Raw genomic sequence first — 71,298 nt, 5'->3', positions numbered from 1 at the left:
TTTCCAAGACACCTTACTACTCTGGGAATGTGAAAGGTGCCATGGTCAGTCCTGAGACAGAAAGTCACCTGCTCAGAAAAGCAGTCAGTCCTGGGAGTACAAACTATGCCCAGCCCACCCAGCCCAGGCGCCAGCCGCCCAGAGAAGCGTCATCCAGCCAGCAGGGACTTGAGGCCTGGGCTGATGGCACAACTAGAGGGCATGTCAAGGCTGGGCTGCCCACTCTGGAGTTCAGGGAGCAAGAAAGGGGAAGTAGGTCAGTAGACTGAAGGGGCCAGACCAGGACTTCATGGAGCCCATGAGCCCATCATCATCCTCACAGGTTGTTCTTAATGCCATCCCTTGGCCTGCCACATAGGTAGGTGATCAGCCTTCAGTGTAGCCCAGAGGTGAGGGCAGCAAGAGGTTCAGAGTTCCCCACACAGTGGCCGCAGATGGCAGGGCCCCAGTGGGGCCGGGTGCCCACATGCCTGTAGTACTCACCCTTTTATGGTAGATGGCGCTGTACTTGGCAAGGTTCTTGTCCTTGCAGCCACCCCATCCCAAGAGAATCACCACTGGCTGCCGAGTCCCCGCCTCCTTCCCACCTTGGCTGGGGCTGTTCTCTGAAACAAAGACACATCAGAGTTGGGGTTGGGGATGGGGGTGACTGGCCAATCCAGAGTCAGCACCCGCTCTGGCTACAGGCAGGGAAGCAACAGATGCCAGGCCCAGGCATCCTGCCAACCCCTATACCCCAGGCTCCCACGGGGCTCCTTCCCATCCTTCTGCCCCAGCTGGGTCACTGGACAAACCCACACGAACACACCTTTCTTTAGTGACTCAAAGACAGCCCAGGCAAGAAAACTAAATACCTTCTCCGTGCCATTATACCTACTAATGGCAAACTACAACCCCAGGGCCAAATCAGGTCCACTGTCTATTTTTGTATGGCCTGCAAGCTAAAATGGTTTTTACATTTTTAAATGGTTAAAAAAATCAAAAAAATAATAATATTTTGTGACACATGAAAATTACATGAAATTTAAAATTTCAGTGTCCACAAATAAAGTTTTACTGGAACACAGCCACACTCATCCATTTACTTAGTGTCAATGGCTACTTTCACACTGAAGCAGAGGTGAGTAGTTACAACAAGACCATGTGGCTCACAAAGCCTAAAATATTCACTGGCCCTTTACAGAAAAAGATTGCCAGCCCTGTCTAATTCCAGGAGTAGACAGAAGAGGATCTTAAATAGACAACTGGATAAGACAGTAACAAGAAGGGGCATAAGGCAGACTGACTCTGGCCCATAGCAAACCACTCACCCTGTCCTGCCCAGAGAATAGTAACGGCCTGTATTTATTGAGGTTTAACCCTCGGAACAATACTATAAGGCAGGTACTGTTACTACAGATGAGGAAACTGAGGCAGAGTGAGGTTAAGTTACTTGCCTAAAATCACAAAGTTAGGAAGCAGAGCTAGGAATCTGTCCCCTGCTCCCCACCCTCAGTACTCGAGCACCTTCTGTGCTGCAGCTCCACCCACAGCTGGAAGAATGTCTCCTTTGTGATGTCTCCTTTGGGAGGCACAAGCCAGCTGCCACCACCATGGCTGCTTCTTAAGAGGCCTCCCTGCAACCTTATCAAACAGACCTTATCTCGTTTCCCCTGCAAAGTGAACGCACACCCCCTCAGCGCGACTTCTGTACAAGGACTGTCTCTTGCTTGTTATCTGCCCTCCCAAAAGGGCCGGCATGTACCCTTCCAAGGACCAAGCCACTTGGCTATGCTCAGCTGCCACCCTGAAATTTATGGATGCCGGTGGTGACCTGGCAACAGTAAATTTCAAGGCTAGATAAAAGGATGGTAAATATAAATCACTAACCTTTGGACAAAAGGAAGACAACAATTTCCTGTGGAAATTAATGTGATTGAAAAGTTCAATGTTCCTGCTCTCTAGTAGTGGTGACTCTGGCCTTCGGAGATTAACTGCCCGCACCCACGGGGATCCCAGGCCGGCGTGCAACTCAGCCTGGAGCAGAAGCTGCCAGTGCCTCAGTCCCTTGCTGACACACCTGCCAGCCCTCCACTGATACTGGCCTTGGCCTCTGATGAGGGTGACGGTCCCACAGCTCTAACCAGCTGCTCCAAATACTCTCACCACTTTTCTCAGCCTACTGTCTCCATCTCGTCCCAGGGCAGCCCTTTACCTGCACTGGGCTTTCTGGTGGAGAGGCGACATCTGGGCCTCAGTGGGGCCTCAGCCCAACCTTGCTGGGGATAACTCTACGCACGAGGCTCAGGCTGAGGCGGCCTCACAGATAGAACCTGCCTTTACATCTCCGAGGTCAAGCACCTGGATTCCCGAGACCCGCAATTCTCTGAGCATAGGCCCCTCTGCCCCTGCCTATAGGCTTTCCCCCCATGTGCCACCACCAAGACTCCCGCAAAGGGCTTTGGTATTTATCTCAAATACAGAGAAGCCAACCCAGGAAGGTCCCATCCCCCGGTGGCCACTGGATGTCAAGGCCAGCGCCTATCAGCAGAGATGGTGCATTCCCAATCACAGAAAGTTCAAACAAATCCTACCAGGCCTCCGGACTGTGCCTCCCCCCGTGGCTGGGATTTATAATTCCTTTTGCTGGCACTCTTGCTTCTCCTACTCAGGCAAGAATGACTCTTCACCAGATATGCATCTCCCTCAGTTTCTATGAAGAAACCCTCAGAACACTGGCACCCTGGACACACTGCCTACTCCCAGAGCTCAAGCTTTCCACAGCATTCTTAAAGAGAGGGAACTGGTCCGCCTGCTCTCCAGCCAAATAGTCAAGGCTGCCCCCTAAGGCACAAGGTACTCTTCTTACCTATGGGCCTCCCCCACATCCTTACACATTCTCCTCCAGTGCCCTACTCTCCATGCCCATGACCTTCTCCCCGCTGAAGCCACACTGCCCCGCCTGATTTGACACATGAAGTGTTATAATTCTGGAAAATCCAAGGTGCTCTGGGAACATGCCGGGTAGACAGAGGGCAGGGGCAGGGGGCTGTGGAAATGTCACAGTCAGTCTGGAGCACAGTAACCAGTCCTGGGGGGCTAGAATCCCGGGTGAAGGAGGAGCAGTGGTCAGAAGATCTGCCAAGAGCAGGACTGAGACCTGATCCTGCAGGGCCTCCATGCCATGCTCAGGTTTTTACTTATTTATTTATTTTTTAGAAACAGGTCTCACTCTGTCACACAGGCTGGGGTGCAGTGGTGCGACCATAGCTCCCTGTGGCCTCGAACTCCTGGGCTCAAGCCATCCTCCCACCTCAGCCTCCCAGTAGCTGGGACTACAGGCACGTACCACCACACCTGGCTAATTTTTTTTTTTACTTTTTGTAAAGATGGAGACTCGCTATGTTGCCTCAGCTAGTCTCAAACTCTGGCATCAAGCAATCCTCCTGCCTCAGCCAACCAAAATGCAAGGGTTACAGGCTTGAGCCACTGTGCCCAGCCCAGGAGTCAGGATTTTATTCCATAGCAGTGAACAGCAAATGAAGAGGCTGAAATGGGAGAGTGGCATGATCCAGTCTGCATTGTTTAATGACTTACACAATCATGTGTTTAATGTCTGTTTCTTTTCCCTTAACCAGCAGGTTCCCTGAAGGCAGGAAACTGGTCTGTCATGTTTATCGCCACATCCCCAGTGGCCAGCACTGTAGCCGGCCCCTGCAGTAGTCAGTAGCTATGAGCTGAATAAATGAACACATGGTTGCGAAGTGAAGGATGGATCTAAGGAGAAAGAGCTGGCGTTCCTCTTGTTCCCCATTGCCCTTTCCAGAGCAATAAACGTAACTGCTCTGGCTATTGTTATTTATTGCCACATCTGGATCATGATTCCTGCACTCTCTTGTGCAAACCCTTGCTCCTTTCTTGCTCATTCCACCAGTCATATCACTCTCTCCTGTTGCTGACATACCCCAGCCTCTGGCAGCTGCCCTTGAGGCACTGAAAACTTTGGCCCCTCGTTCAGTCTCCCACTCTATTTGAAGACTTACCAGGACTCTGCACAGGCAATCAGATATGCTTTGTTCCTAAACCCTTACAAACCTCGCTCAGCAAACACATACAGCCTTATGTGTCAGGCACTGTTCTAAGCACTTTACATAGCAACTCATTTAATCTTCACAACACCCCTAGGAGTAAGATAACTGTTACTATTCTCATTTTACAGATGAATAACTGAGGCACAGAGGTAATAAATTACTTGCTCAAAGTTATACAAGTAATAAGCAGTAAAAATGAAATCTAAACCCAGGTGATCTGACTCTAAAGACCAGGTTGGATCCACTGCCCTAGCCAGCCCCCTGGGCAACAAAACCCAAGCCCCTGCTCTTGACCAAATCTGTATGGCCTCAGCTCCAAACCTGTACACACAGCTGCCTCCTACACATCGACAGACCCAACACTGACCCCATCCGCCTGCTCCTCCTCAGGAACTGGCCACCCCAGCCAGACCTCAGTATATGCTGCCTCATTCAGTCCTGCAACCATCCTGGGAGTTAGCTACTATTACTATCCCCATAGTTTTATTTTACAGACAAGAAAATGAAAACACAGAGAGGTTAAGTCCCTTTCCCTCAAGAACACTTGGAAGTAGCAGACCCAGCAGCCACTCTCTGACCACCATGCTATACTGCCTGCACCTTTGGGACCGTGCACATGCTCTTTATTCCCCAGCCCAGGATGCTGATGCACCATGTTTATGCTTTGCTAATGCCCTCTCCACCTACAGAGTCAGCTCACTGTTCACTCCCAGGAGGAAGGCCCTCACAAACCCCTTCTTACCACCCCCACCCCAAATCGTCAAACTGGATTAGGTGCCCCTTCTCTGTACTGTCACCCACCACCACCACGCCACTACACTTAACACAATGTATCAACAGCATTCATCAGGAACTTGTAGGAGACTACTGTAACATGCAAGGCAAGAGATAGCAAAGGCCTGAACCAGAGCTATAGACAGGAAGGTAGGAAGGGGCAGGAGAATGACAGGGAGAAGACAGTCACGAGAATTTTGGAACATATATCAAAAGTCTCAAAAAACATGCCTTTGACTTTTCTTTCTGAATTATATGGAAATATTCAATAATACATTAAGCAGATCATAGACATAAATGCAAGAGCTAAAACTATAAAACTCTTAGAAGAAAACATAGGAATAAATCTTTGTGACCTTGGATTAGGCAACAGTTGCTTGGATGAGATACCAAAAGAACAAGGAACAAACAAACAAAATAAATAAATTGAGACTTCATCAAAATTAAAAACTTTTATACTTCAAAGGACACAGTAAAAAAAAATAGAGAAAATATTTGCAAATCATAGATCTGATAAAGAGGGTATGTATCCATTATATATAAAAACTCTTATAATTCAACAATAAAACAAGAAATAACCTAATTTTTAAATTGACAAAGGATTTAAATAGACATTTGTCCAAAGAAGATATATAAATGGCCAATAAGCACATGAAAAGATGCCTGACATCGTAGTCATTAGGAAAATTAAAATCAAAACCACTATGAGGTATCACTCTATACACACTAGAATGGATATAATAAAAAAGATAATAAACAAATACTGGTAAGGATGAGGAGACATCAGAACCCTCATATACTGCTGGTGGGAATGTAAAAACAGTGCAGCCACTTTGGAAAACAGTGTGGTGGTTCCTCAAAAAAATTAAACACAGAGTTACCCTATGACCCAGCAATTCCACTTCTAGGTAGAATTGAACTGAAAACAGAACTGAAGATATATGCCCACACAAAAACCTGTACAGAATGTTCCTAGCAGCATTATTCATAATAGCCAAAAGGTGGAAATAATCCTATAATCTGTGAATGGATAAACAAAATGTGATACATCCACACAATGAAATACTACTCAGTCATAAAAAGGAATGAATACAAATACATGCTACAGCATGGATGCACCTTGAAAACAATATCCCAAGTCAAAGTAGTCAGACACAAAAGGCCACAAGTTATATGATTCCATTTATATGAAATATCCAGAATAGGCAAATCCACAGAGACAGAAAGTAAGTTGGTGTTTGCCAAGGGCTGGGGGGGAGCAGGAAATAGGGAGTGACTACTAATGGGTATGAGGTTTCTTTTTCAGGTAATAAAATTGTTTTGAATTAGACAGTGGTGATAGTCTCACAATTCTGTGAACATACTAAAAATCAATGAATTGTACATTTTAAAAGGGTGAATTTTATGGCATATGAATTATATCTCAATAATGCTATTATTTAAAAAAATAACAATAATACATTAAATGAAAAAACAAGTTTCAAAGCAATTATCACAACAGACTACCCTTCTATTTAACTACATACACAAACACAGACACACACACACAAACACACACACATTTTTTTTGCATAGGAAATAAACATTAAGCCGAGGTGGGAGGATTGCTTGATGCCAGGAATTTGAGACCACCCTGGGCAACATAGCGAGACCCCATCTTTACAAAAAAATTTTAAAAAATTAGCCAGTCATGGCGGCATGTGCCTGTACTCCCAGCTGCTTAGGAGGCTGAGGCAGGAGGATCACTTGAGCCCAGGAGTTCAAGGTTACAATGAACTACAATTATGCCACTGCACTCTAGCCTGAGCAACAGAGCAAGACCCTGTCTCTAAAATAATAATAATAATAATGCATTAAATATTAATAGCAATTATTTCTGGGATCAGAGGCAATTATTTCTTTTTCATGATTTTTATACCCATTTTCTAAAATCAATACGTATAACTTTTGCAATGAAAGTTAAAAAGATATTTCAAACAATGACAACAGGGGAGGTGGTCCTGCAGAGTCAAAAGCAGTCGAAAAGTCAAAAAGCTCATGGATGCCCAGAAGCCCCTTGGCAATGAGGCTTTCAACTCCGGCACTTCTTGAGCATCCTGCAAAAGAAACTAATCTCACAGGCTTCCTGTCCTCTAGAATTTCTCAACAAATAACACTGACACTGATAATACAAGAATTACAAATACATATATTGTACCACAGTTCAAGTCATAAAACTAAAGCATAAATTAGATTGTGTATATCCCAGGGGCATATGGGGAAGACAAAGGGAAGGGCTGACAAGGCATCGGGTTCTATGGTACAGTGTATGCTTTTTTATTTGCAAGCCTGAACCAAAATACAAAGAAGCTATGTTTTCTTTTTAAAATGCAAAGAATAAAAGGATCCTCATTTTTTTCTACTCCCCAGAAATACTGTCTAAAGTCTCACAGTACCTATATTTAAACCAAAGAGCTTTATTTTAAATTTAGTGTTTGAAATAACAGCATAGTAGAGTAGTATCTAAGAGTACATATTACACAAAATCCTATTCGGGTTCAAATCTCTGCCTCTGCCACTTAATAACTATGACACAGACCTTAAGCAATTTCCTGATCTGTGAAATGGGGGTAATAATACAAAGGATTAAATAAGATAATGACAACAGAGAGCCTTAGTGTGGTACCTGGCATAAGGAAAGCATTCAATAAATTGAAATGATTATTACTTCACAAGTAATGAATGCTCACTGTAGAAAAAGTAGAAAATGAATATCTAATAAAATTGGAATCATACTGTTTGTAATCTGCTTTCTTCCGTTTAGCAATATATTGTGAACATCTTTTCCTGTCAGTTTATATATTTCTACACCATTATTTTTAGTGGCTGCAGAGTGGCTGTAGAATGTTTCATAATTTATGGTGACCAATCTCCCATTATTAGACATGATGTTGTTTCCAATTTTTTGCTATTATAAAAAGACTTTAATGTACATTCCTTTCTTTGCGCATATCCCTAATTGTTTCCTAGAAATAGTATTGTATTCAGGCAGCCCTTCCGAATGGCAACTGAAATCTTTGCATGCACAGCTTTGGAGTAAGGCTCTAGAGCTGAAATCTGGAATTACTTTGGGCAAGATACTTTACCTCCCCGCAAGCATCTGTTCCTCATCTGTAAAACAGGATTAAGAGCACTCCCTACTTCACAAGGTGGCTGTGAGGATTAATAAAATAATGAAAGGAGCTCCTGGCTGGCCTGGCATGTGGATAGAGCATGGTTAACAGTTTAAGTACAGCAGACACTCAGAGACCAGGAGGCCTGCAAAGGGTGCATCCTGTGGTCTGGATCTCAAATCCAGGGTCTAGTACAGCACCTGACATAGAACAGACACTTAGAAAGGGTTTTTTTTTTTTTTTTAATCAACGGGTGAAAGAAAAGAGATCATGATTCAAAAAATAAAACTCCTCTGTTTTAAAAAAAAAAAAAAAGGCTTTTGGGGTCCCCACAGACAAGATGAGCATCAAGTTCCAACTGACTCTTCATCTGGGTCTTCGAGGCCTGTCTGGTGTGACAGTTCTTAAGGTTTTTAATCTCATTAGCCTCCCGCCAGGACCCTGCTGCTCCCTCCAGCCACTTGCATCCTCCCTCAGGGACCTTACTTCTGCACTTTCCCCCATCCAAGTAGTAACCATGCCCGACCCTGCTTAGCTTCCAAGATCAGACGAGATCAGGGAGATCAGGCACACTCAGGGGAGTAAGGCCACAGTCCTGACTTCTGCACTTCCTGCTGCTCACCATGGATCTGTCAGCTTTCCTGAAGTTTCAGGTCCAGCTTGGACTGCTCTTCTCCAGGAATCCTCCCTCAACACAGGGCCCACCACAGTGGTCCAGACCCTTCAGCGCTGTTTCCCATGTGCCAGTGAAAGCTTCCTGAGGGTTAAGATGATGTCTACATTTCTTTTTCTTTTTTTTTTTTTTGAGACAGAGTTTTGCTCTGTTGCCTGGGCTAGAGTGCTGTGGTGTCAGCCTAGCTCACAGCAACCTCACACTCCTGGGCTCAAGCAATCCTCCTGCCTCAGCCTCCCGAGTAGCTGGGACTACAGGCATGTGCCACCATGCCTGGGTAATTTTTTATATATATATTTTTAGTTGTCCAGATCATTTCTTTCAGTTTTTTTAGTAGAGATGGGGTCTCCCTCTTGCTCAGGCTGGTCTCGAACTCCTGACCTTGAGTGATCCACCCGCCGCAGCCTCCCAGAGTGCTAGGATTACAGGCGTGAGCCACTGTGCCCGGCCTCTACATTTCTTTAACCCCACACAGTGCTTAGCAAAAGAGCAGGATCACAATAAAGCCTAAGGAACTAAAACCCCTCAAGTCCCCTCTCTGCTCTCCCCTTAAGGCCTTCTGTTTACTCTAAGAGCAAAACTCTTGTCCCAGCCCCAGGGCTCCAGCCCCATCAATTCTATGAATGAACTTTTTATTTTTTTTTTTGAGACAGAGTCTCACTCTCTTGCCTGGGGCGAGTGCTGTGGTGTCAGCCTAGCTCACAGCAACCTCACACTCCTGGGCTCAAGCGATCCTCCTGTCTCAGCCTCCCGAGTAGCTGGGACTACAGGCATGTGCCACCATGCCCAGCTAATTTTTTCTATATATTTTTAGCTGTCCAATTAATTTCTTTCTATTTTTGGTAGAGACGGGGTCTCGCTCTTGCTCAGGCTGGTTGAATGAACTATTTTTTTAAATGTTTACTGAACATGACAGTAACATGGTGCCTTTAAGAAGGCTGCCGGCCCACTAGCAAGCCACAGAGGGGACCTGGGTGGGACTTGACTGACCATTCTTTAGATGGGAGGAGGGGCAGCACAGCCTGGACCTGGGACGTCAGAGTAGCTCTAGCTTGGGCCCACAGTGCTGCTAAAGTACTCTATTCGGCTCACTTGGCACCTCATCCCTGCAAGGCCCCAGCAACAGTGAGTGAAACCAAGAAAAGTACTACAGTGACAGGATAGCACAGTGCTATGGAAGCCCCAGGAGAGAATCTTCACCAAAGAAATAGGAGCTGAGTATCAGGAGAGTGAGGGGATCACTGGCCCAGGAAAGAGAGGGGGAGGGCAGATTCTGGGCTAAAGGAACGGCTTCAGCACAGGCCTGATCAGACTATCCTTGGCATGAGCAGCCATAGGTACTGGCTTGGGGATTCCCAGCAGCAGCAGGATCCCGAACTGCCAATCTGACCCACAAGGCCCAGGTCTCTGAATGACCTACAGATCGGTAGCCGCCTTCCAGCTACCTAACGTGCCAGCATCAGCTGTTCACCTCTCTGTCAACTAACAGCGATGCTGGGCTCTATGGTCTTGATTTTCAAATATGAGGGAAAAGTAATTTCAGAAACCAAATATGACTGTCCTACACACTTCTCCATCATTAACAGTAATTGCAAAAGAGAGATAATCTCCAGGACCCCAAAAGACTATCACTCTGTGAAGCAATGACAATCTGGAGGGGAGCTCTCTGCATATGGGAAGCAAATGGATTCAGGGGATCACAGCGTTGTGACCTCCTTCTGTGGGGTTCTACAACCTCGGGCTCCACGCTGGGGCATGCACTGTGGGAGAGAAGGCCCTGATGAGCTAGAGCTGGGCAGGAGCAGCAATCAGGAAAAGTAGGAACAATTGGAGGCCTTGGAGGCATTTCCCATACGGAAGAGAGATTTGTGGAAGGCATGAAGCCATCCTCTTGAAGAGAGGATCAGAGATTACCCACCATAACCCTTAGCCCTGCAGTTACCACATCATTTTGAAACCACCTGCTTATAAACCCTCACCCCCTCCCCCAAAACCTCAGCTCCCTCAAGGGATCCTGTGTATGAGTCACTTCTGAGGGGCCAGCAACTAAGCCACAGCCAGGATACAGCAAGTGCTGAACTGAGAGTGGAAATGACAGGAAGGCTGATTATGGCTCAAGAAAGGTAAGTGCTTTCTAACAATCCCAGTTGCCTCTAGCTGGCCAGGATATTTGGGCGGAAACATTCCGTCAGGGAAGGTCTTCTAGCCATGGAACGCCCTCATGCTAACAGAGGAATGCAGAACAAAAAGGCCCCCTGAGATTTCTTTCAGTTCTAAGTAAGACCCAGCCTCCTGAAGCAGTGAAGCCCCAGGGGAGGAAATGCTCTGCTAGCACCTGCTCTGTGCCAGGCACACAGGTGCAGTCACTGCCTTGTTAACCCCCATAGTCCTGTGAGGTAAGCACTATTATTATTCCCATTTCGCAGTGGAGGAATCTGAGGCTCAGGGAGGTTCAGTAACTTGCCAGACAGAGCTAGGAAGATGTGGAGGTGAAATGCAAACCAAGACCACCAGGCTGCCCACCTGGGCCTAGGTTGAGAAAGAACATCTGCCCTCCTGGCTGTGCAGGAGGCAGCTCCAAGCCCTTTGCAGCTGAAGGCTCTCCAAGGGCAATACTATTAACTGACCTCATCTCCTGCTGATGCCAAAACTTGTCAAAAGTGTTTTTACATCTACAAGCCTAAGAACCCTAAGCCAACAGATGCAGCTCTAGGGAAAAACAGCTGGTCTGGAGCCATCTGTTCTGTGGGAGCCTAGGGGCTGCCCTCTCCTGGAGTCCAACCAAGGAACACAGGATGCTATGGGAGGGGTCTGGGAAGGCTCTCCTGGAGGAAGCAACATCGAACTAAGGATGTTGCAGGAGGCAACATCATTGTACTAAAACTTCAATGATGAGCTGGACAGGCATGGGCAGTGTGGGCAGCAGACGGGAAAGGGCATCCCAGACAGAGGAAACAGCAGGAGCAAAGGCAGAGAACCAAGAAGTGTGTGGAGAATCACAAGTCGTTTGGGGTTACCAGAACATAAAATTCAAATTGAACAGGGGAAGGACATAGTGATGAAAGAGGTAAGCAGGGGCTGCTGAATTATGAAGGATTTTGAATGCTATGCTAAGGAATCTAGACTTGATTTATCCTGAAGGCAATAAGGAGCCACTGAAGGGTTTTATGCAGAGCAGTGATAAGATCAAACCTCTACATTAGGAAGATCACAGGGGTAGCAACACAAGAAGCTGAGCTGCTGGCAGTGAGACTGCAGGTGTGAAAGCAATGCTGGAGTAATGCAGGCTGTTCAAGGCTGTTCCTACTTCAAGGATACGTAATTCCCAATAGGGCCAAACTTTCCACTCACTGGGCCCCCAAACCCACTCACACTGTCATGGACACAGGCCTGTATAAAAGCTACTAATTCTGTGGAGTCTCCCACACATCTTTCTTTAATGACAAGACTGCAGGGGGAGAAACAATGCTAATCTAAATGCCAATTACTGAACTCACTCCACGCCAGGCACTATGCCAGGTCCTTTACACAAACAATGTCAGTTGTGCACTCAACAACCCTATGAGGGAGGTGACTGTTGTTACCCACATTTTGCAGAGGAGGAAATTTAAGTTCAGAGAGCGTAGCTTACCAAAGGTCATCCAGCTACTAAAGGGAGGAGTGAGGATTTCAACCGAGTTCTACCTGTCAGCAGAGACTGCACTGTTAACCACTGCCAAGAAGACTGGAGAGGGAGGGCTGAGGGTTCTGAATCCCAGAGATCCTGTGAGGACCGTGTGAGCACGCCGACCCCACCCCCCGCCCCAGCTCCTTCAGGAAAATAATAGGTAGTACTCCTAGCCACAACCGCCGAAGAGAGGCTAGACGTGGGAAGCCCGATCCCAAACAAAGGGATCAGGAGGGACTCTGCTCTCGGCAGCCTTCGGCTACAAGGAGAGAAACGAGGGCATGGACCCGAGAACCCTAGATTGGAAAGACAGAAAAAAGGGCCCCAACCCAGCAGCTGACACGGACAAGGGGCGGGGCTCGGAAAGGAGGCGCATTTTGGGGCGGGGCTTACACGGGGGCGGGGCTCTCTGGGCCCCACAAAGCCTGGGACCAGCGGGACCGTACGAGGGGGCGGGCCACGAGAGGGCGGGGCCGCGAGAAGGGCGGAGCTACAGCCGCTCTCGCAACCGACAGACTCGTTAGGTCACCTCCCCACGACCGGACCCGACCTCGTTCCATACTCTGGCTCCAGCAGGGCTGATCCGGGATCTCGATGGTGTAGTCCAGCTGAGCTGAAGCCATGGTGAAGGCGCCGGCCCTCACCACGGGCCTCCTGCCGGAACTCCCGCTTGCGCACCCGTGCCTCACTCAGGCGCCTCCTGGGCACCGCCCAATCACCACCCACCTCCCCCGACACTGCCCAATCCCTGAGCCGCGCTCTGTGACCTCCCACCTAGCAACCACCGAGCCTCTCTCACAGCCTCTCACCGCACCCCACTAGCTCTGCCCTGGCAACCATGCCCCGCCCCACCCTAGCCCTGGCCCTCAGCCATTGGCTGGCTCGCTGGATCTGGATCAGGTATTGGTCAGCCGGGACGCCGGTCAGGAAGAGTTCCCACCCTCTTGGGTAGGTGAGAGTCAGCGGGAGAGTTGCTGTAGTCTGGGAATGGGGAGCGTCTTTCGTCCAAACGGAGTCTTACTACGTTGCGGAAGGCAGTACCCTTTGACTTGCACCGTCTAGCTACCTCTGCCATCCTCCACCAGCCGCAGCTTCGAGGGCTGGAGGTAGAAAACCGTACAAAACGGCCTAGGGGGCGCGTGTTCACCCATCCTCCACCCAGGGGGGTCTGACTGGGTGGGTGGGTGGGAGGCGGTCTTCAGTTGATGACTTTAGAGAATGCCGTGTTTGTGGGGGACATCAAAGGGCTGGGAAATACAGCTTTCTTGTATTTGTCCATGCATTCAACAAATACTTACTGAGCATCTGTTATGTGCCAGAGAGTGGACTAGGTGAGGTTCCTTGGGCTCTAATGAAGATCAAGCTTTTAGCCCTAACTCTTAATGGAAGAGGGAGAGAAACTATGCCAATTCTGTGCGAGGGATAAATACTACAGAAGAGTAAGAATAGAGCTCAGAATAGAGAGAAGGGGCATTTATGGCAGCGAGAATGGCTCCTGAGCTGGGCCTTGAAAAACTTGAGGTAAGGAGGGAAGAGTACTCCTTGCAGGAGCTCAAAGAGGGGAAAGTGAGGGGTGAGGGCCAGAAATTACATGCGGCATCTTTTGGCCAGAGGAGAGACTAATGTGAGAGAAATCTTGGAAGAACAGTTAGGCTTAGATCCTGGGGAGTGTTTGATGCCAAGCTCAGCTGTGTGTTTATAGGTAGATCTTGTTGATGGTAAAAATTTTCCACTGCATTTTATACCTATGAGGCAAAAGGCTTAGACTTTACTCTGAGGAAGTAGGAAGTCATTGCAGGGCTTTAAGCAGGGGAGTAACAATTAGATTGTTTCTTAGAAAAATCAGTGCAGAGAATGGATTGGGGATTGGGAGAAGGAGGGAGACCAGTTAGGAAGTTGTTTTAATAGTGAGGAAGAGGCCAGGTACAGTGGCTCATGCCTGTAATCCCAGGCATGGGAGGCCAAGGCTGGAGGATCGCTTAAGGCCTCATAGGCTTCAGCAACATAGTGAGACCCCATCTCTACAAAAAATAAGAAAAATTAGCTGGGCATGGTGGTGCACACCTGTAGCCCCAATGACTGTGGAGGCTGAGGCACCAGGATTGCTTGAGTTTGAGGTTGCAGTAAGCTGTGATCACACCACTACACTCCAGCCTGGGTAACAGAGAGAGACCCTGTCTCTAAAAAAAAAAATAGTAGAGAAAGATTATGGTGCAGAAAGCATGGAGTGGCAGCTGAAATGGAGAGCAGGGGATGGATTCCTTGGACACTTACAGCTAGAAAAAACTGGACTTGATGACTGGGTAGGTGTGGGAAGTAGGAGAATCGAATGATGACTTCTTGATTTCTGGTTTGGGCAAATAGGAAGGAGAGGAAGCAGGGTTTTTAGGAAGGAGTCAGTTCTGGGCATGGTGAGTCTGAGGTGCCAATGGAACCTCCAAGTGGAGAGGTCCACAAGGTGGTTGAATATGCCTGACTGGAGTTCACAAGATGACTGGAAGTAGAAATGTGTGTGTAGGGCCTTATAGATGCCAACCACTCCAGTAGATTTGTTGAGCTAGCCCAGGGAGTATGTGTAGAGTAAAATGAAAAGATGGCCTAGTGTAGAGCCCTGAAAAGCACCTAAGTTTGAGGGTCTACCAAAGGAGAATGAACCTACAAAGGTAATTGAGATGAAGTGTCCAAAATGGTAAAAAGATCAGTAGTAAAATATGGTGTTTCAGGAGTCAAGGGAGGAAAGCATTGAAGGCTGATGGCTAATCAAGTAAAATAGGTCTAAAAGAATCCACTGGATTTAGAAACAAGGAAGTTGTTGACCTTTGCAAGTACAGTTTTAGTGGAGTGATGGGAGCAGAGGTCAAATTACAGTGGCTTGCGAAGTGGATGGAAAGATGAGGAAGTGAAGATTGCATGTACAATGCACTTTCAAGAAGTGTGGCTATTTAGGAGAAGAGATAGAGAAGGCAATAACTGGAAGGAGACACAGGTTTTTATTCAGATGGGAGAAATGTTGTTGGCAGGGATCCAGCAAAGAAGAAAATGGTACAATTTTAGGGAAAAGAAGATAACAGAGAGTGGTGCTCCTGAAAAAGGAATAAGGTAGGGGATCCAAAGCACTGTGCAGAAATTCACTTAGAAAGGTGTAGGAACATTTGCATTATGGGAGAAGGAAAGCACATGAGTTGAGATTAGTACATTGGTAGGTTTGGTAAGGAAGGTTTGATGGTTTCTATTTTCTCTGTCAAATAGAAACATGCTATCAGCCAGTGAAAGTGGGATTGGAGTGGGGTGTATGAGGTTGAAAAGAGCAGAGAAAGATTAAAATAGCAGCAGTGGAGCATGGGAGCAAAATGACTAAGATAGCATGCATACTTCTAGGCAGTTATGATGGCCCTGTTGAGGTTGTTGACCATTAATTTGTAGCAGCAGCAGATTGCATGGTTATGTAATATGCATTTTTCCCCCAACAACATTCAGCCTAGTGGTGGGTGTGGAGAGGTTCTGAATTGATCTAGGTTTGAGTTTTACCAGGTGGATGCAATGGAAAGACAAAGGACAAGAAATTTGAGGATCTTGGCAAAAGAATGGTTGAAATGAAGGGCCTTAGAAGCTAAACTAGATAGGAGAGTAAAAAAGTCTTATGGACTGGAGGTCCCAATGAAGTCAGAGAACCCATGTCTTAGAAATAGTTGAATGAGAGAGTTGTGATCAGAAAATAGAGTAATAAAATTTGAGTAGTTCCAGGCGATGACAAGGTCCAGGGTGTGGCCATGGGAGTGAATGGCCAAAGTGGAGTACAGGAGACAGGATGCTGCAGTGGCCATTGAAATACCTCGGGATGGTGGCAAGACTTGAGGAGGGAAAATGGAAGAGGATGCTTGTGGGCTAGGTACCAAAGTCTTTGATGAATAAAGCAGGCTGTTCTGGAGCCTCTAGATCACCAGTCCCCAACCTTTTTGGCACCAGGGACAGGTTTCATGGAAGACAATTTTTCCACAGATGGGGGTGGAGGTGGGGTAGGAGGCAGAGCTCAGGCAGTGATGCAAGCCATGGGGAGCAGCTACAAATACTGATGAAGTTTCACTCACTTGCCCACCACTCACCTCCTGCTGTACATCCCCCCGCCATTTCCCCCTCTTCCTAACTTTCATGGAAGACAATTTTTCCATGGACGGAGGCAAGGTGGGGCAGAGCTCTGCAGCCTGGTCCCTAACCAGGGGGTTGGGGACTGCAGCTCTAGATGACAGCATGACGAGGGGCAAAGGTCGAGACAGCTGAATGCCATAACCCTCAAAAATGAGTTGGAATAGGAAACTGGGTTGGCCAGGCACGGTGGCTCATGCCTGTAATCCTAGCATTCTGGGAGGCCAGGGCAGGAGGATCACCTGAGGTCAGGACTTTGAGACCAGCCTGAGCAAGAGCGAGAGCCCTGTCTCTACTAAAGATAGAAAAATTAGCCAGGCATGGTGGTATATGTGCCTGTAATCCCAGCTACTCAGGAAGTTGAGGCAGGAGAATCACTTGAGCCCAGGACTTTGAGGTTGCTGTGAACTAGGCTGATGCCACAGCACTCTAGCCCAGGTGGCAGAGTGAGACTCCGTCTCAAAAAAAAAGGAAGTGGGTTGGCCTTTGGTGAGGAAACACCAGCACCCTTCCCAACCCTTAGATCCTGGGGGTGTAAGAGCATAAGCAGCCTCCACCAAGGGGGGCATGCAGAAGTGGAGCCCTGGGGTCTAGCCAGCTGTGGGCGCAGGCTGGAGGTGGGCAGAGTGGCTGGAGAAGCTGAGGGTGGAGGAGACTAAGCTGATCAGGAACAAGGGTTTTCAAGGGCAGAGTAAGAAGGGTAGGAAGGGAAGGAAGGATAGGAATGAGTCAAGGAAGACAAAGCATAGAGCAGTGGAGGGATAAGGAGAGCATGGTTGACCTAGGGAGTTACATTTTGTGGGGAGAGCATAAGGGAAGGTTTGTAGAGTAGAGTTGCAGGCAGAAGTGAGCCTGGGGAGAGGAAAAGTGGGGTCTGTGGGTAGAGAATAAGTGGTGAGTCTGGCAGAGGATGAAGGCAGAGGGTTTTATAGGAGGAAGATGGACCAAAGGAGGTTGGTGGGGAGAGGACAGAGGAAAAGGGCAGATGTGGGGAAAAGATGGGGGCAGATGGAATCTGTAGGGAAGTGATGGTTGGCAGTGGAGGGGAGGGGTCTGTGAACAGGGCACAAGTCGGGAGCAGAAGGGGGGTCCATGAGAAGGAAGTGACAAATTGGAATGCATGTGCCACTGAAGTGGAAGTAAAGACAAGGACACCCTCTTTGGCTGGGCTGAAAGATTGAGGGAATAATGTTCTCTTTTTCTCTATTTCTATCTCTATCTCTGAATGGAGAACTGAGAGTAAGGAGTCAGGGATGGGAGCCTAAGGAGAAAGGCCTCTGTCTCATTCTGCATGTGAAACTTGCAGGAACAAGATAGTGACTGCCTTGTTGTCTCTGAGGCCATCTGGGGACAAGTGAGACAGGCTGGCAGCCCATGCCTTGGAGGCCTCTTGTTTTTAGAAATGTGCTTTTTGATGATAGGGAAGAAAAAGCTCTCTGGGAGATTTTATTTAGCAACAAGACCTATTGACCTCTTGATTTTTAATACCTCCCTTTGCTTGTTGCTAAGGACCTTTGGCTTAGCATGGGAGCTGGGTTTTTTGACATTTTGTGATTTTTGTTTCCCTGCATGAAGAAGAGCCATTTGGCTGCTATAGAAATGATTTATGGATGAGTCCAGATATATTAATCACCTCTGAAGATGGAAAGGAAATTAAAAGCAAAGAGTACACTCTGGGCTAAAGACAAAGTAGGTTTGTTGTCTTTGCAGAAGACCTTGCCAAGGTTAGAAGGCCACAAACAAACCAATTTGGACCGAAGTTCTTAATCTGGATTTTAATTTCATGTGCTTTGATTTTTCACACCATTTTCTCTCCAAGGTAAAATAGTGACTATTTTAATTGGCTGCCACTTACAGAGAGATTCCAATAAGCATGATGGCGTACGTATATTTTTCTCTGGCATTCCATGTGTGCTCCAGTTCTTACGATCAAGCTGGTGAAGCTGACTTTTACTGCATGCCGCGTACCATGATCAGTTGACTATAAATTAAATCCTCTTTTCCAAAAGCCATTTTCCATTAGTGCTAATTTGTTTGCTTCTCACTTCTACTGATCATTAGAGTCTCTGGTTGTGAGCACCAAATTGGAAATAATTTCTTTGACATTTCAAAAAATTTTCTCCCCCTCTTGAATGCCATTTGGCTGCAGCTAAAGAACATTATGGTTTGCAGAAGAACAGTTCACTCCAATTACAATTTAACTGACCGTTCATGGCACTGAATCCCTGTCCTTAGTGTCCAAAGATGACACTGCTGCTGACGTTGCTATTTCCTGTCATAGCTGTAAAATGCCTCATAGACTTTGCACTGGCCTTCTTGGATGGAGATTCTGCCACTGAGCACATGGCGGCTTTGGGAAGTTGGTAGTTTTATGGACCTACATATCATGGACATTCAGATATAACCATCTAAACAGGAACTGGCTGATTTCTTCCCTCATTTACCTAGCAAGCATTCATTAAACATCTGTTTTGAACCAGGCATTGTACCAGGCCCCAGGGCCTCAGAGGTAGGGGAAGACCAACCAGCCTCTGCCCTTGAGAACTCACACTCTAGTGAGAGGGATAGGTGGATTTTACAGTATAATAGAGGAAGAAGTGGCATAGATGGGACCAGAACTAAGAGCCCTAGTTATCTCAGAGAATTTGCTAAAGGGCAGAAAGAAAGCTGGCCATTCTGGATGGCAGAGCAGCACCGAGATGCAGAGGGCGCTGGCAGGGCCTGGGGAGTTGAGAAGATGAGGTCTGTGGTAAAGTGGAAGTGACTGCAGATGAGGTTAGGGTAGCACCAAGTTCTGAAGGGCCTTGAAGGCCATTCTGAGGTTTTTTTGTTTTGTTTATGGTTTTGTTTGAGACAGGGTCTTGCTCTGTCCCCCAGGCTGGAGTGCAGTGGCATCATCATAGCTCACTGCAACCTCAAACTGCTAGGCTCAAGTGATCCTCCTGCCTCAGCCTCCTGAGTAGCTGGGACTACTCAGCATGCATACCAACATGCCCGGCTAATTTTTTTTATTTTTTGTAGAGACAGGGTCTTGCTATGTTGCCCAGGCTGGTCTCAAACTCCTAGCCTCAAGCGATCCTCACACCTCGGCCTCCCAAAGTGCTGGGATCACAGGTGTGAGCCACTGTGCCCAGCCTCTATTTTGAGTTTAGACTTTAGCCTGTAGGCCACAGGGAGCTAACGGAGAGCCTTGAGGTGAAAAAGGGAAGAAGGCTTTGCTTATATGTTTATTAGGGTTGGTGGGGATTGAGCAAGTGTTTGAGAGGAGCCAGGGGAGATGGAAAGATTGAAGACAGAGGGTAGAATCTAGTGCACATGGGAAGGCTGGGTGCTGACGTGGAAATGTTAAGAATGGAGTGGAGAGGAGGGGGTGTACTTGATGGGCCCTGCATTCTCTGTGAAGTGGGAAACAGTTATCCAGGCATCCTCGATTCCTCCCCCTCTTTCGTCCTACACAGCCAGTCAGTCACCAGGTCCTGTTGCTTCTACCTCTGTGACATTTCTACTTCTCTCCAACCCTAGTGTCATCAGCATCTTTTGCCAAGATTACAGGAATGACTTCCCAAATGGTGTCCCACGTCCAGCCTTGCCCCTTCCCATCCCTTTCCTATGCTGCAGTCATAATATTTCTAAAACAAAATCTTTTCTTGTCACTCTTGATTTACAACCCTTCAGTATCCTCACATTGCCTTCAGGATAGAGTGCAAACCTTGCAGCCAAGCATCTAAGGCCCTTCATCCCCTGGCATCTACATGTTTTTCCAGCCTCATCTCTTGCTGCTTCTATCCTCATACTGAGCTCCAGCTATTCTGAACAATCTCAGGAATTAAAATAAGAGCTAAGTTTTACTGAGGGTTTTCTATATGTTAGGTAGTTTATTGACCTTTATAAAATGTTATTATGACATAAGTGAGGGAACTGAAGCCTAGAGAGGTTAAGTAATTTGCCTAAGGTCACACAGCCGGGAAGCAGAAGATCATCCAACTCCAGAGTCCAAGTTCCTAACTACTGTACATACTGCCTTCCACGTGTAACTCTTCATGCCTTACACTGTCTCGCCTCTGAGCCACTGCGTATTTTATTCCCTCCACCTAGAACACACTTTCCTCACCTCTTCCATAGCTGCAGATCGCTTTTCAGCCTAGATGGCATCTCCTCTGGAAAGCTTTTCATAACAGCCAGCACCCAAACCAAGACCAGGTTAGGTGTCCTGTCTCACATTCCCAGAGTATCTTGTACTTACCCGTCATAGCACTTACCACACTATGGGAATTGAAGTCACTTATTTAGAAGGTTCTATGCCATGCCCAAACTGTGTACCCATTGAGGGTAAGGACTATGTCTTTTTCACATTTATCCCCAAAGGCCTAGCACAAGGCATGGGACATACTTATCATTCGCTATTTGTTGATTTCGTGTTTAGTGGAATTGCTGATAGTGAGGTTGGAGGTGGGGCAGAGGGATTCCTAGTCATGTTTGAGTGTCTTATGAGGCACCTTACTGAGGACTTACATACCATGTGACAGGCATTGGGGTTCAGGGTGGAGGCAGCAGCTAGGGATGCAGGTGAACCAAGAAGAGGTGTTGTGACAGAGAGGTGTCAAGGAAGAAAGCATTTTGAGTAAGAAGAATGGTCAGTGATGTTAGTTGTTGCAGCAAGAGGACAAGTGAGCAAAGGACTAAGACATCCTCATTGAACTGGGCCATTTGGATATTATCAGAGACATTGGTTAAAGTGATACAAGGAGATGGCGGGCAGTGGGTTGAGGAGAGATGGTCAGTGGGGAAACAGAAAAGAGAGTGTAGATAGTTTTTCAGAAGCTTTGCTGTGAAGTGAGAAAACCAGAGAGATGACTGGTGAGGTTCAGGTTTTTGTTTTCATTTTTGCTTATTTTTCTTTAAAGATAGGCAAAAATTAAGTAGGCTAAAAAGAAAGATGCTTACATAGAGTGGTTGAGGATGCGGGGAGGAGGGAGTAGTGGGTGGAGTGAGGGCCGTGGGGAGGCAGGCAGGATGGGGACGCCAAGCTCTGGGAGAGAGGTAGCGAAGGGAAAAAGAAGGACAGCTTTGAGTAGCGTTAACGTGGGAAGACGGAAGAGGAATATGAAGACACTCTTACCTAATGGCCTATAACTTTCTTTGCTAGGCCCAAGAGTAGATCTGAGAACAGATCGAGGTGGCGGGAGGGTAAAGAGCGTGGAAGTGTAGACTTCACAGGTGGAGTGGTTCTGGCCAGTCACAGAGTGCAGGGTGTGGGTCATGAGTATGAATGCGGGGTTGGTTGGAGGTCACTGGAGTCTGGATTTGGGCCTCTCCTCTGAGCTTCAGCAGAACCCGGGGTATGTCCTGTCAGAGTGCTCCTCACTCTTCATTAAAATCACCTGGTTGCTTGTCCCTCTGCCCTGCCAGTCTATAAGTACCCTGAGGGCAGGGACTATGCTTGTCGTGTTACCCATTACCAATTCCAGTGCTTGGCTCGGAGTTGGCAACATCTGTTTAATTAATGTGCGGAGTTAAGGAAATTAAAGTGTTCATTATGATCGTAGAGTGTTGGATGTGAGTTTAACTAACACTTACTGAGCGCCGTTATCTGCCAGGGATCCAGCTAGCCACCCAAACTAGGAAGATGGAACGTATTGATGTTGAAATTGCCTAGCGGCTCTTGGGTAAACAGGAAGACTTACCTGTCAAAGTCATTGATGAACGTGAGGGAGTGGCCAGTAGATCAGTGCTGTGGCAGGGTACAGGGGGAAGGGCAGAAGGCCTGACCTCGTAGGACAAGTGGCTTAGAAACAGCAGTGGGGAACACACAGTGTGATTGTGCAGTGTGGGGCAGCAGGCACCTCCTCTTGCTTCCCGCTTGAAGCAGTGATGAGGGGGTGGGGTTCCGTGTCAGGTTTCAGCTGGGGCAGAATTTAGCTGGAAGGTTTTTGGGCTGAAATGTTTCAGGCTATCCTGAGGGCAATAGGGAACCACTGAAGAGTTTTAAGCAGGGAAATCTGTCAGGTTTATATTTTTAAAAATCTCAGGCCAGGAGTTGTAGCTCACACCTGTAATCCTGGCACTCGGGGAGGCCAGGTGGGAGAATGGCTTGAACTCAGGAGTTTGAGACCAGCCTGAGCAAGAGTGAGACCCTGTCTCCACCAAAAAGAAAGGGGAAAAAAACCCAGCCGGGTGTACAGGCTTGCAGTCCCAGCTACCCGGGAGGCGAGGCAGAAGGATCACTTAGAGCGCACGAGTTGAAGGTTGCAGTGAGCTACAATAACTGCACTCTACCCAGGGTGACAGAAGGAGACTCTGTCTCAACAAAAACAAACAAGGCAACTGAACACCCTTCCTCACAACCTCCCACCCCTTCATTAAAAAAACAAAGAAGAAGAAGATAAAAAATCTCACATCACTGTGTTTAGGGTGGGGTAAGTCCAAAGACCAGTTATCACATGAGGGAGGAAGGTGTAAACTAACATAGTGGCAGCAGAGATGAAGATATATAGACTGATCTGAGGGAGGTTTAGGAGGTATAACTGGCAGAACCTGGCAGCAGTTCAGGTAAGGAGGGTGAGGCAGGGGAATAAGTCAAAGGTCGCTCTTGAGCAACTAGGAGGGTGAGGACCCACGCACTGAAGTAGGACCGACACAGGGCAGGGGCGGGTGTGAGGAGTTGATGAGTTCAGTTTGGCACTTGCTGACTCGAAGACCCTGTGAGAGACACCAGTGAGGAGTCCGCTAGCCATTTAAGTACAAGTAGGATCTGGGGCTCAGGCAGGAGGCCGAGGCTGTGGAGTCAGATTTGGGAGCTGGAAGTCGTAAGCCTATCGATATAATTTGAAGTGATGGGGTGAAGGAGATCACCCAGAAGATTACAAGGCACGAGAAGAGAACTGAGAGCAGGAAAAGGACCTGCAAAGTGCCTGAGGAGGACCCAGAGAGTCAGGAATCAATCGAAACAGCAGAGACAGGGGTTAGGAAAGAAATTCCAAGAACAAAGTCACTCACGATCCATCAGAGGCCAGGCATGATGGAACTGCATGCACCACCAAATTTGACAGCAAAAGGTTATTGGTGACATTTTTGAGCACCAGGGAGAACAGGATCTGTGCCTTTGGCTTAATGGAAAAAACCTGGACTTTGAAGTTATACACAAATCTGAGTTCAAATCCCATTTCCACCCCTTCTTAGCTGTGAGACCTTCAATAAACGGGCAGACATTTTTAAACTTTAGTTTCTTCATCTGAAAATTGTGAGTAATAACTACCTCCTGAGGATCTTAAGAGGATTAAAACAAATGTATATTTTGTATACGTATATTAAATGGTTTGTGGCTAGCTCTTAATAAACATTCAAAAATGTCAGTTTCTTCTCCCTGATGTCATTTCTTCTCTCCTCCCTTCACCAGAAAAGACATATAATGTCTCCCCTCTTACCGTGGTGGTCAAGAAGCATCTAAGCTACAGAATTTATCCCAGCAACTGACTCTTGAAATTGGCGTATTTATCTCCTTTTCCCACTATTCTCCTCTATTTAATTCTTTTAAAAATGGTATTTAATGGGTTTTTTTTTGCAATCCTCATCAATTATTACTTTGAAGAAAAGTAGAAATAAAAATAAATAAATAATATGTGGCTAGAGATGCTTGGCTAGCATGACTGCTGCCCTGTATCTCACCTCCCTTCTCAAAACCTCAGCAACATAACACTAAAGAAGTATAAATAGGCATGAAGTCAGAAAAGTTCAGAGAAGGAGGCGACAGCAAATGAAAGAATTCAACTGGCCGGGCGCGGTGGCTCACGACTGTAATCCCAGCTCTCTGGGAGGCCGAGGCGGGCGGATCGTTTGAGCTCAGGAGTTCGAGACCAGCCTGAGCAAGAGCGAGACCCCATCTCTACTAAAATTAGAAAGAAATTAATTGGATAACTAAAAATACATTGAAAAAATTAGCCAGGCATGGTGGCGCATGCCTGTAGTCCTAACTACTCGGGAGGCTGAGGCGGGAGGATTGCTTGAGCCCAGGAGTTTGAGGTTGCTGTGAGCTAGGCTGATGCCACGGCACTCTAGTCCGGGCACCGCGGTGGGCTTTTTTTTCAAAAAAAAAAAAAAAAAAAAGAATTCAACAAATATTTGGAAGGCTGAAGGCAGGTGGGGGGATGTCAACTGGCTTGAAGCAGAGGAAATTGCCAACTAAGTGCCAAGGAGAGATCACCAACAAGAAGTCAGTCATTTAAATCAGCCAGTTTAACCTCTGAGAGGCTTAATACTTGGAAGCGCAAGTTACCAGAGAAGGTCAGAAATGAGATATGGAACTGGCTGACATCTGTGTACAGAGCACTTGACCCTCACTCCAGAGTTCCTCTCTCAACAGGCAAGCAAGCACTCTAAACTCTCCTGCTGCATGAAGAGGAAGGAAACTGGACTCTGGAGGCCTCCATACTAAGGGACCTCAGGGATCGTTTGAAGATCGGACATAGGGTGGAAAACTCAATGACTGGCTGGGCACGGTGGCTCACGCCTGTAATCCTAGCACTCTGGGAGGCCAAGGCGGGTGGATCGCTCCAGGTCAGGAGTTCGAGACCAGCCTGAGCAAGAGCGAGACCTCGTCTCTACTAAAAATAGAAAGAAATTGGCTGGACAACTAAAAATATATATATAGAAAAAATTAGCCGGGCATGGTGGCTCATGCCTGTAGTCCCAGCTACTCGGGAGGCTAAGGCAGGAGGATGGCTTCAGCCCAGGACTTTGAGGTTGCTGTGAGCTAGGCTGACGCCACGGCACTCTACTCCGGCAACAGAGCGAGACTCTGTCTCAAAAATGGGCATCCAACCAAGAAGCATGGCAAAAGGGGATCCTGGGACATCTGTGTACCAGGCTTAGTGAGCAACCTGTCCCAGCTAAAGTGGAAAGACAGATGTGTGGGACAGAGATTTCTAGGGAAAAGATGGAACTGATCAGTTATGGGTTGAACATTTGGAAAAATTGTTGCTACATGTTTGTAACACTTGGAAAAAATAGCTAGGTACTTCAAGCTAAACAACTGAAAAGAGAAATGACAATTATTAACTCCCAAGTAAAACCAATTGTAAGAAAAGGAAATATAATAGTAATATACTACCTGAGTGAAGAGTTTATTTATTTGGTCAATAATGTAAACACTATTGATTTAACTGTAAATTGTGGGAAACTATATTGCAAGCATAGGGGAGAAAAAGTGGGGGTTAGAGTGGTGCAAGAGAACTAATTCCTCAACTGCCAGAGTGATAAATTCATAAATATTGTCTAATATTGATAAATCAAGTAATAGTATATTATTAATATTTTGCTAGGGCTGCCATAACAAAGTACCACAGACTGGATGGCTAAGCAACAGAAATGCATTACCCCACAATTCTGTAGGCTGGAAGGCTGAGATCAAGGTGTCTCAGGGTCGGTTTCTTCTGAGGCCCCTCTCCTTGGCTCGTAGATGGTCAAGTTTTTCCTGTGTCTTCACATGGTCTTCCCTCTGTGTGTGTCTGTGTCCTAATTTCTTCTTATAAGGACACCAGCCATACTGGATAAGGGCCCACCCTAATGAACTCATCGTACCTAAATTTCCTCTTTAAAGAAAATAAGGTAAGGAAATAATCTCCAAATACAGTCACCTTCTGAGATACGGGTTAGGACTTCAACATATGAAATTGGTTGGAGACACGATTCGGCCCATAACAAGTAGTATAAGCTCATTATTTGGAAATGTGGAGGTAAACATCAGAAGAAATAGCCAGAAGAGTTGAAAGTGGCTGCCTCTGTGAAGAGAGACTGGAAGGTGGCAAGGGATGAGGCAGGAACAATTATTATTTGATATTTTACAAAATTGCAAATGGCAGACTGAGCCTTGAACCCAGTCTGAGTCCAAATCTCATGTTCTTCCACTTTTCCACAAGACGGGGAGCCCCTCAAGGTCCCTGCAGTGCCGTATTCATCTCTGCATCTCCCACAGTACCTTATACAGAGCCACATGACGGGACTTCACTACATATTTACGATTTGGAGCTGCATCGCTGTGACCTTTAAAGCTGCCATGTGTTGGTTTTTGTTTTCCAGTTTCAAAAGGAGAAGATAGGGGAAGACAGAGAGACCAAGGAAACCTCGAGGGGCAGGACATGGAGTGTCCTGCTTAGAGTTTGCTACCCTTGGTGTCCTGGAATTGCTGGGTGCATCCCTCATAGCACTTTGAGTTTTGATACTAGAAAGGTCCATCCAAGGCAGGGCAGGGCACAGGGTGCTTTACTGCCTGATAAAGCTAGTGGTGGTGTCTCCACCCCTCCTCCCTGGGGTCTGCAACAACCACTCACCCCCATTTTCTTGAGGCCAGTTTGGCTGTCGAAGGTGGCCACAGGCTCTGAAAGTTATTCTCAGACCTATGACTATAATGGCATTCACAGTGATTGATGGATGATCCCATGAGGGGTTTTGGTCATTTTTGTGTTTAGGCTGGTCCACAGTTATTTACCTGGTTCTTAAGGCTGGCTGGATTCCGTGACTGCGTCTGTTGCTGAGGCTACGTGGACGCCCTTCCAGGGAGCACATACCCAGTGTCCTCTGGGGAGCAGTGGAGGTTGGTGTGTATGTGTGTCTGTCTCAGCATGCCTCAGATTATTGCTTCCTAATAAAATTCTGATAGCTGGGCCCCATCAATATCTCAAATACATGTGAGGAAACGTTAATTTAGAATCAATTTTAGGATGTTTCAGACTGTAAAGTCCTTTTAACTAGATCTCTGGCGAAGATGTAGAAGCACTTTATGGGACTGTAAATTTCATGTTGAACAGTCCTGGTGAAATACACATCTCCCCTACACACAAGCTGTTCTCCCCATATCAATCATGGCCCCTGCAAGTAATGTTTCACAAATATTCTGTAAATCACAGAAAACCCTATGATAATGTGAAATATGACTTTCACTTGTCTGTTAGACAAAAGAATCGCACATGCCTCTCTCCCATCAGCACTAACATTTGTTATGGATAATAACACTTTCAATCACAACTATTTTTGGAAAACGGGTTTATTTTAAACCTTCCCTCCCCCACTGAAAACATTCTCCCAAGGACACAGACTCCTACAAACCACAGCCCATTAATCCAACTATGGAATGGGAACTTTTTCTTCCCACTAACTTTTTTTTTTGAGTTGTTTTTAAGAGTTGGTATAAAAGTCCAAGGTACAAGGTTAAGTAGCGCTTTACGTTAACTGATCAGCATAAGAGGGGGGCTAGGTCTCTCAAGACCCCAAATCTCTGATTCTGTGTGACATAAGCCGTGAGAGAGGCCCAAATTTTTAGCAAGTATCTTCATCTCAGCTGGATCCTGTGGTCTTTTAGTTGCTGGCATCAGCAGAGAAACCAAAGAACTAAAATTTCAGCTCTTAAGGAGTAGGCGTTTAGTACCTTGATGTTCTTAATTCCATTACACCTCATGTAACTACACCCATGGGCGCGATAGAGGCTCACCCTGCCTCCAGTTTGTTGCTAGAAAAGCAAAACCCACAAAGTAATGGGTTTGCATGATTCTAAACATTCTGGTAACCTGTCTGTTTTCCCTCCCTCTGTAGCCAACTGCAGGACAGATTGATCATGACTTCTATAAAAGAGCAGGCAGCGATTAGCAGGCTCTTAAGTTTTTTACAGGAATGGGACAATGCTGGCAAAGTGGCGAGGAATCACATCCTCAACTGCTTCATCGAAAACAACCAAGGCAAAACTGCCCCTGAGTTGGAGCAGGAGTTTTCCCAGGGAGCGAGCTTGTTCCTGGTACGCTTGACCACCTCGCTTAGAATCACGTATCCTTTGCTGAACAGAAAAAAATTAAGCAACCTTAAAAAGAGAAAGAGAGAGAAGATTGTCGAAGGAGTTTTCTCTTGATTCTCTTTAATATTTTAGAACAGAATATTTGGTGATAAAAATTTCATCCCCAAAGTCAAGAACTCCCTCCACTTCCTGTCTTCCCACCCTACAATTGTATCCTCATTCTCACCCCTAAGCTCTTTTGCTCCCATCAGAGTTGAAGCAGGTATTCCTTCCGTCCAGGGCTGATCCTCTCTTTGTACTACACTTGAATACCCTCCCATCTCCCTATGCTTTCTCTCCTATAGCTTTCACTGTTTCCTCTCATTGTCAGCTCTTTTAATCAGCATTTATATATGCCAAAATCTCTTCTACCTTAAAAAATAAAATTAAACCCCTATCTCAAACCTGTATTCCACCCAGCTTCTGCTCTTCATGGTGCTGCATTTTTTTTTTTTTTTTTAAAGAAGAGAGTCTCTCTCTATTGCCCAGGCTGGTCTTGAACTCCTGAGCTAAAGCAATCCTCCCACCTCGGCCTCCCAAAGTGCTACGATTACAAGCGTGAGCCACCGTGCCCAGCCTATGAAGCTTCTTGAAAAGGTTGTTGATGCTCCCTGTCTCCTCTCACTACAGTCTGACTTCTGTTCTTCCCACTCCACTGAGGCAGGTATTGCTAAGGTTACCAATGTTTTTCTAGTTGTAAAGCCCAGTGACCTCAGTCTTATATGTGACCTCTCAGTGGCATTTGGCACCCAACCTTTCCTACTTCTCAAAACACTCTTCCCTTGGTTTTTGTGATACCAGTTTTCTCCTTTCTGTCCGGTTTTCTCCTTTCTGTCTGTGCATTCCTTCTCTTCTTCAGCCATCCCTTAAATGTCGATGTTCCTTGGGATTCCATCCACTTCCCTCTCCTCTGCTCATTCTCAGATTCTCCCTGAGTGACTAATCATTGGCATCATGTCAACACCACTCCAGTTTGAGGACTCTCAAATGTGTATCCCTACCCAAATTTCTCTCTGTAGTCTGAGTTCCACACCTACATATCCAACTACTATCTCTACTCCTACGCCACAGGGTGAGTCTCACAAGTCTGGCTTAGTAAACTAGGGGAATGGGTGCCATTATGCAGGAAGAGAAGATAAGAAGAGGAGCAAGTTTGGTTTGGGACTTGTTGAATTTGAGGTTCCCGGGCTCAGGATCCCTGGAGGCAGATTAGGGCTGAAGACAGACTTGGTCACCATCAAGGTGATGGTTCAAGTCATAGGTGGATTTGAGGATATTCCTGCTCTGTGTGCCCATAGCACTCTATGGCTTCATCTCAGACCCTCTTATTGTATATTTTTCTCCTTGCCTGAGCCCTCCCCACTTCTCTAAACCCCCTCCTTGTTTGATTAACTCCTACTCTATTATTCAGGTCTCAATTTATACATCACTTTCTCAGGAAGCCCATTTCTGAGCCCCAGACTACCTTAGGTCCCCCTGTTATATCTACTCATAGCACTTCCTCTATCTTCATAGTCGTAACATTTCACTGTTATTACCTGCTTAATATCTCTCTTTCCCCCCATTGGATTGTAGGATCTATGAGGGCAAGAAATGCATCTGTTCTACTTATCTCTGTATTTCTAACACCTAGCACAACGCCTGGCACATGTTTGCTGAATAAAGGAATCAATGAACCTGAGAGTCTGCCTCTGGACAGAACTAAAGGTTTTTAAGTAAACACAGCTCTCTTTTTCTTACATTTAAGTCATTGATAAAATTATTATTCAGACTGAGGCCTGTAACACAGGCCATAGGAAAATACATGTCTAGGTTGAGGTTGAACCTTATGTTCTCAGATATTGTGATACATAAAGGAGGTTCAGAATGCAAATTACCAGCCTACTCCCCACCCCACCCCCAGGGTTCTGATTTAGTAGACTGAGGGTGGGGCCCTGGATTCTTTATTTCTAACAAGCACCCAGGTGACTTTGGTGTCAGTGATCCACAGGTCATGCTTGGGAAACACCGCTGCCTATAATCTGGCTCTTGTCCCTACAACTCTTGACACTAATTTGACCAAGCATATGAGCAGCCTCTTTGTTTTCCTTCCTTGTCTCCCTTGACAACATATTCCACTCAACCACAGGGTGAGGTGAATGAGGCAGAGGCAGACAGGTACAGGGTAAGATCCTGTCTTTATCTAAAATTTTGATATTTTATTCATCATGGATTTTTATATTAATTTGATTTTTTAAAATATTACATTGAAATATTATTTGATCACTGAGTTTTTTGGTGCCCCTTAAAATTCAGACCCAAAGCAAGTGCCTCCCTCACCACATCCTGGTGTCCCTGCCCTGCTTTTCCACTGTCCCTTCTGAAGCTGTCCTCGCTTCTACCTTCTTCCACTGCTGTTTCTCAGTCACTATTACAGGATCTTTCCTAGCGACCCCATAGTGTGAGTGTTTCCAAGGATGCTGTGTTCAGCTCATTTCTCTTCTTACTTGATCATTACACTTACTGCATTAGGCATTATCTCATTCTTCTCCATATCTCAAGTGCCAAACAGAGTGCCTAACATTTAGTGAGCACTCAGTTAGTGCTTACTGAATGACTGAATGAACCATGCATTTAATACACTGTCATAGATTTTTGTTTCTATGCGTAGAATTACACATAATTTCCTAACTTTTTGTGACCTTGTCATACAACAGAGAAAATAGACTGGCTAAAGTATTTTAAGCTGGGCGCGGTGGCTCATGTCTGTAATCCTAGCACTCTGGGAGGCGGGTGGATCTTTGGAGCTCAGAAGTTCGAGACCAGCCTGAGCAAGAGCGAGACCCCCGTCTCTACTAAAAAAATAGAAAGAAATTAGCTGTACAACTTAAAATATATATAGAAAAAATTAGCCAGGCGTGGTGGCACATGTCTGTAGTCCCAGCTACTGGGGAGGCTGAGGCAGAAGGATTGCTTGAGCCCAGGAGTTTGAGGTTGCTGTGAGCTAGGCTGATGCCTAGTTCTGCCTGCTACACTCTAGCCTGGGCAACAGAGTGAGGATCTGTCTCAAAAAAAAAGAAAAAAAAATAGACTGGCTAAAGTATTTTGAATTAGTGATCCCTTTTCTCCGCAGGCTTCCTGTTATGGTGAGTTCTGGAGCAAAAAAAATCAATTTTCTTTTGCAAAACTGACTACCACACCACAATCCCATATAAACTCTTTTTCAACCTTGAACTTCCAGAATAGATCAGTAAAACTAAGGATTTATATATTAATATTATAACGACAAAATTATTAGTCACCATTTATTGAGTCTTTTTGTATTCTAGGCACTGAACTATGTTCTGTACAAATATTATTTCATTTGAGCCTAACACCCAGCCTAATAGGTGAGTGGTATTATCCCATTTTATAGATAAGAAAGATGAGCCTTGAAAAGGTTGAGTAATTTACTAGTAAATGGCAGCGAGAAGGTTTGAACCTGGTGTATGTGGCCCCAAGCCTGTAGGCCATCCATTCAACGTCTCCTGCTCCACATGCAGTGCAGACCACAACTCCACCTGCAACACCACACGGGAGTTTATCTGCATTCGTAGCCCCAGCCCCTCCATTTGTTTACAGGCCAGAAGGCCTGACAGTAAGAGCTCAGACGCTGAGTCAGACTGCCTAGGTTCAAATCCTGGTTCCGTCAGTTCATTCTGGGACCTTAGACAGGTCATTAAACTGTCTGAAATTGTTACCTCATGTTACTCATGTGGTAAATGGAAATTCTAATAATACCTACGTCGTGAGGATTATATGAGACAATGCAAGGAAAGCAGTTAGCACAATGCCTGGCACACAACAAATGCTGGTACTTGTTAGCTACTACTGATATTGTGGCAACCTTCTGGAACTAACTGCTGATAATAATAGAGCAGGAATATAGTGGGTGATTATGAAAACAAGATTAGCCTGGGACGGAAGAAAAAGAAGGTGACAAAAGTTGGTCAGCTTGGCTGGGAACTGATGAAAAGGAGGAGAATGTACTGAGGCAGGAATGGAGTTGGGGGTCGCGGGAGCAGAGTAGGGACAACGTAGCAATAAAGACATAACCATGTGTGCTGAAGCCTGGCCCTGGCTATGGCGGCAACAGACAGGGAAGCCTGGCTCCAGAACAAACACTATTTTTGCAGTAAAGAGCCTTTCCTAATGAGCCAATCTGTCTCTACTTCTATTGGCATCCTGGGAACCAGGGTGCAGCAGAGATAATTTGCTTCACACCAGCCCCCCCAAACAAAGCACCATTACCTCCAACCCATTACATTAGCCTTGATCAGTCTTGGAAGCTCTCAGTCATCCTCCATGAGCTGCAATAATTTCAGCTAATTTCTTAAGTGTTCTAAGAGCCTGTGATGTGTTATGAGCCTAGTAATTGTTGACTGGTTCCTTTTCTGTTGTGGCTTGATTTCATACCTTGTATCCGAGCTGATGCGTGCTCTGGGTGCTTTATTACAATGAAGCTTTTTGCAAAGGCTCACATTAAAAAAATAACATTAAATAATGAGGTTGTTTTAAATCAGAGTTTAATTTTTCCACCATCTCCTGTTATTCTTATTAGGAAGCCAATTCTTCGTAAGGATAGTGACCTCCAGTGTAAAACTTTGAGCAAGTACAAAATTGAGAATTAACAACAAAGCTGATTCTTTTTAGAGAAGTCTACGAATGAGGCACAAAGTAATGAACTGTACTGAAACCAAGGGTGCAATTGGCACAGTTTAGGGAGGTTTAGGAAATTGACCCCTAGCTTTCCCCATGGACCTTTGAGTCATCAGAGCCTCCTTGCTCCTTAGGGAGCTTGTCAGAGCCAAGGTGGCTGAACTACCCCTGAGGAGCTTCCTGGAGAACAGTGAGCAATCCAGCACCCCGTTTCTCCCCACCGCACTGTGAATATTGCCACTTCCCTTCAGCTAGTGGTCCCTCTCAGAGTAAAGGGTACAATTCAGCTGCTTGGTCATCCTGGACCCTGGGTGGTACCAGGGATCAGACATAGGATCTGGCTTCTTTTGTGAAAAACCACCCTGAAGCTCGCTCTTTTTTTTTTTTTTTTTTTTTTGAGACAGAGTCTCACTCTTTTGTCCGGGCTAGAGTGAGTGCCATGGCATCAGCCTAGCTCACAGCAACCTCAAAATCCTGGGCTCAAGCAATCCTACTGCCTCAGCCTCCCGAGTAGCTGGGACTACAGGCATGTGCCACCATGCCCGGCTAATTTTTTCTATATAGTTTTAGTTGTCCAATTAATTTCTTCCTATTTTTAGTAGAGACGGGGTCTCGCTCTTGCTCAGGCTGGTTTCGAACTCTTGAGCTCAAACAATCCGCCCACCTCGGCCTCCCAGAGTGCTAGGATTACAGGCGTGAGCCACCGCGCCCGGCCTGAAGCTCACTCTTTAACTTGTCACACAGCTATATGACTGGCTCATGTTTAGAAAAGCTTCTAAGGTCCATTGGCATCTTCTTATCGGCTGTAAGCAGGTGAGTTCTGTTCTAGAGAGATTCTGAGGTCTCGGTGGCATCTCAGGCATTCCTACCACATGGGGTGATGTATCTAGTTATCAGGGGGTGCCCAGTAGCCCTCAGGATGGGCCCAGAAGTAGTGTCCGCCATGGTCCTGCTATAGTGGCTTCTCCATCCCATGTTCCCCATAGGTACTTTACTAGTCAGGACCCTCTCCATTGTGATTGCAGAAAACCAACTTATATGGGGCTCAGGAAAAGGAAATTTATTGGCTCACTTAACTGAAACAGGATGGAATACATATTTCAGGCCTGATTAGATCCAGGGGCTCAAACAATGTCATCAGTACTTAGTCTCTCTCTCTCTCTCTCTTCTCCTTCATTTTTCAGTTTGTCCTCCTCTGTGTTCATGACCTCTGTGTACTGCGGCCCTCAGGAGCTCCAGACACTCATCCTTATAGCTCAGCCACACCAGAAAGAGAATATATCTTTTCCATGGCTTCCCAAGAAAGCCCCAGTTTTCAGCCTCACTGGACCAATTTAGGTCACATGCCCAGCCCCAAACCAATGTCTACAGTCATAAGGATGACATACCCTGTCACCAAGTCAACTCACCCATGAGTTTTTCATGGCCCATGAGTAGCAGTGGGGTGACTCCCTGAGCAGCAATTAAGGAGCCATTAGAAGAAAGGGGAACAGACGTTGGAAAGCCAAAAACAAGAAATTTCCATTATATTTAATTCTAGTATTTCCTGCTGGAAGGAAGAATTTCCAATCCTTGTGTCACTTTACCTATGGACATTTCCTTGATAGGAGGGAAAAGTATGTGAAGTGAGGACCTTGGGATCTCTTAGAAAGCTCAGTGCCAAGGAACTTGGCAAATGTTTTATTTCTACTCTTCTATCCCTCTGGACAGTAATCGGTACCTTACAGAATTTCTTGAGGTTGGAGGTGTCCTAACGCTCTTGGAAATACTTGGGCTGGAGAAAATCGAGGAGAAGGACAAGAAAGAGTCCATCAAGCTGCTTCAGGTTGTTGCAAACGCTGGCAGGAAGTACAAGGAGCTCATCTGTGAGAGCTATGGTGGGTACTATGTACGACAAGGGTCTCCCTGGGGCCCTGGGTGAAAGGCCGGCAGCATCCACCACTGCTCTAGGAAAAAACCATCATAGAACTGGTTGTACAGGAAGCATTTTGTGCTCCTGTTTATGTAGCCACTAAAAGACCTAGATTTATGATTTCCCTGATTCATCATTTGCTCGAATTTCTCATTGGTGGTTTTAGACATACTTTTCCTGTTTAAATATATCCTCTTCCGTGCATCCATTCAACAAAGATTTACTGAGCTGTTGCCCCAAATCCTTTGTGAAATTGAGTTATGAATAACTCTAGAAATAAAATTGAAATGAAATTACTGAATACCTACTGTGCACTAGATATATGCTAAGGTGCTAGGGATACAAAGATGAATGAAATATAGTCCCTGCCCTCAAAGAGCTTACAGTCTGGTGAGGAAAGTATATAATCCGGTCATTTCAATGTAATCTATCAAGTGCTGTGATTAAGGCATGGAAGAGAGATGCCATCTCCCATGCCTCCCTTTTTCAAAGCATTTCCCTCCTGCACTTTCATCATAGTTCTCCTCTCTGTCTCCCCTATGGCCTCTCTGAGCCTCAGTGTCTTCATCCATAAAATGGGACTAATGCCTCCCTCTCAGTATGGTGTCAAGAATTAAATGAGTTAGTATTTGTGAAAACATTTTGTAAACTGTTGAACACTAAACAGCATTTATCATATAGCATTAAAAAATGGATGTTTTGGCTGGGCACGGTGGCTCACGCCTGTAATCCTAGCACTCTGGGAGGCCGAGGCGGGTGGATCGCTCGAGGTCAGGAGTTTGAGACCAGCCTGAGCAAGAGTGAGACCCCGTCTCTACTATAAATAGAAAGAAATTAGCCAAACAACTAAAAATAGAAAGAAGTTAGCCAGGCGTGGTGGCACGTGCCTGTAGTCCCAGCTACTCGGGAGGCTGAGGCAGAAGGATTGCTTGAGCCCAGAAGTTTGAGGTTGCTGTGAGCTAGGCTGATGCCACGGCACTCTAGCCCAGGTAACAGAGTGAGACTCTGTCTCAAAAAAAAAAAAAAAAAAAAAATGCCTGTTTTATTTGTACATTGGGGAGAGCCATTTTAAATTTTTAAAACACAGATTTTGACATGCCTATGCTGAAACAAAATCCTCCAGCCACATAGAAATAAGGTAAACAAGACAGTGAGAACATGAGAACCGAGCCTCAATTTTGCTTTGGCTGAACAGGTTTGGTTGAAGAGATCTTAATCCTATTTATATCATGTAATCTTGAGTGAGGATTGTTTTTATAAATCCCATCCAATTTAGCACTTCCTCTCTTCTTTGCTCAGGCATACGATCCATAGCAGAATTTTTGGCAAAGTCTAAATCAGAAGAGACCCAGGAGGAAGTGCAGGTTCTGTTGGATTCTTTGGTCCATGGTAATCCCAAGTACCAGAATCAAGTGTATAAAGGTCTAATAGCTTTGCTGCCCTGTGCGTCGCCCAAAGCTCAGCAGCTGGCCCTGCAGACTCTCAAGACTGCCCAGGTGAGCCGAGGCTGCATGCTCCTGTGGTTCTGATTCAAATGCAGCAATCTTACAATTACCTTCCGCAGTTGCTCTCCACACAGGCATGAGAAACGGAGCTCAGCCTCCCACCGCATGTCTGTTGTTCAATCAGTGTTACTTCCAGAAGGCCAAGGCAGGGCAAAGAGTTCATGTCTCCCAGCAGAGTGATTTGTCCTGTTTACTTACGGATCAGAAGGATGTTGGCAGACTTAAAAGTGGTTGAGACAAGCAACAAGGATGATGAAAGGACCATAGAAAAGATTAAAGGAGTGAATTTGATAGGGAAAGAATCACGGTGCATTTGTAGACAGCATGTAAGTGAAGAGGCCAGGTCTCCAGTGCTTTTGGAAAGCTCCTTTTTTGTTGTTGTTGTTGTTGGCTTGTGCCCTTCTCTCAGACAATGCCCTAGAATGTGAGTAAAATCACATTTGGGGCATGGTGATCATATGAAGACACTGTGCCTAGTAAGGAGGGGACAGAGGCTCAAAAAGTGTTCTTAAGATGAACCATCAAAAGCTCCCAGAACTGCTCCAGAGAATGGGCTAGAGGCAGGGAGAAAATTAAGAGATCAAAGAGATGATAAGGCCTGAGGGAGAAGGCATGAGACTTAGGGGAGTAAAAGAAACATACTAAAAGATGACACACAGGGTGAGTTGTGCATCACCAAGAGAGAACAGGAACAAAGAAGAGAAATCAGTTTGATTTGGGAGGAGTTAGGTTTTGACCCAATAAACTTGATGGGCCTTGGTGGTTCCCAAGTGCCTATCTGAGCAGCAGGCCAAGCTGGTTGCAGAAGATGTAACTGGGTCACTTGTTTAAAGAACACTGAATCCCAAGCCTGTAGAATCTGACACCAAGCCGTGGTGTCTCCCTCCTGTAGAATCTGAAAGCTCTCGGGTTGGCCCTCGGTAGTACTTTTCGTTTTTAAGCTCCCCAAGTGACTCTGATTCCTTGCTTGATTGAGGAATCACTGCTCAGGACAGCCAAGAGAGATGCCATTGGGCAGTAGAAAATAAAAGTGTGAAGCTCCAGAGAGAGGCCTGAAGAGATCAGTTTGGATTTCATGAGCAGAGAAGTGATAACTGAAATAGAAGAAAATAAGGTCACCGAGTAAGATATGCCGAGTCAGAAGAGAAGGAACCCCTCCAACACTGAAGAGGCGAGCTGAGGAAGGGCAAAACAGATCAGATTGTCATCACCGTTTCCACAGTTTCCATTAAAGTGCCTCCTGCATGCCAGCCGCTTATTTACAGTCTCTTTTAGTCTTCACTACAGCGATGGAGGCAGATATTATTATTCCTGTTTTAGAGATGATGGAACTGAGCCTCAGGGAGGTGTGTTAAATGACTTATCCAAGGCCACACACTAGGTAAAAGGTATTTACTAAGTGGGGATTTAAATCCAGCTCTCTCCAAAGTCCTTATTCTTTCCACAGACTCTGCCTCTTTGAAAAGGAGCAATAAAAGCGACAGAAAGCAAAATGGAAAAAAATGGGGCTGGGAAGATCAAGGGAAAAGAATTTCAATATGGAAGACTTGATCGGCTGGGTCAGAAACAACAAAGGGATGAAGTAAGAGTAGAATAGAAAGATGGTACCAGCAGGAAAAGTTTTGGTGCATTAGGAGACAGTCTTATGGCAGCAGCCTATGAGAGCATGAACGGGGGTTGAAGAAGTGGCTTCTCTTGGGAAGCTTGGATGTGGAGGGCAAAAAGAGCAATAGCAAAGGAGAGGACAGAGCTGAAGGACAGTTTTGTTAAATACAGATGAGCTTGAGGATGTTTAATGCTAAAGGAAAGACACCGATGCGGGAGGAAGAGGAGATTTTAGGGTCTTGGGTGAGTTCCACTCTCCCTGCCTGGGGTCCTTCCTCCCCCCATCCAAGGTAGCAGATCTCGTTCCTGCACCTCTAGCAGGAGGCCAGCTGGCCTCGACTAATGCCTCCTGAGCTACAGGGTTCAATGGCAGCCACAGCGGATCCTGTCAGATTCTTTGCTGCCCACCTCTGCCCCTCCCCCGCGTTGTGTGGGGCCGAGACCCAGTGACTCGCCACTGCCCTCCCTCCCTGTCCCCCATTCACCCAGACACCAAGCTGGGTGAGCTCTGCATTGGAGCTCTGCATTTCCTTTCTTCCGGGCGGACGAGATCTAAAGAATAACCACCTTGTCCTGTTGTCTGTCTTGTCAGTCGATCATCGGGACCACACACCCCAGCATCGTGGACTGCGTGCTGAAGGTGCTGGGCACGATGCACCTGGAAGTGCAGTATGAAGGTAGGGAGGCTGCTCCAGATGGCAGAGTGTGGCTGTGAGAGCTAGCGGATCAGCTCTCAGAAGCCTTCTCTTACTCACAAAGAACTGTAATTATTGTTGAGTGTTCGGGATGGCCCCAGCAGAACGTAAGGTGCTGGATCAGTAGCCATCAGTGAGCTCACGGTCACGTGAGCTTCGGATCAGCCCACAGTGCTTGAACAGGTATTAGAATCTGCCTGGATTCAGAGCTGGCTCTGGTTCCCCGTCTTACGTGGTGCTTCCCCTCCAAAGAGAAATCACCCTAAGGAACGTCCTTCTTCTAAGAAATGAAATTGGATAATAGTTGTATTAATAAGTTTTCATTTATTGAGTGCACCTATGTGCCAACCACTTTCCATACCTCATTTCATTTAATTCTCAAACTAAGCATGAGAGTACAAAGCCCGATACATATTAGGCATTCAAATGTTCAAATGAATGAATAGTGGAAAGAGGTATTTTTATGTTTTTCAAGATAAAACACTGAAGCACAGAGAGATTAAATATGCTTCCCAAGGTTACACAGCTAATTGGATCCAAACCAGTTGGACTTCTATGTCCGGGATATTAAGATGAACCCCAGGTCCAGGGAGCCTGGGAGGGACATAAGGAGCAGGAAAAGATCAGCAAAGGTCTGGAGGTTCACTTCCAGCTTAGATGATTTTGGAAGCAGTGTTTAAGCTGAACGTCAGTCATGTTATTCCTTCAGCAGCATTGTCAATGTTGTGTTTGTTTGACCCTTGCAGGGCCACGTGCATATGTGGGCCTTGTATGTTGAGAAGTAATGCCATGTTAGAATCTGTTACCAGCTGGAGCATAGTGTCCTTGCCAGGGAAGAGTTGCCAGTGAGGGGGTAGACTGGTAGAAGGACCTAAGTAAGGGTCAGAGCCAGAGGCAGAGAGGGTTGTCACTGGCACTGGAGCAAAAGAGACTAGATTAGGTGGCACTGAGACCTTCCTTTCCTCACCCCACGTCCATGCGGCAAATGTGGCCATTCCTACTCATCCATCACTTCTGAGCTTACGCACTTCTTCTCTAAGGCCTTCCTTGACCCTGCCTTCAACCCCTGCCCATATGTCGGCCTTCCTTCCTTTGAACCACCCTGCCCCACCTCCCCTCCAGGGCTTCCGTTCATTAGAGCCGTTGCCTCCAAAATGGCCTGTATCCTCAGCACAGCCCCTAGCACGTTTGTGGAATGGGTGAATGAGTGAGTGAATGCCGCACATACCTACTGCATTAGCAATTACTTGCCTGTGTGCCTGTCTCATCCGGACCTCTGAGCAACTCCAGGGCAGGGACTGGGTCTGATTCATCTTTTTCCCTCAGGAAACATAATGGGTGCTCAGTAGAAATTTGTCGAATAAATTTATGGAAAAAATAGCTTATGCTGATGAACTCCTCCAGAGTTGGGACTGGCCCCAGCTTCTTCCAACATTGGCCCAATTTAGAACCCCTCTGCTTTTATTCAGTAACAACTAACACTGTGGCAGAGGCAGCAGGAACATGATGCTTTGTCACTGCCTTTTTGGTTTGATGTATACTCATGTGATAACAGTGAAACTGTGCACATCAAAACAATTTCAGATATGCCAGACTCATAACAGGTGCTCGAGAAATGTCTGTTGAATGAATGAACCAGATACTTCAAAATAGTCTTCGGGTTGGGCATGGTGGCTCATACCTATAATCCTAGCACTTTGCAAGGCCGAGGTGGGAGGATCCCTTGAACCCAGGGGTTCGAGACCAGCCTGGGCAACATAGTGAGACTCCGTCTCTACAAAAACTAAAAAAATTAGCCGGGCATGGTGGTGGGTGCCTGTAATCCCAGCTACTCGGGAGGCTGAGGCAAGAGGATCGCTTGAGCCCAGGAGTTTCAGGTTGCAGTGAGCTATGATGATGCCACTGAACTCTAAAAAAAAAAAAAAGTCTTCATGTAACCCGGAATATAGAGAATTCGTATGTAATGACTGTCCACTAAGGGGAACTGTTTCCCATGATCAGGGTAGGCTTGAAGTTAAGCGAGAGAATAAGGCACACATTCAGCTTCCACTGAAACTCCTCCCACGTTAGAGGAGGAAAGTTCTGACAGGTCTGAAATGTGATCTTGACCATGGGTGACTGGAGAGGATCAGAGAATAATTTCTTGGAGTTTGAGTACACAGAATTGCAACACCAAGGTGGAGCCACCCTAGGATGATGGCAACAGGATAGAGAAGAAGCCTGTGACCCAGAGAAGTCTGGACCACAGTGATGAGAAGAGTGAGTGGGTGACATGGACTGACCTGAAAAGGGCAGGGTTTGTTTTCTAAAACAAGTATTTGTTGGATATCTGTGGTGTTCCAAGAACTATGCCTGATACTGGGGTTTTGTTTGTGTGTGTTTGTTTGTTTTGAGGAGAAGAATGAATGATTTGGACGAAGGGTCAGGGCAATGTCCACTCTACCTCCCGTGCTGCATGTGGGGGCTGGGGGGTGGGTGTTGACATCCTTTCCCCCAGGAAGGCTGCAGGGAAAGTGGAATTCCCAGGGAAGAGTCCAATGAGAATGGGAGGCGAGAGGCTTAGCGTGCCTGGTGATCATTTGCTTTGCAGGGGGTGGCAGTGATGGAGGAGCCACCCGCCAGCCTCACCTCCTTTTTCATCAAGATCCCCACATTCCCAACACCATATCTACCAATCTGCCTGACCCATTGGTCATGTTAGTCACATTCTTTGCTCTCCTTCCCATTACAACAGAGTGTCGCTGTTCCTCTCACAAGCCACCTCTTCTACTTATTGTCTGAAGCACATTCCCTCTAAGACTTCACTTCTGCAGTTACTGTCTCCCTTTTTCTCGCTGGTTCATCTCCATGACATGAAATATGGTCTGTATCTCCCATCTTAAAAAAGAGCCCATGCTTGGGAATCTATAGATTAAAAGAAATTTAAAAGACATGTTCCAAAAAAAGGTAAAATTATAGCATTTAGGGATGCACATCCCTCTTTGACCCCAAGTTCCCCTCCAGCTAATCATTTTTCCATTTTCTTCCTGCTTGATCTCTCAGCTGCTTTTGACCCAGTTGACCCCTCCCTCACTTTCTTCTATTAGCTTCTGTGATACCACTTTCTTCAAGTTTCCCTCCTGCCAGCTGATTTTGCCATAGTCGCCTTTGGTACTTTCTCCTATTTCTCTGAGACTGCTGTTGGTCAGCCTACCTCTCATCTCTTTACCTACACTTTCTCCCTAAGTGATTTTGTCTGGGGCCGTAGCTTTAAATACTCTCTCTCTCTCTCTCTCTCTCTCTCTCTCTATATATATATATATATATATATATAAATATATGTATACACACACACACATACACATACCAAATCTGTATATCTGTATCTCTGACCTTGATCTCTCCCTGAAATCTCCACATGGATGTCTAATAGATATCTCAAATTTATGGCCAAAGCAGAGCTCTTGATTTTCTTCCCAAAACCTGTTCTTCCTCCTGTTTTCCCTATCTCAACCACCAACCAAATTGCTCAAGTTAAAAATGTAGGTCTAATACCAGATTACCTTCTTTCTCTTGTCTCCCACCCCATCCCATGCTTACCAAGTCTTCTAGGCTCTGTCTCCACTTACCTTCCCTGTCCCCACTGTGATCCTAGTCTAATCCACTGTCCTGTCCCCTAATGTATCTTTCTGGTTTCATTCTGTCCCTCTGTAACACATTCTCCCACCTCAGCCAGAATGAGCATTTAAAAAATATGAATTAGACAGTATCACTCCTTAACTTCCCATTGTACCTGGGCTGAAATCCACATACCTGCCGTGGACCACAAAGCGTGGAAGGCTCTTCCCCCAGACCTTGGATTGATGAGAAAAGAAAAATAGCTCAGAACAGTCTGGGTTATGTGAGGTGTGCAAAACTTATCAGGCCCAGAGAGGCAGGAGTATGGGGTTTCAGTCATGCCCCACTCCGGCCCCCACTCCTCTATCCCTCCACCCATGCCTGGGGGCAATTGTTTAAAGTCATTTTGTTCCTGACTAGCTGCCTCGCCCATTATCTTCATGTTGCCGGAATTTGTGATACAGAGAACAATGTGTAGCCAATCAATCACTTATGTTATTTTATTTGTTTGTTTGTTTGTTTGTTTGTTTTAGAGACAAGGTCTCACTCTGTTGCCCAGGCTGGAGTGCAGTGGTGCCAATCATAACTCACTATTGCCTAAAACTCCTGGACTCAAGCAATCCTCCCTCCTCAGCCTCCTGAGTAGCAGGGAATACAGGCACACACCACCACACCCGATGAATTTAAAAAATTTTTTGTAGAGAGGGGTCTTGCTATGTTGCTCAGGCTAGTCTGGAACTCCGGGCCTCAAACGATCCTCCTACCTCGGCCTCATAAAGTGCTGGGATCACAGGCGTGAGCCACCATGTCTGCCTGCTCATGTTACTTTAATGTAAATTATTGGTAGACAACTCAGGACTGCCTCTTCTTTTCCTTTAGAAATCCACTTATAACTGCTGCTAATTGGACTGTATATTCAGGGCAACTTGAATCTGTGCTCCCAGGTTGCAATCCTCAAGTTTGGCCCAAATAACCTCTCTACTTATATTGATTTGCCTCAGCTTCTACCTTTTAGGTCAACAATGGACAATTTCTCAAACTTCACATGTAAGCTCAGATGTCCCCTCTGAGAGAGGCCTTCTGTGACTCCCCTATCTAAAGCTTCCCCATTCCCTCCCACCACCCACTGCAGTCCCTCTCCACCAGATCACATCGTGACACTTATCGCCTATGGAAATTACTTGTTTACTGTCTGCCAGAAAGTCAGCTCCAGAAGAGCTAAGATGACATCTTTTTTGTTTACCTTTATACACCAGTGTCTCGACACTACTGGCAAAAGGAGGTCCTTAAATAGTTGTTGAATAAATGAATGAATGAATTGTGTATACCCTGATGGGTACTGACAATCATCATATTGAGAATAGAATTTGAAATACCTAGTTTTTTCAGTCTAGATATCCAACCATAGTCCTAATGGCTAAGGGGAGGCTGTGTGTCTTAAGTGACCCTTTATTTCTTGAGTTCTTAAGACCAAGGAAGAGGATATGGAGAAGGAGGAGAAAGAGAAGGCTCTTGGAGGAAGGAAGGAGATGGTAAGGACTCTAGAGCCATAGGTGGTTCTTCCAGTTACCTATTGCTTGTAACAAACTGCCCCAAATTTAGTACCGTGAAACTACCACTATTTTATATGCTCACATATCCTTTAGTTGAGGAATTTGTACAGGACACCACGGAGAGGGATTATCTCTGATCCATATTATCTGGGGCAACAGCTGGGACTAGAGGCCAGTGAGGATCAGTAGAACTGACTTTTCCTTTTGCTTCAGGCTCTGGTGTGGCCCCATTTGGCACTCTTACTGACCCTGTCTGCACTTGACATTTTGAGATGTTGTTCATAATGTATTTTTTGCATTGATTTTGATTTTTTAAAGAGATTGCATCAAAATAGTATTTATTTTAATTTTTGAGTTTCTTGATCCCACCTCCCTTAAATTTTGCCCCTGAGGCACATGCCTCCCCCTAGTCCCAGCCTTGGGTAGCACAAGGGAGCTGGAATCATTTGGGGCCTTGGAGGTGGTATACCCAAGTCCAAGCTTATACCACTCACCTCAGGACAGCCAGCGAATCGAGAGACAAGGTGTTGGGGCAAGGAAAAGTGACTTTTATTCAGAGAGCCAGAAAACTGTGATGACAGCAAACTAATATCCTAAAGAATCATTTTAAGTTATTACGAACTTTAGGCCCCTTCTTATATTAAGGAGAGGGGGGAGGTTGCAAGAGGCAACCAAGGACTGCAGACCTCGGTGTCAGTGAGGGTCTGAGGAGGTTGTAAAACTTCTTTGCTTTTAGTTAACTTTGGATGAGTAGGTCAGGTCATGATGTTCCTGTAAATCTTTTACGTAGCATTGTTACCTGTGTGTATACTTTTCTTATCTCCCCAGGAGTCAGTTTTGGGAAAGGAACAGTTACCATCTTTCTTCTAGCCTAGGTACAGAGCTAAGCAGAAACTTTTAACCTAAAAGATATTACCGGAGGGCATCAGAAGCAAAATGGAGCTACATATGTTAAGCCTCCCTTCCACTGTTACAATGGGACTCAGCTGGGACTGTCAACTGCACTAAGCTCACATGGTCTCTCTGTGTAGCCTTGGCTTCATCATGCTTGGTGTCTGGGTTCCAAGAGGTGGCAGCCAAGGGCAAGCTTCTAATACACTCTAGACTAAAGCTGTATGGCCTTTTTTGACCTCACCACATAAAATCACACAACATCACCTCCTGCCCAGATTTCCCTTGAAATTTCCCTTGAGATTTCCCTTCTCGGTGAGAAGAGGGTCAAATAATTTTGTGGCCAAGTTTTAAAGTCACTACGGTGGGCTATGTGGGACCTTGGGGACATATGTGGTGATGCCTCTATGTCTGTCCAAGTGTGACAGGCTTCTCTCTCTTCCTTTTCCTCCCATTGCTCAATATTTTAAGGCAGTTTCCTGATACAGGTTTGTCTGCCAGAGCAAGGTTCATAAAATTATATCTCCTCCACACCGGTGCGGGTGCCCCTGCAGGAGGGGTGGGCAAAGGAGCCTTGCGTTCAATGCCGTGGGAATACCCCGCTGTCTGGTCCCCACTGCAGGAGATTCTGCTTGTCTATCCTTGTTGCATTCTTCACGTTAAAGTAAAAATAACCAGGGAAAGAGGACTGACTCCTGTGTCCAGTAATTTCTTAGGCTTTTTATCATAGAATTAAGATTTTAGAATCTCTTTTAATGATGAGCCCATTTGACCTAAGAGAGCCAAAATCAGAGTGAAGGGAGGACTTCTCCAAAGTGGTCCTGCCTGGAATTTATCTCCATCTATAATTGCTTTTAAGTGAAAAATGGCAGTTTCCTCGCAGAGAGGATTGCTGTTCCAGGAATTAGTGGTATCAGAACTAGCAGTCTACAGCCACGGAATTAGTTGTTCATTGGTCTCCCTCCCTAAAGAAGAGAAATTTCAAAGCCATAGAAAGTTTTTTGGAAGAAGAAATTAATGAATTCTGTTGGGAATTTGAAATGTGTGTGTATATAAATATATTAGTATCTTTTACAAATAAATTATTATCTAAGAACATAAAAATTACTATGTATGACTTAATTAGAAGCAGACCAATTCACTGTAAATTAATTTGCCAAATGCTTGCTTGCCAAAAATCAATTGGCCAAATGACAATTTGCTGAGTGGCCAATTCACCAAATTACTAATTTACTGAAAGCATGTTTCCTTCAAATATGTGTAAAGTTATAGCAGTTCATATTAGTTGTATTAGTCAGGCCTAAGAGAGCTGGGAGAAGCTGGAACTTCAGAGTTCTTGGGGACTTCAGACTCTCCTCTGCCTCAGTACCCCCTTTCTGCCTTTTCTTGGCCCCTTCACCTCCCTTTCCCTGCCCCACCGTGTCCCCATGCCCTCTTCTCAAGGAAAACAGTCTAGACCATGCAGTATGGCAAGCTCCAGCAGGTTCCCTCTCCAGGTCCCCTCCGCCCACCTCTGTTCCCTGCCACCGCACTACAGAGAGCTTGTGCCCAGACAAATGAAGATTCCTTAAAATGCTATGAAGACAAAATGAAAGCTAGTATATTCAAACTTTGCATAAATCTGCAAAAGCTGTTAAAATCAGGCCATCTATATCAGTTACCTTGCTGTATAACAGGTTACCTCAAAACTTAGTAGTTAGAAACAGTAAACATTTATCATCTCACACAATTGTTGTGGGTCTGGGATCTGAGAACAGCTTCACTGAGTGGTTCTAGCTCAGGGTCTCTCCTGAGGTTACAATCAAGATGTCAGCTGGGAGTGCAGTCACCTGAAGGCTTGACTGGGGCTGGAGGAGCCAGTTCCACTGTGGCTCACTCACGTACCTGGCAAGTTAGTGCTGGTTCTTGGCAGAAGATCTCAGTTCTTCACCGCGAGAACCTCTCCATAGGGCTGCTTGAGTGACCGCACAACATGGCAGCTAGCTTCTCCCAGAGCGAGTAATCCACAAAGAGAGAACAAGGAGGAAGCCCCAGTATCTTTTATAATCTAATGTCAGAAGTTGTACACTGTCACTCTGCTTTATTCTATTAATTAGAAGCCAATCGCTAAGTCCAGCCCACAGAAGAGGGGAGTTAGGCTCCACCTCTTGAAAAGAACCATACTAAAAACTTCGTGGATGCATTTTAAAACCGCCATACCATCTGATAAAAATTGTTGAAAAGTTAACAAATATGTATAAGAAACAAGTTTATGATAAGATAGAACTGTTTATGAATTTGGAAAATGGTCATTTGGTGGGTAAAATTTTTGTCTAATTGACCTGGAACCTGGAATTAACTTGACTTGCTAATAAAATGATGTTTCATATTGCAAAGCTGAAAGTACGGCTTATCAGCCCTGACGTACAACATCAAGGTTAATGGCTGAGCAAATTACTGGACTAACGTAGTAGAATCCTTTAGAGACATTAGTGCAGGGAAACAGTAACCCTAAGTGACCAAATAGGACAGACATGGACAAGTCTATGTGTGACACATATTCCCCCACCCTCTCAAGACTTAGAGAGACTGGCAGTGAGTAAGAACCACATTGTTAATTTTCTTAGGTTCTTAGGTTTCTTAGGTTGTGTAAAGTTACTTAGGTTGCTAATTCTAAGAAATATGATTTACTTAGAAATTAATCATAGATTTGGTTTACTTCTTTCTTTTTCATAAAAGTATGTTTTTGTTGTTTTTTTTTCAGAGACTAGGGCTCGCTCTGTTGCCCAGGCTGGAGTGCAGTAGTGTGATCATAGCTCACTGCAGCCTCAAACTCCTGGACTCTGCCTCAGCCTCCCAAGTAACTGGGACTACAGGCATTCGCCACAGTGCCGGGCCCATAAAAGTACTTTTAAAATTGAGATTCACATAACATAAAATTAACCATTTTAAAATGAACAATTCAGTGGCATTAGTATACAATCACAATGTTGACAAAAAACACCTAAGGACAGAAAACATCACTAATATTACGGTGAACCATATTTTTAAAATTGTTTTCTTAGCTTCATGCCCTGCACAGGGTTAAGCAAAACTCCAAGCTCTCATTTTTAAAGCTACGACTTTTGCCTCACAGAACTTTGTGCCTTTGCTTTGCTCTTCTCAGCTGACCTAGCTCCACCCTTCCCTGCTGTATAAGATGCCACCTGTCTTGTGTTACTTCATTGAACAACTGTCACAAGACTCTGACACTAAAGGAGACTTTCACATAAACATCTGCTGGCTATTTTTAAAAGATGCATTACTTCCCCAAAACTATATGAACACTTCAACTGTGACACTTTATTCAGCATTTATAAAACTTTATAATATAGTCTTCCAGGGGGGTTAAGTAGAAAATCCTGGGGAAAAACTTATTTCTAATTTTCCTGGCCCTCAAAACATCTGTGTCCTGCCCTTGCCTGATACTGCCTCCCCTTTGGGGACAGTGTTGGTTGACTCAGGACTCAGGAATTATTCAGAGCACCAGCTCTGGGTGCTGGTTGGACTGGGTGAAACTTGCCTGGAAGAGCAGATACCAGTGGAAGACACACCATAGTATTTCTTTTCTTTCTTAGAAAAGGCAAAATCATAATAATTCTTGATCCAGAAATACATATACCACCATAGCATATAACATTTTTTTTTTTTTTTTGAGACAGAGTCTCACTCTTTTTGCCTGGGCTAGAGTGCCGTGGCATCAGCCTAGCTCACCGCAACCCCAAACTCCTGGGCTCAAGCGATCCTCCTGCCTCAGCCTCCCGAGTAGCTGGGACTACAGGCATGCGCCACCACGCCCGGCTAATTTTTTCTATATATTTTTAGTTGTCCAGCCAATTTCTTTCTACTTTTAGTAGAGACGGGGTCTCGCTCTTGCTCAGGCTGGTCTCGAACTCCTGAGCTCAAACGAGCCTCCCGCCTCGGCCTCCCAGAGTGCTAGGATTACGGGCGTGAGCCACCGCACCCGGCCCCAGCATATAACATTAATTACTTTGTTGCTTGGTTTAAAAAAAAAAATAGTGCATAAAATATATTTTTACTGTTCATATTTCAACATTGGGCTTTCAACAGGATGTGGTAAAAGAGATATTGGGATGTACAGGAATCAGAAACAGGATGTAATTGGTCAGGAAGATGCGTGACACTGGTCTCTACCTTACAACGGTGCAACATACCCAACATGCCCTGCTGGAAAGGAAAAAAACCGCTGCGTGGAAGCGCACTTCTCACATTTGGCCAGTAGGTGGCAGTCTTGTCTGGAGTACAGAGAAGGAATCAGGACAAGGCCCTTGGAGCAAGCAAACAAAGCTCATCAGTGCTGTGAGCGAGTGCCTTAGAAATGGTTGCGTGGAATAGGCACAGTTCCCAGGTGTGATGCCATTTCTGAGGCTCCCTCTGCCAAAGGAATACTAAGCCTGCTGCTACAGCTCTGTCTCCTGTTCACTGTGATTCTCTGGGCAAGTCATTCGTTCTCAGTTTCTTCACCTATTCAATGAGGTGATCAGATAGGTGATCATCAAGGTTTCTTATGATGCAGACAGGCTGTAGATTCTGTAGTTCCTCTTTGGATTGGAGGAATGAATCTTTCCTCTTGCACCACCGAAGTTTCCCTGGAGTGTGAGTGGCAAGCACTTTGCATCTGTTTTGTTTACCACTGTTTCATCAGCACCAATGCCGTACCTAGCACATGTTCGATCACTATCTGTCAAATGAATGAGCATGGGCCCTGCAGAGCTGCTCCCCAACTTCATCAGGCCTGAACTCTCAAACGTTCAAGCCGTCCTGATCACACCCTCCTTGAATACCCTCATCCTTCTTTTTGTACATTCCTATTCTTCCGCCAGTCCTTTCAGTGCTGATTTTGCAGCAGCATTCAATCCCAGGTCCTCTTCTACTTCTTTGCTGTCTGTGGTACCTCATCCACTCCCACGGCTTTAATTGCCACCTATAATGATAGAAACAATAGTAGCTAACCTTTATAAAGTGTTTACTCTATGTCAGGTACTGCTCTTGCTCTTAACTCATTTAATCCTCACAAGCTGATAAGGTGGGCACTATTATTAACCCCATATTGTGGGTGGAGGACAGAGTGGTTGAGTGACCTCTCTACAGTTCAGACCACTCTCCTGAGCTCCAGACTCATGTTTTCATTTGCCTCCTGAACATCTCCTGTTGGATGTCACCAATGGACTCCTGATATTCCACCTCCAAAGCTTTCCTTCTCCAAGGTCCCAATCTCAATGAAAAGTACCCAGCCACCCAGGCTGGAAATGTGGGTAATCATCATCTCTTCCTGCTTCCCACCTTGTACCAACCTCTAACAAAACCAGTTAATTCTAACTCGTCAATATTCAAATCTGTTCTCTCTTCTCCATTCATTCTCCACTGCTGTACTTCAGGTCTTTGTATTTCTCACCTGCACTGCCCTCTAAACCGGCCTCCATTGCTCCCGTGCACTACCCACACACAGTCTGTTTTCCTAGTCCACCAGCGGAGTGGAGGCAGCAGAGCTGAAGACTATAGGCTTTAGAATCAGACAGTCATTCTTATTAGCTGTTTGATCTTGGCCAAGCTACTCAACCTTTTGAGTCTCAGTTTTCTCTGCAATGAAAGATGAGAAAACGCCTGCCATATACGGTTGTTGGCTCATGCAAAGCCCTTCAGAAGCTGGGGCTGGCCTACTTCTACAGGCTTAGCTCTGACCCATGACCCAACACCCTATGTCCCAGCTAGACCTCCCTTGCTTGCCAGGCCACAAATGTGACGTGGCACTATCCAACATGGCACTTGCCACATTCTATATTTCAGCCCCTCCCTTTTCCCTATAGCTTTGCCAACTCAAGTGTCTGTCACCTTCTCCAAGGAAGCCTTCTCCTGATTCTCCATCCCCCACTCCCTCAACTCCATCACCCAGCCTGGCTTCCTCTGTGCTCCCATGGCCCTTGTAACACTATATCTTAAATGCCAGTTTCCTAATTGGCGTCCCCCCCATTAGACTGTGATGTCCCTAAGGTCAGCGATTTATCTTAGTCCTCTTCAGAGCCCTGGCACAGAGAAGATGCCCAGTAAGTTTTTCGTTGGATAAATGAATGAATCAATGAATAAATAAATAACTGCTTAAATTTAAGACAGTTGGGTGTTAATAGCACCACAAACTTTAGGCAAAGCTGCACAAAATTGTAGTCTCCAGTTGCCCCTTGCTTTCTGAATGACTCTGCTGTGCTCACTAGCACATCTGAAGAGTTGTAACTGGCTGGGTTCTTGTGGAGACATTTGGGCAGGGACTAGCACTTTTGCTTTGGGTATAAACAGTGACAGCTGTGAGTTTTAAAACCCAATCAAAAATGATTCAGTGAATAAATCTTCATTTTTCCAAGGAGTTACAAGTGTTGCAGATACATAATTAATGAAAGAGCAAGCATTTAGTGTAAAGTGAATAGGCAGAACTGGATATTCTTCTCTTGGTTTACTTGGTCCTATGCAGGCAGAAAATGCTATTCGTGGTCAGGGAAATTTCATAAAAATATCTTTACCCATTCATTTCTACCCTGAATGTCCACCAAGTCATTTCTTGCTGCAGGACAAGGTCTCTAAGGCCCAGGATGTCCTGGCACAAAGGTGCTGCCAGCTTGTGCCTGGGAAGAGCCCAGCTACTAATGAGGAATGTGCTACAGCTGACAAAGCCAAGTGTCATCGGATACAAGGAGGAGCTAGACCACTTGGATCTGAAAAATGAGCTGTACGAATTCAAGAAGAGGGAAGAAGGGTTTTTGTAACCAAACAATAGCCGAGCAAGCGAGAAAAACTTGGGGATTTCATGCATCGGCCAGTGCAGGCAGCCAGAAATATCTGAGGCTGCAATTTTATGCAGATGAGAATATTTTGCGGAAGCCAGAGGGGATTGGGGTGCTCTGCACCTTCCCAGGGCTGGCCTCTTTCCCTCTGCAATGTTACCAGATCTGTGATTCCAAATTAGAACTACATCTAGGCAACCAGAGGCTGTGAGTGGTGGGCCGCCGGGATTGCAAGGGCTACTCTGGAAGACCTGGACAAAAGGGGCAGACCACAAGCAGTGGCTGGATGGTCATAGGGAGTGTTTCTGAATGAAGCAACTGTTTCTGAATCAGGAAGGTCCAAAGAGGAAAGGGTCTACTGCAAAGTCTGTCCCCGACAAGCACTGGAAGGGCTAACACAGGGTGTCCTTGAAGATCTTCACCTAGGGGTAAATCTTTGATTCTGTAACTGGGAAAATCAGGATGAGACAAAACTGGCTTTGTGTGGGGCTTCAGGACCGGGCCCTGTGGTGTGCCTCATGGCTCTGGAGCCTGGGGGTGGGTGGGAGGCACCCAGGATCTGGCACAAGGGCCATTTGGGGGAGGTAGGCTGGTTCTCTATTGGTAGCCTTTCTGTGCCTTTCCTTCGATTGACTCACCAGTCCAAGCTGGTTCTCTCCTTCCTGCTAAAGGGCACTCTGAGGCCTGGTGTGAAGTCTGCTCCCCCACCCTGTGACAGTGTTTGCAACACATGATGTTCAGCAACAAGAGGAGAGTTGAGGGTGCAGTGTGCAAAACACAGGATGGGCTGCCAACTCTCTCCCCAGCCTCTGCCTTCCAGACCACTGCTCTGTGGGTAATTGTCAATGACAGTTTTCTGACAAGATTATAAATCACCAGCACATGTTCACTTTTAGGCAGCCTATGTTCATTTGAAGTTAAGCAAGTAAATTTTCCAAGACCTGAAAGCAGTCTCTTGTAGAGACCTGTTCTGTGTGCTCTGAGGATTCATGCAGTCCCCTTCACTGGCCACTTCACCAGGTGACCTGTGTCTCCCACTGTGAGGATGGGCGCCACCCTTCATTTTCCATCATGTCTGGCTCGTATGAAGTGAGCATCCACAGAGTGTTGCTCAGTTCTGGGCTGGCCAAGAAGTATGAGATCCTGGCTTCAAAGAGCTCTCTCAAAGTTGGCCATGGGGGATCAGGCCAGGACTGCAGCGGTCCTGGCTTTCCAGCCTGTGGAAGAGTCAGAACTGGGAATGGTTCTGTAGCTCAATGTGGATGAGGAACACAGTGGCCAGAGCCGAGCCTCCTCTGGAGTCATCTACCACCAGCCTGGCAGTTTCCGAGCATGGTCCTAGACTGCCATGACCAAAGTGGCCTTTAACCTGCAGGAACGCAGGATCCAGTCAGTTCTTTTCAACAACGTTTATGGAGCATGCATCGTGTGCCTGGAATGGTTTGAGGCTCAGGGTAAACAGAGATGTCAGATATGTTCACTGGAGTTCATACACTAGTGCAGAAACGGACTGTTACTAGATGGGACTAGTGTTCTACGGCAAGAGAACAGCGCTGTGGGGTCAGACACACAGAACATCTGCTCCTGAGTAGAGAGTGGAGGCAGGGGGAGAAGGGGCCAGAGAGCTTCCTGAAAGTTGATTTCTGAACTGAGTCTAGAAGAATGAATAGCAACAGCCAGGTGAAGAAGACTTCCTGACAATGGTAGGCTCAGCAATTTGGACCAGTCTTCCTCCTGGAACTAGTAAAATATCTAGAAGAAAAAAATTGTAATCTCCTTAATAGCATTGGAGAGCAGTACAGTGAGGAATTACCAGACCCAAATCTAGGGAATGATGAGAACCCAGAAAGAAAAGCCTAACACTCAAAGAAACTAAGAAGCATCAAAAGGCAAAGGAGAGGCCAGGTGTGGTGGCTCACGCCTGTAATCCTAGCACTCTGGGAGGCCAAGGCAGGAGGATTGCTTGGGCTGAGGAGTTGGAGACCAGCCTAAGCAAGAGCAAGACCCCATCTCTACTAAAAATAGAAAAAATTAGCTGGGCATAGTGGCACACACCTGTAGTCCCAGCTACTTGGGAGGCTAAGGCAGGAGGATCGCTTGAGCCCTGGAGCCTGAGGTTGCAGTGAGCTATGATGATGCCACTGCACTCTAGCCTGGATGACAGAGTGAGACCCTGTCTCCAAAAAAAAGGCAAAGGAGAGAGAAGGCACCCAGAGCCTGCCCTACGTGTGATGTCTGAAACTCTAGCATAAATACTTTAAGCTGGGATCCCAGAAGACAGTGCCCTCAAAGTGAGGGTGAGCCAGAAATAAGCCAGCCCTATGGATTACACAACCACCTGGGTGGTCCAGGAAACCTCAAGTCTTGAATGTGGACAAAGGTCATCTAGAATTGTTAGTGCCCCAAGTGCCTGATAGACACAAATGAAAATTATCTCTGGAAGAAAGTATCTTCATGCTAGCTCTCAAGTTTTTCCTCCAATTAATTTTTCAAATACAAGACCAACCTAAAGTATAAGATAACCATGCACACAAGGAAGTCACTATAAACTGGAACTCATACACTAGAAACAGACTCACAAAAACTTCAGCTGAATTATTAGATACAGACTATTAAAAACTAAGTTTAAAACAAAAGACAATCTTGTGAATATCTTTAGGGAACAGGAAGCTGTAAAAAGTGGCATAATAGATTTGAGAAACAACCAAAGAGAATTTCTCAAACTTAAAAATGCAGTAGCTAAAAGTAATTACTGAGGGGCAGAATCTTTCATTGATCAAGGTTTTTGTTTTTTTATTTTTTTTTTTTTTTTTTTTTAGAGACAAGGTCTTGCTCTCTTGCTCTGTTGCCCAGGCTAATGGGCAGTTTTAACAGCAGAAAAGACACAGGTGAACAGAAAATTAGTAATATGGAAGAGAGGACAGAAGAAACTATTCAGAATTTATCATAAACTGTCAACATGATTACAAATAGAATAGAGGTTAGAGAATAGAGTAAGAATGTCTAATAGACACTAAGAGAAGAAAAAAAAGAATGAGACAGTGATATCATCAAAGAGACAACTGAGATTGGGTGCAGTGGCTCACGCCTGTAATCCCAACGCTTTGGGAGACCAAGGCAGAAGGAGGATCACTTGAAGTCTTGAAGTCAGGAGTTCAAGACCAGCCTAAACAAGAGCAAGCCCCACCTCTACTAAAAATAGAAAAAATAAGCCAGCTAGGCATGGTGGAGCTATAGTCCAAGCTACTCAGAGGATAAGGCAGAAAGATGGTTCAAGCCCAGGAGTTTGAGATTACTGTGGGGTAGGCTGACACCACTGCACTCTATCCTGGAAAACATCTCAAAAAGAAGCGAAAAATAAAATCTCACTGATCATACTTGCCGGTTTTTACTCATGCTTGCATCCCACCCAATCAGCCAAAAGTTTGCTTTTTGTAAAACATATACTTAGCCTTGCTTAAGTAAGACCTCAAAAAATTTGGTTATGAACTCATAACTGTTTCTTTCCACAGAAATCTTTAATAAAAAGTGAAAGATTTTTTTATTTTGAAGAGAAACTGGAGTATGTTTGTGGTTGGTGTGCCTGGCTTTGCACATATTGGCTGGTCCCCCAACACTTGTGGTGCCTGTGGACCTACCAACAAAAGCTTTTCTTGCACTGTAGAGAATTGTCCCAAACATGATCTTACTGGGTAAAAATCTCCGGATGAGGAAATAAAAGGTTAATTGTCATTATTCAAACAGATAATCCTGGTAATAGTTCTGGTGTCTGCATTGCATTCTGGGATGCAAATGAGCTAAGCAGAGGACCAAGAATTTTCCCTAAATCCTGTCTCCCCTGGGAGTAAATAGAGAGAAATAGACACTTGATTCCTGAGCTGGGGAGAGCACATGTCCCATCTTCCATGTAGCAAGCACGTGTTCAGAGTAGCATTTACCCTAGTATACCACTGCCTTACCACCTCCTCCTGCCCCTTCTAGCTCTGCCTCCATATGGCTCCTTTCTCTTCTTTACAAATATACATAGCCCTCCCCCATCTTCCCAGGTGCTCCCACAGCCCCTCTTCTGACTTCTTTCATAGCGTTTGTCACAATATTGTTGCTGCCCAACCAGGTCATTTGCCTGCTGCCCAGGAGGAAGCCAATATGCTGAGTCAGCAGGGTTTACCGCAGAGAAAGAGAAAGAGTTTATTCTGCATAGTGCTAGGTGGGGAGACAGGAGAAATTTCTTACATCTGCCTCCCCAAGAATTTGGGAGACAGGGTTTTTAAAGACAGTTTGGTGTAGGTAATTGAATCAGTTAATTGGCTGGGTTTGGAGTAGAACCATAGGATTGTAGAAATTGTCTTCTTTCCTGACCAGGTTCTTGGGTGAGAGGGGTCACAAGACTAGTTGAGTCAGTTCCTCAGTATGGGCCACTGGTCTGGGTGGGTCAGGCTTTCCACTGGAATGCAAGACCTGGAAGATATCTCAGAAACTATCCCTAGGTTTCAAAAAGGTGATATTATCTATGGAGAAAGCTAAAAATCTTTTTGACCACCAGCTATGTGGCTTCAGAGTGGCAATTAGAGAAGTAAATAGGGGGACAGTGGCTAATTTTTTTTTTTTTTTTTTTTTGAGACAGAGTCTCACTCTTTTGTCCGGGCTAGAGTGCCGTGGCGTCAGCCTGGCTCACAGCAACCTCAAACTCCTGGGCTCAAGCAATCCTCCTGCCTCAGCCTCCCGAGTAGCTGGGACTACAGGCATGCGCCACCATGCCCGGCTAATTTTTTTCTATATATTTTTAGTTGTCCGATTAATTTCTTTCTACTGTTAGTAGAGACGGGGTCTCGCTCTTGCTCAGGCTGGTTTCAAACTCCTCAGCTCAAATGATCCGCCCGCCTTGGCCTCCCAGAGTGCTAGGATTACAGGCGTGAGCCACCGCGCCCAGCCAATGGCTAATTATTATCATTATTTTTAGCTAGACCCTTACCACAGTTCTTGCCTTGCACCCCTTTTTAATAATTTGTAAGAGTGGTTTCAATATTGTTGCTGCTTAGGAGGAAGAGGAGGGAAAAAAATACACACACACACACATACATATATATATATATATATATTTTGTCGCTGCCTATTAGTCATGCTTAGGGAAAGTTGGTTGAACAAATGAATTCCCCAACACCCAGTACAGTACGATAAGCACTCAAATGCCTGGAAAGGCTGAGTGAATACTGGAATGAACGAATGACTAGAAACTATCTACAGAAAAGCCCTGCAGGAAATTCCCTCAATAAATTCCAGTCCCCTCCTCCTTCCTAACCAAATCTTTCCCTCCTTTGTTTCCTCCACTTCCTTGCTGTGTACCTTAGGTAAAGGGCTTCACCCCTCTGTGCCTCATTTCCGCAAATGTAAAATGGGAAAGCTAACCTCATTTGGTTATAGTGAGCCTCAGAGAGATACTTAGCACAGGGCCTCGGCCAAGAAGGGCTCCACACACTTAGTGAGAAAGAGCTTCTCTCAGCTGCTGCCTACATGGCTTCCTCACTTCACACTTCCTGCCACACATCCTCCACCCACGTGCTCTGTCTCCCTCGCACCCCTCTTCTTTCTCCATCCTGTCTGCCATTATTTTATTTATTTAGAGACAGAGTCTGTTGCCAGGTCTAGAGTGCAGTGGCGACATCATAGCTCACTGTAGCCTCAAACTCCTGGCGATCTGCCGGCCCCGGGCCTCCCAAAGCCCTGGAATTACCGGAGTCAGCCACCACACTGGGCCCTGTCTCCCTTTAAAGACCCAGTCCTCTAGCACTGTGGGAGGCTGAGGCAGGAGGATCACTTGAGGTCAGGAGTTTGAGACCAGGCTGAGCAAGAGCAAGACCCCCCATCTCTACTAAAAATAGAAAAAAGTAGCCCGGTGTGATGGTGTGAGCCTGTAGTCACAACTACTTGGGAGGCTGAGGCAGGAGAACTGCTTGAGCCCAGGAGTTTGAGGTTGCTGTGAGCTATGATGATGCCACGGCACTCTAGTCCAGGCAACAGAGTGAGACTCTGTCTAAATAAATAAATAGATAGATAGATAGATACATAAATAAATTTTAAAAATTTAAAAAAAAGACTCAGTCCTTCCCTCTGCCATGAAACCTGGATTCCTTCAAGGGGAAGTATCAGCCTCCATCTCTGACATCTGTGGGCCATCTCGATGCGTGGGCTCACCATCCAACTCTTCCTCCTCCTCCCCCTGCTGCCCCCTCCTCCTCTTCAATGGAAGTGTCGCCTTCCCAGCTCCCCCTACGCCTGCACAGTGCTGGGCAGAAAAGATGCTAGGACGGGTCAGCAAAGAGGACAGGGTGAAGGAAAGTGACTTGGTTCAAGGGGCTGTTAGCTTCCCTGGAGGGGAAGGGGCCTCAGGCCTCTCTTGCGTCTCTGCCCTTCCCCCAGCCATCGAGCTGATCAAGGACCTGGTCAACTACGACGATGTGCGCCTGGCGCTGCTCAAGGGCCTGGTGGCGCTGCTGACACCGTCCCTCAAGGAGACCTCCAAACTGCAGGCCAAGATCCTCAGTGGTAGGGACCTGCTCACATGGGGCTGCCTGGGCAGAGGGAGGGGGTGGCTCCTGCCTCACTGCCGCTCCCCGCCCCCAGACTCCTCGGTTCTCCAGCTCACCGCCCACCTGCCTGTGTTCTTGCAGCAGGCTTCAGCCGCCAAGACCATCGGGTAAACGGGCAGCGGGTAGTGGGTGGCTGCAGCAGCCAGGCTTGGCACTGCCCGTGGGCCCCGGGAGCGGGACAGTCCCCAGGCGCCGCCATAGACTGAACCCCCGGTGCAGGGTCCTGGCGCGCAGAGACTTGAGCATCGCGGAGGAGCTGCTGCACCTGCGCGTGGTGCACAGCCTGATGGCCACCATGGGCAACACGGACCATAGCAACAGCCAGCGGCTGGCCAGCCTCACGCTGGAGGTGCGGCCGCGGCCCGGCGGGCAGCAGGGCGGGGGTGGGGTGGCAGGCACAGTCACACAGCCCCTCCCGCCCCCCCGCAGTACTTCGTGCAGATGTTCCCCCTGGTGGAGGAGCACGTGCGCAGATCCATGGGGGAGGAACTCTACCAGCTCTTCCTTGTAAGTGCCCCCTCCCCAGCCCACCGCAAAAGCAGCTGTTCGCTCAGACAGTATGGTGGCCCTCCGCATCAGGGTCCCTGCCCTGGTGCACACCACACGCACAAAATGGGCCTGGCCACCAGCTACAGGAGGGACTGCCCTGGCCTGGGCTCCCACTCTCTGTCTTCCTCTTCCCTTTCCTGTCCTTTCGGTTGGCTGGGAGCCTATCCCCTCCCCACCCTCCCCCCCCAACATTCCTCTGTCCACACCCAACTCCAAGTCCAGATTGCCCTGACATCCCAGCCCGGTCTCCCTTGCTCCTGTCCTCAGAGCAACCCTGAGGACTTGTACATGAAAATAGACAGCATTCAGGCAGACATCTTGGCGGCCAACAAAGTCAACCTTAGCAAAGGTGAGTGAGGAAGGAGAGGAGCTGGGGTGCAGACACAGCCAGCTCCCGGCTCATGCTCGCTGTTCCTGCCCACAGCACTATACCTCTACAGCAGAAGCTGCAGCGATGTGAGCTCTCCCTTTGGCCCTCATAGTGCGGATGAGATGGCCTACGTCACACACTACCAGGAGGATGTGAAATCCAAGGAGTAACAGCCCCTGAGGCAAACCAGGAAGGCCAAGGCTGTATGGCAGGGAAGCCTGGCAGAAGGAAGGAGCTTAGGGTTGGATCAGGGGACTCCACTTGGCCCTAGGTGGGAGGCTGGGGGTTAGGCTTTCCAGTGGGGAAGGGAGAGCTGCTGGCTCAATAAACAGTCTTGATAGCTATCTGTTCTTTGTGTGTGTGGAGGGGAAAGGGAGATCAATGAGAGCTATATGATAGATCGGGGTCCCTGTGCTCACCAAATTAAAAAGCAAGTCCAAGCCAGGCATGGTGGTACATGCCTGTAGTCCCAGCTATTCCGGAGGCTGAGGCCAAGGATGGCTTGGGCCCAGGAATTCGAGGTCAATGAGACCCCTTCTCAAAAAAATAAAAACAAACAAACAGGTCCAGAGGAAAGGGTCACCAATACCCTGGAAGGTTCAAGGGCCTCACCTCAGTTCTCTGATGGCCCCTGTACTCTCTCCTCCAGAACACCAAGCCCACCTGGTTTTTCTCCTGCCTCTCTGGTTGCTTCTTCTCATTCACTTTTGATGATTTCTTCTCTTCAATCCAAGCTCTTTCAAGTTGGAGTGAAGGCAGGATTCTGACTTTGAGCCTCTTCTCCATATACTTTTACACCCTGGTGAACTCATCCTATCTCAGAGCTTTAAATACCACTTATATGCCAGTGACTCCTACATTTCTATTTCCAGCTAACCATTTCCACCTCACTTTGTCTAAAACTGAATTTCTAATCCTGTGCCACCTTCCCCAATTCACCTGATAGCAACTCATCCTTCCTGTAACTCAGCACAAAATAGTGGAGTGCTCCTTGATGTCTCCCTTTAACATCCATGGCTGTTCTGTCTGCTGACCCTGCCTTCCAAATACATCCAGAATCCAGCCTTCTCTCACTACCTGCATTGCTAGAACCCTGGGCTGAGCCGCCATCATCTTTCTCCCATGCTACTCTTACCTCCCCCTTTCTTTTCAATACAGCAGCCAGTGTCGTCCTTTTAAACTTCAGATTCTGTCGCTCTGCTCAAATCCTTCAGGGCTCCCCATTTCACTGAGTAAAGCTGAAGCCCTTACTATGGCCTACAGCGCCCTAGGCGGTCTGGTCTCCCATTACCCCTCTGAACTCTTCTGCTTCTCTCTCTCCTTCACACTGGCCTCCCTTGCTGGCTCTTGAAATTGACAAACAAGCTGTTGCCTTAGAGATTTTGTACTGGCTGTTCATTCAGCCTGGAGCCTCACTCCACATATCTATGGACATGGCTAACTCCCTCATCTCCCTTCAGCTCTCTGTACAAACTTCACCTTCTCAATGAGAGCTAACATAGTGCATTGGAGTGCAGTGGCACTAACATAGCTCACTCGCTGCAACTTCAACCTCTCCAGCTTGAGATCCTCCTGCCTCAGCCTCCCGAGTAGCTGGGACTACAGGCATGCACCTCCATGCCCGGCTAATATTTTATTATTTTTTGTAGAGATGGAAGTCTCCCTATGTTGCCCAGGCTGGTCTCAAACTCCTGGCCTCAAGTGATCCTCCTGCCTCCGCCTCCCACAGTGCTGGGATTACAGGTGTGAGCCACCATATCCAGCCAAGGGCCACTCTTTTAAATTGCAATGCGCACTACCTCTCTCTATACTCACTCTCCCCCTGACACTGCTATTTTTTCCATAGCATTACCTTATCTATTACGTTTATTTATTGTCTGTCTCTCCACCTGAGTGTAAGCTCCGCTAGGGCTGGGATATTTCTTTCTCTTTTTTTTTTTCTTTTTTTGCCCTCCCCTCCCCGGGATATTCCTTTTATTTACCGATACATTCCCAAACCCTTAGGACAACGCCTGGCAAGCATGAGTCAATGACGGAGGTATTGTAAGGGAATTGTCCCTCCAAGTCAGGAAATAAGTGGCAGTAAATCTCCAGGCAGCCACAAGAGGGCATCACCAGCCCTGATATTGTTGGCTTAAGGCAGCTCAGCTTTCCCAAACTGAATTTGAGCCTCAGCTTTCCTCCATTTGGACCTAGCAATGAGAGAAAAGCTAACGAAATATAGTTACATTTTCCATAATGCTAAATGGATTTCCTACAGTCCTCAAACCTGGATTTTAAAAAATAAAAAATAAAAATAATAAATGGATTTTCTATTTTAGAGAGGTGTCCTTTATGCTGAGATCATTCTTACTGTTTTTAGTCTTGAAATGTCCTTTTTTCCCCCCAAAGCCAGATCTGGTGATTAAATGTCCTTTCTTTTGTATAATGATGGTAAAAAATAGTATCTCAGAATATTTTTGGAAATTTTAATAATTGGAAAATCCAAAAATTTGAAAACCACTGGTCTAAAGTGCTCATAGTTTAATAAAAACAACAGACTTTTTAGAAACTAAATCTTGCCCAGTCGTGGTGGTTGACACCTATAATCCCAGCACTTTGGGAGGCTGAAGCAGGAGGATCACTTAAGGCCAGGAGTTTGAGACCAGCCTGGGCAACAGAGCGAGACCCCATCTCTACTAAAAATGGAAATATTAACCGGGCGTGGTGGTGCATGCCCGTAGTCCCACCTAATCCTGAGGCTGAGGCAGGATGATCTTTTGAGCCGGGAGTTGGAGGTTGCAGTGAGCTGTGATCACGCCACTGCACTCCAGCCTGGGCAACCAAGTGAGACTGTCTCAAAAAAATAAATTAATAAAAATAAAGACTAAATCTTAAGTATGACACAAATATCTAAAACATATACAGTAGTCCCACTTATCCACACTTTTGCTGCTTTCCACGATTTCAGTTACCTATGTACAGTACAATAAGATATTTTGAGAAAAGGAGAGCACATTCAGAAAACTTTTATTATAGTATATTGTTATAATTGTTTTATTATTAGTTATTATTAATCTCTTACCATGCCTAATTTATAAATTAAACTTTATCATCAGTATGTATGTATGGGAAAAAACATAATACGTATAGATTTCGGTACTATCCGAGGTTTCAGGCATCCACTGGGGGTATAGGAACATATCTGTTGCAGATAAATGGGGGCTACTGTATAGTACATGGAATTTTTATTAATATATATTTATTTCCTCCGTTTTTGTTTTGAAAAATTCAGCTACAAAAAAGCTGAAATAACAGTATAATAATAATAGATAGGTATAATAATACCTATCTACCATACATTTTGACACATTTGCTTTCTCTCTCTCTCTCCCTCTCACTCCCTCTCTCTGTTTGCTGAGCTATTTGAAAGTTTCAGGTATCATAATCCAACCAAATTCTTACATTATATTTCTACAAAGAATAAAGACATTCTCCTACATAATTACAGCGTTATTATTGTGGTAGTCTGGGGAATGGCCTCCAAATATGTCCACATCGTAATCCCTGGAACCTGTGAATATGTTGCCTTACACGGTAAAAGGAGTGTTGCAATTGTGATTAAGGATCTTGACGTGGGAAGATTATCCTGGATTCTCTGGGGGGGCACAAGGTAATCACGGGGTCCTTAGAAGAGGCAAGCAGGAGGACCCAGAGGTAGCAGTAGGAGATGACATAACAGAAGCGAGAGGGTTGGAGCGATGCCAGGAAGGGGCCATCAGCCAAAAACTGTAGGTAGCTTCTAGAAGCTGAAAAGGCAAGAAACAGGTTCTTCTTCCTCCAGAAGGAATGTAGCCCTACCAACACTTTGATTTTATACTTTTGACCACCAGAACTGTAGGAGAATAAATTCGCGTTGTTTTGAGCCACTACATTTGTGGTAATTTGTTACAACAGCAACAAGAAAACTAATACAATTAGTAATTCAATAATGTTATCTAAAATAGAGTACATATTAAAATTTCCCAATTGTCCCAAAAATGTACCTTCTATTTTCTTCTCTCTCTTTTTCTTTTTTTTTTTTTTTTTTGGTTGTTTAGCTTTAGGACCCAATTAAGGTTCATATATTGGTTGTCATGTACTGTATATAGTTTATTTTTAAAGCTAACTTTATAACACTATATTCATCCACACAAAAATTTGAAATCACAGATAAACCTGATATTTTTGTGTTTTATCATCTCATCCGTGACTTATTTCTTTTCCTTGATTGAACAGAAAGAGAAAATGTTGATTCACGCAGTTTTTTTTTTTTTTTGGGTTCATATATTGGTTGTCATGTACTGTATATAGTTTATTTTTAAAGCTAACTTTATAACACTATATTCACCCACACAAAAATTTGAAATCACAGATAAACCTGATATTTTTTGTGTTTTATCATCTCATCCGTGACTTATTTCTTTTCCTTGATTGAACAGAAAGAGAAAATGTTGATTCACGCAGTTTTAAACAGTTTGCTTTGCTGTCTCAGGGTAGCCTGATCTGAAGGTACAAAAGGGAGCAGGAAATGTGTTTCACAGCTGCATCAATAACAATATCAAACAACAGACCCTATCCATTTAATAGGCAAGGTTTACCTTCAGAGAAGATGGAGCTAAATGACAAATACCTATCGTTAGACTTTGCCTTGTGGCAACTGTAACAGTTTCTGGCACTCTTGTGAGTATATTTAAACCTAGGCAACAGATTGGTTAGATACTTCACGTCATCTTGAGTTTTATCAAACCATTATAACCATCATCAAATGTCTTTCCCAACTTTCTTTTTTTTTTTTTTCCAGAGACAGGGTCTGGCTCTGTCACCCAGGCTGGAGTGCAGTGGGGAGCTATCATAGCTCACTGCAACTCGAACTCCTGGGCTAAAGTGATCCTCCTGCCTCAGCCTCCTGAGTAGCTGGGACCACAGAAGTGCCACTAGGCCCGGCTAATGTGTTTTATTTTTTGTAGGGATGGCATCTGGCCATGTTGCCCTTGCTGGTCTCAAATTCCTGCCCTCAAGCAATCCTTCCTCCTTGGCCTCCCAAAGGGGTGGAATTACAGAATTATAGGCAGGGGCCACCCCACCCAGTCCTCAACTTTCCTATTTCTAATAAAAGATCCAGTTCTAGTTGTTGTTTTTTGTTTTTGTTTTTTTGAGACAGAGTCTTGCTCTGTCCCTCGGGCTAGAGTGCAGTGATGTCATCATAGTTCACTGCAACCTCAAACTCCTCGCTCGGCTCAAGTGATTCTTCTGCCTCAGCCTCCCAAGTAGCTGACTACAGATGCCTGCCACTACACCCACTTAATTTTTTCTATTTTTTGTAGAGAAGGGGTCTCACTATTTATTGCTCAGGCTGATCTCAAACTCCTGGCCTCAAGCAATTCTCCTGCCTCAGCCTCCCACAGTGCTAGGATTGCATGTGTGAGCCACCTCACCCAGCCCCAGTTCTAGTTTTAAGGCTAAATTACTTTATCAAGAAAAAATATATATGTATTTATATACAGCCAATCATACTTCGGTTTTTTTTTTTTTCTAGTTTTTTAAAAAGCATCTGAGCACAGTGGCTCATGCCTGTATTCCCAGTACTTTGGAAGGCCAAGGAGGGAGGATCATGTGAGACCAGGAGTTTGAGACCACCCTGGGCAACAGAGCGAGACCCCATCTGTACAAAATTTTAAAAATTAGCAGGGGGTGGTGGTGCACACCTGTAGTCCCAACTACTTGGGAAGCTGAGGCAAGAGGGAGGATTGCATGACACTGGAAGGTTGAGGTTGCAGTCAGCTGTGATGGTGCCACTAACTGCACTCCAGCCTGGGTGACAGAGTGAGACCCTCTCTCCAAAAAAAAAAGCAGTCAAATTTACATAAGTGCAACACTTAGAGCCAGTGCCCCAGAAAGGTGTCTGGGCCTTGCCTGGGGTGCTCTCTGATACTTCCTTGAAAAACGTTTGTGAACAGACATGCCCCAGCTTGAACTTTAAAAAAGCGTTTTATTCTAGGCCTAAACACAAACAGGATATTCCATAGGCAGGAAACATTTGTTAGGCTATGTAGCAGGCTGCGTGCGAGGCACAGGATGCGTCCAAGTTAATGCTCGGTGGTGTCCAACGTGTGAACATTTTGTCCATAACAAATTTGAAGCCTTGGGGATGAAGTGTATGCCACCACCTCTGTGAAGGGACTTGCACTACTCGGAACTGTGGTTGAGAGCGGTAAGGCTTCGCTGGACGCCGCCCACTGGTTGCCCCTGGCGAGCTGTTCCTTCCTCCCTGGGCCTCCTGGGTGCGGACACTCGTCCCTTCTCCCTCCATTGGGGGTCAGCGTGGCGACTCCAACAAGGACTTCCCACCACCCCGCGAGAACAAGCTGTGCAATCCCAACACCTTAGACACGGAATGTTGTCTAGAGCTGTGGTCCCCACCCCCCGGGCCGCAGACCGGTACCAGTCCGTGGCCTCCTAGGGACTGGGCCACAGAGCTCCGCCGCCCCCCCCTTCCCGTCTTCTGGTCCCCCCATTTCCGTTGGCCCCTTGGAGCCGAAGGGAAACCCACCCACTCTCTTCCTTTACCCGGTGGACAAATCCGCAGTACTACACCACTGCAGTGCTGCACTACCGTTCGTGCTGAGGCCGGAACAGCGAGAGGGACAGCGACAACTCCTTACTTGAGATACACGTGGAAGACACAGCTGTGATGTTGCCATGGAACAAAAACGACAAAAACCAGGTGAAAGGAAAAAAACCCCTTGAGACTCATTGCTATAACAGTACTCGAAAAAAACTACATACAATACGTATTGTAAGTAGAAAAACACTACCACAACGAAAAAAACAAAAAAAAAGAAATACATGTATTTCAGAAAAGATAAAAAAAAAAAATCTGGAGAACTCAACTCAGCACTTAGAAACACAAAACCAAACCAATACACAAAGATCTTATTTTTGTACATCCTTAAATAGCCCTGTAAATACAGGGCCTCAAAAAATTGGATTAAGACTCAGAATTGTTCCTCTCCACGGAAATCTTTAGTAAAAGGCGAAAGATTTATACGATCTGAAGAGAAACCAGAGTATGCGTTAGACTCGTCGCACACAGGCCTCGGGTAACTGTAACTACTAGTATAGAAATGTTAACTATTTACCCAATAGAGCTACTGACTTCTGTTTTTATCTCAGATAATTCCGTGAAAGCTGTTTCATTTTTATGGAAAATAAAAAAGGAATAAAATAAAAGGAAGAATCTATTCCTCTGAAAGTAGAAAATGTCCTGCGTGCAATGCATTGTGGGTATGTAAATGAGACCGAGTCACCGCCCTGCGAAATACCTTAACTAGTTCATCAGTTTTCCGTGGCTGCCACCAGGGGGCAGAACGGAAAACAGGTTTACAGAAATACAGACACCTGGTCCAACTACAAAGTCTGCCTTTGTTTTATAATTAACACTCCAAGTAAAAATCCTCTTGAATTAAAAAATAAAAAGGCTTGAAAATAATTGTCCTCATACAGACATTTAACAAAAATTTATTGAGTACTAGCTGTGTCAAACCCTGTACTGGGCCCTAGGAGACAGGCATCTGTGATGAGCACTGAACAGGATGTTCAATGACACAGAGGCCAAGCACTAAAGGATCCAAAGAAATAGGGTGGTGATGGCATTATAAGAGAGGTGAGGAGTGTGAGCCTGTGTGGTGAGAGGGCAGGTGGCTAAATAGCAGGGACCACATCTTGATGGAACTTCCATGCCAAGCTAAGAACTTGGATTTACCTTGAGGACAATGAGGAGCCATTGAAAAAATTTAAAGGCGAATAATATGATCAGATTACTGATTTAAACCATCATCAGCACCACCTGGAGTCATGGTTGAATTATGTCATCCTTCCCCTCAAAATTCATAGGTTGAAGTCCTAATCCCCAGTACCTCAGAAAGTGATTTTATTTGGAAATAGGGTCATGGTAGATGTAATATATTAAGGTGAGGGCTCTAGAACTGTGAGATAATAAATGTCTACTGTTTAAGCCACCGAGTTTGTGGCACTTTGTTAAAAGGTAGTCCCAGCAAATACACCTATTACACCAGGGCACTTCTTAGAAATGCAAATTATCAGGCCCTTATTCCAGATCAGATGAATCAGAAACTCTGCAGTGGGACCCAGTAATCTGAGTCCTCCAGGTGATTTTGCAGCAAGCTAAACTGAGAACCACCGGACAGCCATTCTGACTCAAGTATGGAGGTTGTATGGACAGCAAGAAGTTTGGGAGATAAATTAGGAAACTGAGCAGTAAAGCCAAAGAGAAATCAGTGGTAGCCTGGACCAGGGGATTGCCTGGATTGCCCAAGGAAAGTGCATAAAGTGCAGATAGACAAAAGCCTAGGCTAGTTCTTAGAGAGCAGCAACATAAAGAGATGCAGCTCGAGGAGCACTTGAAGGAGAACAGAAAGGCAGGAAAGAAACCAGTGCAGAAACCAAGGGCGGAAAAGAAATTTCAAGAAAGCGGCTCAGGCTGGGCGCAGTGGCTCATGCCTGTAATCCTAGCACTCTGGGAGGCCACGATGTTTGAGCTCAGGAGTTCGAAACCACCCTGAGCAAGAGCGAGACCCCGTCTCTACTAAAAATAGAAAGAAATTAATCGGACAACTAAAAATATATAGAAAAAATTAGCCGGGCATGGTGGCGCCTGCCTGTAGTCCCAGCTACTCAGGAGGCTGAGGCAGGAGGATCGCTTGAGCCCAGGAGTTTGAGGTTGCTGTGAGCTAGGCTGACGCCACGGCACTCACTCTAGCCCGGGCAAAAGAGTGAAACTCTGTCTCAAAAAAAAAAAAGAAAGAAAAAGAAAGGGGCTCAGTGCAGTGGCTCACGACTATAATCCTGGCATTCTGGGAGGCCAAGCAGGGAGGACTGCTTGAGGTTAGGAGTTCGAGATCAGCCTGAGCAAAAAGTGAGACTCCGTCTCTACTAAAAATAGAAGAAATTAGCCGGGCATGGCAGTGCATGCCTGTAGTCCCAGCTATTCAGGAGGCTGAGGAAGGAGGATCGCTTGAACCCAGGAGTTTGAGGTTTCTATGAGTTAGGCTGACACCATGGCACTCTAGCCCAGGCAACAAAAAAAAAGTAAAAAGAGATTAACCAAGGTACACTAATTTTTATTTAAATTTTTAAAAAAGAATATGGATGTAGGGGGTTGCTAGCAAGTTCAACTGCTAAATCAACAAGAACCCTTTTGGGTTCTTCCTGCTTTTCTACTTGGCTGTCCTGAGCATGTTGGCTTTTAATGTGATGACTGTCACCTACCTCATGATCACAAGGTGGCTCCAGAAAGAACATTCATGTCCAAGGCAAGAAAAAAAAGGATGACACAAGGGAAGCATCCTCTGTGTATTCCCTTTAGAAAACATTCTATCTTGCCCATAAGCCCCTCAGACATTCCTGCTTACATCTTGTTGGCCAGAACTGTGTCCCATGGCCAGCTCTCACTGCATCGGGGTTGGGAGAACAAGTACAGTATGCAAAGCTTTCTCAGTCTCTAAAGTGGAGATGAATAAGGAAGAAGGGGGTTAGGAATGGCTGCTGGATTAGCCAACAGTGTGTGTCACAAGCAATTGGCTCATTTGTTTTCAATCTTCCTTGTTTTCTTTGTCCCTTCCTGATGTCTTTTGGATGAATCCTCACCCGGATCCCCTTGCTCACCATTTCATTTAGGCTGTAACCGTTCTGCTATTCAATCCATGTATGGATTTCGACTCTTAAATTTTTCAAACCCAGTATTTCCAATTGATTCCTCTTGCTTGTTCCTGTGTTATGTCAACAATAGCCTTCCTTATCTTTTGAAGGTATTTATTGTGCTTATTTCAAACTCTGGCAGATCTATTAATTCTGCTTCATCTAATATTAGTTTCTCAGTTTGTTGTTTTTCTGTTATTGAAAATGTGTTCCCCTTTGAGTTCATATCACTTTGGGGCTATCAGTGATTTCGGTAAGGGAAGACTAAAGCCCAGACTCTAGGACATAACAGTGAAGGAGGAGGTGGGCGACGATGTTTCCGGTCCATCCCCTGGTCTGGCCTTACTCAGCCAGGCTGGAGCGCTGGAATGCTGCTGCTGCTCTTCTGCCTCACATGGCTGTGGGGTGGGTAATGACCCATCCAGGGCCTTAGTGGGTGAGATAGGGTGGGGAGAGGCAATGGTAGGCACAACTAAAAAGCTCTTCCAGCAGGGCATGGTGGCTCACACCCGTAATCCCAGCACGCTGGGAGGCTGAAGTGGCAAGGCAGGAGGATCACTTGAGCCCAGGAGCTTAAGGCTGCAGAGAGCTATTTTGCCACCGCACTCAGCTCTCCCTCAGATCACCCCCACGTCAAGGTGCCTGGCTCTCTTCCATTCTGGCTGCACTCACGGTCTCCCACAGCTGCCCCCAACTACCTTCTGTCTCCTCATGGTTTCTCAGTGTTTAGTTTAGTTTCTCAAATCCTTGACCTCTCTTCATTTCTTTTTCTTCTTCATTGTTGCTGTTAAATGGAAAATCTCCAGCAAACAAAAGTTGAGCACAATGGACCCCGTTTCCCATCATGCAGCAACCAAGCAACTACAATCATCAACTCACAGCCACATCATCTGTCCTCATCCCTCACCTCTGGCCTGCTGGATTATTGGATTTTTTTTTTTTTGAGACAGGGTCTTTCTCTGTTGTCCAGGCCTGAGTGCAGTGACGCAATCATAGCTTACTGCAGCCTTGAACTCCTGGCCTCAAGCGATCTGCTGGCCTGGACCTCCCAAAGCCCTGGAATTACACGGGTCAGCCACCATGCTGGGCCCTGTCTCCCTTTAAAGACCCAGTCCTCTAGTACTCTGGGAGGCTCGACTCCCATAAACTCTCACCCTCATTACTTCACCAAGGCTGCATGCATAAGGTCACCAATGACTTAGGTGGCTTTACTCATCCCTTCAAACCACGCTAATCCCATCTCCTTTGCCGGCTCCTCCTCCTCTGCCTACCTCAAAATATTGGCAAAACCCATGGCTCAATTATAGACGCTCTTCTCATCTCCATCTAGATCTCATTCAGTTTCATGACTCTAAATACCATCTGTATAATGCTGACTGCCAAATCTCAGTCTCTGGCATTAGCTCTTCCTCAGCTCCTCGCTTGGATATCCAACTGTTCACTTGACACTGCCACTCAGGTGTCTTGTAGACATCCCAGATTCAAAATGAACAAAATGAAACTCTTGACTTACCCCCCAACTTCACAATCTCCCTTTCTCATTTCAGGAAATGGTCCATTTCCACCCAGTTGCTCCAGTCAGAAACCAGGAGTCAGGCATGATTACCTCTGTCTTTCACAGCCAATGTATCAGCAAGACCCATTCACTCCACCTCCCAAACATGGTGCATCTTGAATCCATTCTCTCAGCTACATTTCCACTGTCACTAGCCTGGGCTAGGCCAGGATAATCTCTTACCCACTTAATGATCTCCTCGCTCACAGTCTTACCCACTTCAAATCATTCTCCACCCAACAGTAAGCCTCACTGATAGAAAATAAAACGCAGAATCAAAAGAAAATCCAAAAATAAGAAGCAAAAGCTTCTCCAGATAAGAAGTAATCAGCAAAAAACATATGAAAAAATCAGAGTGAAAAGACACCCCCAAAAGAAAGCAATAACTCTGTACCAATAGAAACCAACCAAAATGAGAATATTGAAATTACTGATGAAGAATTTTGAAAATGAATTGTAAGGAAGCTCAATTACAAGAGAAAACAGAAACCCAACACAAAGAAACCACAAAAGCAATGCAGGAAGTGAATGAAAAATTCACTAAAGAAATTGAATTATTAAAAAAATCAAGCGGAGCTTCTGGAAATGAAAATTTCATTCAAAAAATACAAAACACAGTGGAAAGCCTTAAGATTAGGCTAGATCAGGCAGAAGAATCTCATGGTTAGAAGACAACACCTTTGAAGAAAGTAAAATGTAAATCAGATTTTGTCACTCTCCTGCCTAAAATTCAATTTCTCATAAGCAAAAAAGTCAAAATTATTAATATCGGATATTAGATGCTAAATGATTTCACCCCTGCCCACCTCTGTAACTTCATCTCATGCTCTTCTCTCCCTCACTCATTGCCTTCCAGCCACAGTGGCTTATTTCAGTTTTTCAAAGAAGACCAATTTCTTTCCTACATCAGGGCCTTTGCACACACTATTCTCACGTCTTTGTCTGGAAGGCTCTC

The 71,298-nt window shown here is 45.7% G+C and overlaps 2 protein-coding genes across 3 annotated transcripts in view; one reads left to right on the top strand and one right to left on the bottom strand.

Moving 5' to 3' along the window:
• Nucleotides 1-13,122, bottom strand: part of TMEM53 (transmembrane protein 53) — a 16,218-nt gene extending 3,096 nt beyond the window's left edge. The window contains exons 1-2 of one of the 2 annotated variants that reach the window (XM_012649022.1): nucleotides 12,899-13,122; nucleotides 484-605 (exon numbers count right to left, since the gene is read on the bottom strand). In XM_012649022.1, coding sequence (XP_012504476.1) covers nucleotides 484-605; nucleotides 12,899-12,959 — 183 coding nt within the window. In that variant the 5' untranslated portion in view covers nucleotides 12,960-13,122. Of the gene's footprint in view, nucleotides 1-483; nucleotides 606-12,886 lie in introns of both variants that reach the window. The other variant, XM_012649021.1, reaches the window with a different exon arrangement.
• Nucleotides 13,123-28,084: 14,962 nt separating this feature from the next.
• LOC105814057 (chromosome unknown open reading frame, human C1orf228) lies at nucleotides 28,085-59,220 on the top strand. The gene is made up of 11 exons (XM_012648937.1): nucleotides 28,085-28,290; nucleotides 33,719-33,787; nucleotides 34,685-34,851; nucleotides 36,186-36,382; nucleotides 38,589-38,673; nucleotides 57,962-58,087; nucleotides 58,166-58,238; nucleotides 58,351-58,480; nucleotides 58,561-58,638; nucleotides 58,948-59,029; nucleotides 59,105-59,220. The coding sequence occupies exons 1-11, from the start codon at nucleotides 28,085-28,087 to the stop codon at nucleotides 59,218-59,220; spliced, it is 1,329 nt and encodes a 442-aa protein (XP_012504391.1).
• Nucleotides 59,221-71,298: the final 12,078 nt, after the last annotated feature.

Source organism: Propithecus coquereli, unplaced genomic scaffold (assembly GCF_000956105.1).
Source record: "Propithecus coquereli isolate 6110/MARCELLA unplaced genomic scaffold, Pcoq_1.0 Scaffold299, whole genome shotgun sequence".
Classification (NCBI taxonomy): domain Eukaryota; kingdom Metazoa; phylum Chordata; class Mammalia; order Primates; family Indriidae; genus Propithecus; species Propithecus coquereli.
This window is presented reverse-complemented; position numbering and strand designations above follow the sequence as displayed.

What these genes read in the sequence shown, in the direction of transcription:
- LOC105814057 (XM_012648937.1), top strand. Translation starts at nt 28,085, where the DNA reads ATGACTTCTATAAAAGAGCAGGCAGCGATTAGCAGGCTCTTAAGTTTT. An exon ending in TTCTTATCGGCTGTAAGCAG is followed by an intron (nt 33,788 to 34,684) that starts GTGAGTTCTGTT and finishes CCCTCTGGACAG; the next exon opens with TAATCGGTACCTTACAGAAT. An exon ending in TCAGCCGCCAAGACCATCGG is followed by an intron (nt 58,239 to 58,350) that starts GTAAACGGGCAG and finishes CCCCCGGTGCAG; the next exon opens with GGTCCTGGCGCGCAGAGACT.